Source organism: Ochotona curzoniae, unplaced genomic scaffold (assembly GCF_017591425.1).
Source record: "Ochotona curzoniae isolate NIBS_2020 unplaced genomic scaffold, NIBS_Ocur_1.0 contig_2321, whole genome shotgun sequence".
NCBI classification, from domain to species: Eukaryota; Metazoa; Chordata; class Mammalia; order Lagomorpha; family Ochotonidae; genus Ochotona; species Ochotona curzoniae.
In genome coordinates this window covers 9929079-9999079 of record NW_024465421.1, presented here as the reverse complement: position 1 = coordinate 9999079, position 70001 = coordinate 9929079, and the positions used below count along the sequence as shown (strand labels likewise).

Sequence of the window (70001 nt, the reverse complement as noted above, 5' to 3'; positions counted from 1 at the left end):
GATTTGTATATCAATTGCAGAGTGACTTCAGTAATCGGAATAATTAACACACCCATCACCTGTACACACACACACACCCGGGAGTGGCAGAGCAGGGATTTGAACCCAAGTCAGGCTGGGGCCAAACCTCTGCTGCAAAGAAACAGGACTGTCTTCATGGCTTCGAGGTGTCCTTCCCAAGTCCCAGGATTGGAAACAATGTTCCCGGTCTTGAGTGACTGGTGGGACCTTCAGGATGTCCTTCGTGTTAGGCGATGGCAGGGACCCCGACATGCACTGCATGGCTTATCAGGAGAGAGAGAATTCAAGTCGACATGCGAGCTCTGTTTCCACTCAACATGATGCCCTCTCCCACCTTGCCACTCCACCAGGAGCGGCCCCCAGCAAGAACACCCTGCCCGGAGGTGACCCCTTGACTTCGCAACTTCCCACCCTTAATTTCCTATCTTCGTGCATGACCCTGTTTGCCACCTTGGGTTAGAACAACAGCAGAAGGAGCTACAGTATCCCCCAACTCGCAAGTTCCTCAACAACAGAGCAGGGGACCCGCGTTCCCGAACGTCACCCGTCTGAACCCCTGGAACACAGTGAAGACAGCACCCACGTTTCTACACAGAGCCCACGTCAGAGCCCACGTCAGAGCCCACATGGCCTCTGAGTCTGCCGGGTACATTGTAGGTTCACAGAGCTGGTGACCCCACTTTCATGGCTGATCCCATGGGAATAGCCAGGATGTTAGCATTGACACCTGTCGCCACCCCATCTCACTGCCTTGGCCCTCCCTCAAGTGACCTCTGCTTCACGCCTCAGTCCCCTTGGGAAGACCTGAGCCTGTTGTCATTCTCCCAGCCTCCACCCAGAGCTTCTGTGTCCCTTGTCACTTACTCCGGATTCCGCTGTTCACGCTGAACCCATCTGTCCCTCACGTAGATGTGAGATGTAATTCCCCGGGAATTCAAATGTAATTCGAAGTTATTTTCTGATATCTAATTTGCCTTTTCTTTATTCTAGGCACTAATTCAGCAGGCGCCTCCTGCTCATCGTGCCACCGCTGGTTTACGACGCCTAGCCCAGCCACAGCAGGAAAACCGTCCACCCCAGACACAGACGCCACCGATTTAAAAAGTAATTACAACCCTGAACACAATCTTAAATTTTTTTAAAAAAGCAAAAACTCAGGAGATGGGCGGGGAAGCAGAAACATAGATTGGGAACAATGCTGTTTTCCCTGGAGGGCCTGTAATAGTTGCAGGAGTCTGCCTGCTACTGGCATCCTGCCCTGGTTACATCACCCGCAAGCGTGGATGAGTGATCCCATCAGGCGAAAAGGAAGAATCAACTCCCCAGGTACCACAGCGCCTCTGTCTGCTTGCTTGCCTGTCCATCTGTTTGACATCTTTGAGAAGAACTCCCATGTGCTGATTCTAAGGAGAGACACCTGCATGCTACTGTGACAAGAGGTCTAAACCCCTCCCACCCCCCAGCTTCAGGACCGGCTTTCCTTGGTCCCGCTTAGGTTGTGAGCTGATGCTTGGACCAATCGCTACTGCAGCCCAGGGGTTTCAGTCGTCTGATTGGCCGTGCCTAAGGTCAGAGTCCCACCCCCTTTAAAATAGATGTAGGATCTGTCCCACTCCAATAGAAGCTAAGAGGGGGAAAGTGCTGAGTCCCAGGAAGAAACATGAGGTTCTGTTGAAGGGTCAAAAAGACAGGGACAGCGCTGATGATAGAGCTGGAACTCTGAAGCCGTGCGTGGGTGCCTGTCGGCCAAAACTGGCCCTGAAGCAGCTGGGCCGTCCCTTCTCACCTGGTACATAGAAGGTGGACCTGGCAGAACAGCTGAGAAAAAGCAACCAGCCAAGACTCTGCGGAACGGGGCTTTGACAGCGACCCCCAGTGGCAACAAGTCGCAACTACGCCAGTGGAGCAACCCGACTCTTACAACATGTGGTAGACTCAATCCCTTTTGAAGTAAGAAAGCCTTTAGGGTGCATGGGTCATTCGAAAGGGGGCTGAAGGCAAATCTAGGGAGAAAGACGATAATTGTACTATTCACAAGGCAGGTAAGTGCTGCCTCATTTGTGCCCCGAGTTTGCAGAGCCATTCTCTTTGCTGACAGCAAGAATCAATGAGAGACTGGATCTAAGCCCCTGGCACCCTTCTGCAGGACCATTCTGTATAAGAAACGCTATTGTTGATGCCGCCGATCCCAGGATCATTTTTTATTCAAATGCAGCTATTACTGAATTGAATTGGATTCTTCCAGAAATTCTGAGAGATGGATAGCACCGTTATTCTTCGTCACACTATGGACTTTTTTTATTAATGGAAGTCCAGAAAGATAAGGTGTTACACCCAAAGCCACACCGGAGAAGAACAGACATCAGAGAGGGTAGCTCCACTCTCGCACCACCTGCTACACTAGAAGGCGATGCGGAAAGACAAAGACAGACAACCTGGTTATTAAGCACGTACGATGGGGCAGGCCTTGGGCTCTGCAGCCAAGGCACCAACAGGGACTCATGGAGTGCCTGGGTTCCAAGTCCAGCTCCACTCCCAGCACCAGCTAATGCACACCCAGAAGGCAGGAGCTGTTGAAGTTCTGCCACCCACGTCTGGAGACACAGGTTGAATGTCTGTATCAACCACACCCAGTCCTGGCCCTTACAAACATTAGGGGAGTAAACCAGCAGATGGCAGTCTCTCTCTCTCTCTCTCTCTCTCTCTCTCTCTCTCTCTCTCTTTCTCTCTCTCCCCCCTCTCTTCTTCCCCCCTCCCTATCCCTCTCCTCTCAAATAAATATATGCAAATGTGTCACACATAATACACCTGTGACATTCAGCACCCTGGTCAGCGCCTTCTCTTAGCATTTTATGTTTTTAGTTATTTTTCATGATACAGTCCCATAGGCTCAGGGATTTCCCTTCCACCTTTCCCTACTCCCTGTGCCCCCCATTATTTTCCCCTATACTGTTACGATAGTACAGTCCTTCATCAACAGTCACAAGTCTGTCATCCTGCTTTTTAAAGTGTAGATTCTCATAAATCCTGGACACGGGAAAAGAAAAAGGGTGTAGATTTGATACCTAAGTGATGTGTTTGAGGCTGGCGTTGCGAGGCAGCGGATTAAGCTGCCACTTGCACAACCAGCATCCCATAATAGAGAACTGATTCAAGTCCTGGCTGCTCTGCTTCTAACCCAGCTCCCTGCTAACATGCCCATTAAGTAGCAGCTGATGGATGGCCCAAGGACCCAAGTGTCTGCCACACACGTGGGAGACCTGGATGGGAGTTCTGGACTTGCAGCTTCAGCCTGGCCCAGCCGCAACTGTTGCAGTCATCTGGTGAAAAACTTCTTTTACAGCCTGAATTAACTAATTCATGATCTGTTTGTATCAGATAGTTAAAGGTCAATTGACATCACGGCTGACAATGACAGTGAAAGGTTCTCCAAGGAGAAAAAAAAAATTAAGAAAATTGAGCCTCATACCACCCAGCCGCTGAAGGCAACAGAGCAATTCATTTTGCCTAAGTGGCGGTTTAGATCCAGCAAAACAACATCATCTCTCTTATTAAATAAATGCCCATTTGAATTGTATCACTTTTCTTTGTTTAGCCTCTAATTCATTTCAGCCTCGTAGTTGGAGATGAACTTCTCTGTCCTTGATGAGAACACTGACTCTGAGATCCAGATGCCTCTGCACTTGGGGAGCCAGTTACGAGGCCACGGACACAGCCCCCTCTCCCTTCGGAGCCCCCCAAAACCACAGCGCATGTGACAATTGACGGTGTTTGGCCTCCAATGCAAAATGAGCTGACTCCTGGCTTGCTTTGCGTGTTACTCAGGCACATGAAAATGAAGAAAGTTTAGGCTCCTACGGGGCCCCTTGCAAAGTTTTCCATTGAAACCAAACCTTCAGTATGCAGACTCACGCAGGACACAGACAGGGAGTGCACAGTGGCGGTCCACACGCGTGGTGATCAAGTGCAGAGGTGGGAACCTCCAACCCATGAGGCTGAGTCCGTCAATCACTCCACTTTGTGCCCTCTGCTGGCAAGGACCACCACACACTCAGGGCCAGGGGAGCCTGAGAGCTGGACCTGGATCCAGAGACCACGCAGGTCTGCAGGAGAGCGGGGAGGGCAGAGCAGCCAGCACCAAGCTGTGGTTGTGTAGAGTGTTCTGATTGACAGGCCTGGACCTCATGCCTCCTGTTGGGCCATACACAACCCAAGGCCAAGGGCAACAGATGTGGCATAGACCAGATGTGAAAGCTGTGTCCATTGCTATATGATAAATCACACAAATTGTGGGGACTTCACCTGATTTAACTGATGACTCAAAGCATTTACCGAGCTGGCTCACTGGAGTTGGGTGGCGTACAGAGGCTGAGCAGGCTGTTTTATGGGGGTATCTGTGGTCCTGCCCAGCCACACTCCACCACCTCCCTCTGGAGCCCACAGACCTGCCTAAGCTTCTCCATGCCACAGTCCAAGGGCAACAGGAGGGACCCTGGACAACACTTTTCCAGCCTTTCCCAACTCCCCACTTGGCCAAGATGAAATGCAAGAACTCAGTGGCTGGTATTGTGGTCCAGTGGGTCAAGCTGCCACCTCTGATACCAGCATCCCATGTGAACGCCAGTTCAAATCCCAGTTACTTCACTTCCCATCCAGTTCCCTTCTAAGACACCTCAAAAAGCAGTAGGAGTTGGACCAAGAACCTGTGGGAGTTTCTGGGAGACCCAGACGAAGCTCCTGCCTCCTGGCTTCCAGCTAGCCCTGACACGGCTGCTGTGGCCACTTGGGGAGTAAACCTATAGATAGAAGATCTCTCTCACCATCTCTGTAACCCTGCCTTCAAATGAATCAATACCTTTTTAAAGGCTTGGAGAACTCCACTTCTGCATGGCAGAAATGCATCGGAAGACTCTCTGCTCACTTCTGTTGCCACCTGTGGCTGTGACTGAGCTGCCCACACAAAGGCAAAAGGGGAGAACCCCGAAGGTCACGTCCAGGTGGAGACACTGAAGTCCCTCTGGCCTCAGAACATCTCCCATCCCTCTGTGCGTGGAAGGGGCTGGAGCAGCGCTGTCACCGCAGGCACCTGAAACGAGGCAGAGGCCCTGCACTCAGCTGCACCCAGGCCTGTGGCAGGCTCCCTCCCCCAGCAGGGCCAGTGTGCCCAAGCCGGTCCCCAGGCTCCATAGCACCTGCCACCTGCCTGAGCCTTCCCTCTGCCCACCCAGCCAGCGCACGGTTCCAAGTACCCAACCCTATGTGACACACACACACCACTGTCATTACTTTACAACCATTACATTAAGTTTTAAAATGTTCCCTTCAAATTGAACAATGTTTTTTCAAAGTCAACAGCTGGTTCACAGCTTGAATGCAAACGTTAGGGTAAATTAAATAAAAAGGGTAATAAAATCACAGTCTAAATTTAATTTCTGAAGAGTGCATAGGCTCCAAAGGAAAAAAAAAAAGACAGCATTTTTAAATGCCTTTAAAATACAGCCAGAAGAGTAAAAGGTAATTCATCTCCTGATTATGTCAACTAATGGACACACTGGCGCGATTAACCACATCGTTGTTCGGGCACAAAGTCCCAAACTCGCTCCCCGGGTTTGGCTGTGTGGAAGGGGGTTGTGTAGGCAGCTATGCCCACACACAAGCTCAGAGAACTTCCAGGTCTTGAAGCCACCTAGTCAGGGAGACAGTGCCCTGCCGTTGGCTTCCTCCCTGGCAGGAGGCAGAGTGGCAGGGACCCCCTTGCACGTGCTGATGGGCAGGTGGCAAAGCTGAGCGGCTCAAACCCTTCACCTCCATGGCCACGTACTGTGCGAGCCCCTGTGCGCAGCCCTTGCCCAAGCCGCCCAGCTCTGCAGTCGGCCGGCTCTGGAATCCACGTGTGCCCCCTGCTGGCCACAGGACGTTGCACAAGGCACACAGGTTCCTTCTGCTCTGTGAAATAAGGGAAACCCATCATCCTTCCACGCTCCCTGCACGCCAGGACCCAGGCACTAAGAGCTTACAGAGAACATACAGTGAACAGGAAGTGGTGCGTGGAGAAGGGAAGCCCATGCGAGGGCATAGCTAGTCTTGACTCGGTACTGGATTCCCATCATACAGTGCTGTTCTGGAGATTAAATCAAGCATGCGCAGCTTCTGGCTCATGCCAAGCCCTCAGGGACATCCACTCTTGGGAGAGGACCTGTTCACGTCCTGGGCAGTCGGGGGTGTGGACACACTTTCAGGCGAACCTGGATCCTGGCTCTCCCAGGAAGCTGCTGGAGCCTCAGTGCTGGTGGAGGTGTCCCCCAACGCCACAGGGACCCATGGCTTGGGGGCTTCCCTCGCGTGGACGTGACCGCTGGGCTGTGATGAGCCGGCCCAGCATGCGCGGTCCCTACAGACCACAGCCATGATGCTGCCGCGCTCTCAGTTCAGAGGCACCGTGGTTGCAGGAAGCTGACCCCCAGGGAAGGAGCCAGGGGGGTGATCCGTCCTTCACAGCAGGTCGGGCGCACCTGTGCTGTCTCCTCCCTCAGAGCTGCAGTCCACCTGCAGGGTTGTAGTTACTGGCTGGTTTGCTCCCAACCAAGCTCAGCATCCCTTCCACACACTTCCCAGATTGGCCACCAGAGGGCACCATTGCTCCTTGTCCCCCTCCCTCCATCATCTTCCAACACGTTCAAATGCCCCCTTCTAGAAACCTCCCACCCCACGAGTGTCCCACCCAAAGACCTCTGCCTCCTCCCATTCCAGTGTTCTCTTTTCAAAGTCCTGGTCCCAGGTCTGGCTGGTAAAAGGCAGAGCCTTCTTATGCCTTCTGGAACATTCCATCTCACGAGGGTCTGTTATGGGCCACGCATACTGCTGCTCTGTCAGCACGGACAGGAAGGCTTCCCTGTCTCATTTCTGCCCGTGGAGCCTGTCTTTCCTATGCCTGTATGACAGTGACATAGAACATATCCTCCAAAAAAAAAAGCAGGGCAAGGAGCAGTGGAGCCCTGCCAGGGAGGCTGGGACGGGGGGGGGGGGGGGGGAGGGTCTGGGGTGTCCAGCAGGTGCATCCAGGGCTCTAAGGAAGAGCTCAGAGTTCTAGAGGGCTCAGAAGCGGGGGGAGGTCAGGACCCCATGCTGTCCTGCTGCAGCTTGGGTTGTGGCTTGGCCAAGGTCACCCAGGGGTGCACTACCCACTCACGTGGGCACACACGGCCCACTAGCAGGTTCTGGGAGACCGTCAGATCTGACTCAGTCGATTGGGCGTGAAACCTGGACACCTGCCTGGCTAACAAGCTCCTGGCTTCAGACTGGGCCAGCTCTGGCCACTGTGGCCATCTGGTGTGTGCATCCTGCGGCCTCCCCAAGCTCGCTATCCGGATCCGCAGCAGGGAGTCAACTTCATCTGCTTTTACGGCAACATTGGGCCTCAGGAGCCATGATTTCCTACATGTTTATGGGATTACTCAGAGGGTGGCCCTGAACTCACAGATACCAGGGGCCAGAGACCCCCAGAGCTACCAGAGGGAAGCAATGGAGAAAAATATATATATATATATATATATATTTTAAAAATTTCACTTTAGACCCCGGTGCAATGGTTCAGTGACAAAATTCTCACCTTGCACATGCCAGGATCCCGTATGGGCGCTGGTTCATGTCCCGGCTGCTCCTCTTCCCATCCAGCTCCCTGCTTGTGACCCGGCAAAGCAGTCGAGGACAGCCCAAAGCCTTGGGACCCTGCACCCACATGGGAGACCCAGAAGCTCCTGGCTCCTAGTTTCAGACTGGCTCAGCTCCAGCCACTGCAGCCACTTGGCGAGTGAACCAGCGGATGGGAGATACTGTCCCCTCTCTCTAACTGCAACCTTCAAGTAAAACAGACAAATCTAAAGATAAACAAACAACAACCAGACTTGGCTCTTTCTTCACTCCCCCTCCTTTGGTTCTTGATGTTAGCTCGGCGCTGTGTAGAGTCACAGCTGCCACACATGGTGGGCACTGCGTGCCTCCAGAGGCTACCAGCACCTCGCTCCTTCCTGCGCACAAGGCCCCTGCTGAGGCAGGGCTTCTCACTGCCCTCACAACACTCCTGGAACCCCAGACCCAGCACCGAGGCCGCCCCTGGGCATCGTCTGGAGCCTGAGAACCCGGATAGCCCAGGGACCAGGGGCCAGGGGAGCCAGTGGCTGTGGGAAAGCAGCAAGTTGCTCCCGGATCTCCAGGGACCCTCGTGGGAACACAAGCCCAGGGCTAACGGATCTCTTTTTTCCAGACCAAGTACACATCTGGAAAATGTGAATTTTGCAAGAGGAACTGGAAGCTTTAAAACAACAGCAGCATGAAGCCACTGCCTGGGCCAAAGCAAGCGTTGCCAAGGGCAGCAGTCAAGAACCCAAAGGGGGTTGAGCTAGGGCCTCCATCCTTAGGGCCACCTCTGTCTCCAAGGCCTTGGGACTCCCCAGGCCCACAGCTGCCTCCTGCTGCTCCCAGCCCCAGCCGGGAGACCTGTTGGACTTCTTGGATCTGTCTGGATTCCAGGGAGCCCCGTCTTACACCCTAGTCTCTTGATCCTCCCAAGAGTGCTCTATGCTTTGCTCCTGGAAGAAGAAAAGAGACAGGAGGAAGATGTGTGAGCCGTTTCTTCCATCCCTTCTGCCACCTGCTTCCCCAAAGGCAGCAGCCACCTGCTCTGATGAGAAGAAAAAGGCGGGTGGGGGCAGAGGAGCTAGAGGAAAGAGGCACGAGATGAGGCAATCCGTCAAACTCTCAGCGGCTCTTGTGCACGATAGCAGAAGACGAATGCAGGGGAAGCTGGATCCCCCGGGGTGCGAAGGAGATGCAGGCCAGCAGGGGTAGGAACCAGGAAGAGGACAGCCGAGCAGGCGGCTCGAAGGACACAGGTGTGTTCAGGAGCTGGCTGCAGCGGGCCACCATGGTGCCTGCAGTTCGGAGAGCAAACAGTAGAGGGCGCCGGCGTGGCAGGCAGCACTGCGGGAAGGACCCCCGTCTGGGGCCAGGCCAGTGCTGCTTGCATCTGCAGGGTTCCCGGTGGCAACACCAGGCGTAGGGCATGACGCCTCAAGTAGGGCTGAATGCCCGCCTACCCCATCCTCCTTCTCTGGGCTCGGCCTGTATGCACAGAGCGCCGGCTGTGTGTGCCAGGCCCAGGTGAAGCCGCTCTCCCTGACCCGGGCTCTCCGTGACCCCTGAAACACAGCCAGGGAGTCAAAGAGGCAAGGTATTCCCTACCTTCTCCAGCTGAAAAACCCACGCACTGCTTCAACAATCATTGAGTGCCTGCTGCATGATTCTAATCCCAGCAACCCCGCTTCCCATCCAGCTCCCTACTTGCGTCCTGGGAAAGCAGTCGAGGACGGCCCAGGGCCTTGGAACCCTGCACCCGCATGGGAGACCCAGAAAGAAGCTCCTGAATCCTGGCTTCGGATTGGTGCAGCACTGACCACTGCGGCCACTTGGGGAGTGAATCATCGCATGGAAGATCTTCCTCTCTGTCTCTCCTCCTCTCTGTATATCTGACTTTGCAATAAATAAATAAATAAATAAATAAATAAATCTTTTTTTAAATTATTTTTTAGCCTCCCCCTCAGATCCAGAATGGGTCAGGATTAGATCAAGCCAGCAGGGGGCAGCAAGGAGCCACATTGAAGGACTTGGAAAGGTTGCCCGGGTCCTGGGGCATGGCCAGAGGGAGTTGGGGTGTCACACTGAGTGCAAGCGGGGTCCTCAAGGGTCCACCTTGTCCGGGTCTTCTCCTTTCAACCCCGCTGCACCCCCAGGGTAGGCCTGAACCAGCAGCCTGCCCTCTCACACTTCGCCCAGTTCATTCGTCATCTCCCTGGGTTGCAGCACGGTCTGCAGACTGCTCCTTGCCGCTGGCCGGGGCCCGGCTGCTCCTTCCCAGACCAAATCCCTACTAAAGCTAGCAGCTGGAGACGGCTCCCCGCTCCCCATCTCCAGCCCCACTGCAATCGCCCGCCAAGGGAAGAATTATAAATAAAAGTGTACAAGCCAGCAGATGCTGTCATTTAAAAACGCCGATTGCTCTAGCGAAAACAGACCCCACTCAGGGCTGAAGTGGCGTACTGCTGAGCCCGCGTCGTTGAAGCATCCTATCAAAAAAAAAAAAATCTCGCTGATTGTCGCCCAACTGGACAAGCATGGAAGGAGAGAGAGAAGGGCTGTGGGTCCGGGAGGGAAGGCCAGCCTCCCGCTTTTCTGCTCAACACTTCTCGCCTTTCTCCTCCCCGCCGTCTCCCGCCTCCTCAGCCAGGGTGTGACAGCAAGTCAGACAAATCCGCTTGGATTCAGCAGGTGCCGATGACGCCTCTACCTACTGTGTGGGTCCTGGAGACCCCCGGACCCAGGGCGGGGGAGGCTGCCTGCTTTCTTTGCACACAGCTAGATCAGATCTCCCAGCCTCCCATGCGGTCAGGAATGGACTTGAAGACCAGGAGCAGAGGACCGGAAGTGATCTCCTGCACGAAGGCTGCCAGGAGCTGCACCGCCCACCCCCCGAATCCCTGGTGGAGGGGAACGGGACACGGAGGTGCTGGCAGGGCATGGAGCCTCAGGTTGAAGAAGCCTGTGTCCCCAGAGTGACCACCTGGGTCAGAGCTGCCTGTCCATCCAGGACGGAGTCCAGCGGGAGGGAAGGATGGACATGATTGGCCAGAGGCCCAGAATGACAGCTCCATTGGCTAATCCTCCACCTGCAAGCACCAGCATCCCCATATGGACACCAGTTCATGTCCCACAGCTCCACTTCCCATCCAGCTCCCTGCTTACAGCCTGGAAAAACAGCAGAGGACGGCCCCTGCGCCCACTGACCCAGGAGAAGCTCCTGGTTTCAGATCATCTCCAGCCGTTGCAGCCACCTGGGAAATAAACCAGATGATGGAAAATCTCCTTCTTTTTTTTTTTTAAAGATTTATTTTTTTTTTATTACAAAGTCAGATATACAGAGAGGAGGAGAGACAGAGAGGAAGATCTTCCATCTGCTGAGTCACTCCCCAAGAGACCGCAACGGCCGATGCTGCGCCAATCCGAAGCCAGGAGCCAGGAACCTCTTCCAGGTCTTCCACGCAGGTGCAGAATCCCAAGGCTTTTAAAAAGTGGAACACCACAAACCTTGTATACGCAGTATGGCCTGGTGGCAATGCCCTCCACCCCAGGCCCTGTGAGCTCCTGGATTACTCACCAAGATGGGCAGAGAGTGGCTTGCTTTGCTTTGAAATCATCCCCCACCCCTGGGCCTGGCAACGTGGCCTAGCTGCTAAAGTCCTCGCCTTGAACACACCAGGATCCCATATGGGGGCGGTTCTAATCCCAGCAGCTCCACTTCCCATCCAGCTCCCTGCTTGTGGCCTGGGAAAGCAGTTGAGGATGGTCCAAAGCCTTGGGACCCTGCACCCGCGTGGGAGACCTGGAGGAAGCTCCTGGTTCCTGGCTTCGGCTCAGCTCAGCTCCAGCTGTTGCAGTCACTTGGGGAGTGACTCAGCGGACAGAGGATCTTCCTCTCTGTCTCTCCTCCTCTCTGTATATCTGACCTTCCAATAAAAATAAATAAATCTTAAAAAAAGAATAAGAAATAGAAATAGGGAGCAGTATTAAGAAACAGTTCGATAATAAATGAATGTCTAGCAATAAAGAAAATAAAGTGAATGGCAAAGATACGTATGTGTTAAGAGATAATATTAGGTGATTATAGAGATTAAGGTTAAGAGATAGTAACTAGTAGAGAGTTGGATGAGTAACGGTAATTAAAATATAGGATAAATGATATTAGAATGATGCTGATTAATTAATTGCTAAGCTAACTGCTAAGTCTGGCCTTTGTACTAAGTGCTTCGTTTGCTGCAAAGGGGAACCAAGATAAAGCCACGACAGGCCTCGGGCAGGCCTCGGACAGGCTAGGCTTAAGTTTCAGTCCCTAGAATTGAGGCACCTGCTTCCCCAAAGTGGGCCGCCACACACCCTAGACAGAGTCAACCAATCAGAAGAGACTTGGAAGGTCCCTAGTCATCAGGTGGTCATGGCGATCGAGGCTGACCACTGGGGTGGCCACGGATAAGAGAGACTGACCACCAGAGTGGTCTCGGGCAATAAAAGCTGACCAATTACAATCTTGCCAATACCTCTCGTAGAATCAGTGGCCCCTTCCTGGAATTGCAGGCAAGACCGTATATGCAGTGCATGAAATGCATGGTCGGGGTCCTTGTCAAGATTCCACTGCATTGGATGAGATTTGGGCCTGAGCGCACTAGCAATAAAGTTCCTTGGCTTTTCCATTATCTCATGTGGAATTCCTCTGTTCAAGGCGATGGGATAAATTCTGGACCCAACACATCTAATTGTGGGCCGAGGGGGTCACAGAGCTTGCTGGGAAGGCAGTCATCCCTGGAGGGCGGGCTATACAGGCGGAGTGCGCTCTCTGCCCCTCTGCTTCCCAGCTCGCCGTGTGAGGGTCCCACCACGCTCCTCTAGCCCAGCCAAGGCAGATGCCAGATCTTGGATCTGTGAACCTCCCAAACCGAAAGCCAAAATAAGCCACCTTCTTTCCCCAGAAACACCTCCTGGGAATTGCAGTTAAAAGTCCTGGAACAGCAGCTAAGACACTGCTCCCTCCCAAGGGTGATGGCGTCTCCCAGTGGACACAGGACGGAACATTGCATTCCACTCTTTGCTCTGCAGAGCCTCGTGAGCAGGCCAAGGTACACACACACACACACACAACCCCAGAAACTCCTATGGCCGCCAACACCAGACCCACGAGGCAGCCAGACTGTAACACTTTGGCAGAAGCACCGGACACGCAACAGGAGCAAAGGCTGGGGCTGCTGCTCTTCAGGCAGCCACCTTGTGCTGCTGCTCCTGTCTGGACACAGACCCAGAGACGAAGGCAAGGCAGCAGGGGTGCCAGCACCCAGGGCCTGCCCAGGCTTTTAGGCGAGGTCTTGGGGGTGCAGGGGTCCAGAGACAGCCAGACTTGTGTGGTTGTCTGCCGAGCGGGTCCCGCTCCAACCCCATCCCGTGTCCCCGGCTCCCAAACCCTTTCATCAATGCTTGCCTCTTTCTGCCAATCCCCAAAGGTATTCCTCATCCCACTTCTGCTTTTCACATCTGACATTGGGATGCATCTTGCGGATAATGTCCCCATCTCAATAACGAGGTGGCGATTGGGACAAAGCTACATTGTTACCCATCCCGCTGTGCAAACGTGGCTGGCATTCCTGCTGGAATAACCAATCAGACAAGGAGAACCAGTCACCCTCACCGGTGGGAGCACCCAGAGCTGGGGGAAATTTGACTGAGTCACACCGTCAACCTCCCTCCCTCCGACCTTGGCCCCTGCACACGGGCAGCTTCCGGGGCCAGAACGGTCCCCGCCCCCTGCAAGGTCTCGGAATGAGAGCATCTTCCTTCTTCTGAGGTTTCGTTTTCCAGTTACCCGCGGTCAACCACAGCCCGTACCGCAGCCGGGACACGGCCGTAGATGTTTTGACAGAGAGAGAAACCACGGACACCTGTTATCACCGTCTGCTGTGCCCTTTCTGTTTCGTACAAGTCATTTCTGACTCTCCCCAGTATGTGTGTACTAGGAAAAAGCCCGGTTGTGAGAGGCTTGCCTGGTCCATGGCTTCAGGCATCCACAGGGGTCTTAGAACAAATTCCCCTGACATGGGGAGCTGGGGGGTGGGGGGCTGCTCTACCCCTTGTCACTGGGCTATTTAATGGTGATGGCCCAGCAGACACAGCCTGTGACCACTCTGTGATGCCTTAGGGGCTCAGCTGGAAGATGCTGGAAGGTTCTAAAGGCACCTGTCCTGGGAGACACAAAGTCAACTCGGGGAGGGGGGGGCGGTCAGACTTCTACAGTTACTTAGTGCTCCAGAGGCCCAGGCAGACACGGCGCCACCTGCTGTGGCCTGGCAGCAGGAGCCCCCACCCCCAGCCTGTCCTAGGAGAAGGGGGCCGAGGCAGCCTGGTCCAGCGGACAGGCCACAGAGCCACCTGTGAATGGGAGACTCCTCAAAGGCTTTGTGGACTGTTAAAACTGCACCTTCTCCCTCATTCGTGAAAACATGTTTGTTTATTTGAAAGGCAGAGCATGAGAGAGAGAGAGAGAGAGAGAGAGAGAGAGAGAGAGAGAGAGAGAGCTGTTCCATCCACTGGTTTACTCCCAGGAGCCACGAACTCCGTCTGGGTCTCCCACGTGGGTGCCAGGGCACCCACTTGAGTCATCGCTTCCTACCTCCAGAATGCATGAATAGAAAGCAGAGGACCTGGGACTCGACCTGGACACTCGGATGTGACACTCGGATGTAGGGATGGGTCCCAAGAGGCACTGTGCCATAACACCCACCCCTCTGTGATCTGTACCTGTTACTGTGACGGTGGTGCCTGTGACATAAAAATAGCAAAAGGCCCTCGTTTGGGCCAAAGTTCCTGCCCAAGGTCCCAACAGGAACAGGCTACAATTCAAAATGGAGTCACTCATGCTAAAGTTGTCAACCTCAGCTATTTCTCTGAGCATCCATAAAGGTTCCCTACGGCCTTCAGCCTGACAGAAAATAAACAAATAAGCAGTCACCAACTAACACACCACCCTGGCCCGCCTTGCCTGAGCCCACCAAGGAGGTGAGGTTGGGGCAGGCTACGCTGGTCCTAACCAGGTGATGGAAGGCTCTGATGGGGGTGGGAGGAGGAACAGGGGAGTGTAGGGCTCTTGGTTTCCCTTCCATCTCTAAGCCCGGAGAGTGTGTGGAATGGCCAAGCACTGAATGTTGTTTTCAATTTCACAGTTGCATTTGCTTGCATGTCTTTTAAAATCAATTTGATAATTAAGCCACCCGTGCTCCCTCTGACACTTGCACGGCTTAAAATTACAGGCTTGTGGTCCAAACAGAGAGACAAATCACCCACGTGGGTAACCAGGCCACCTTCACCTCAACAGATCTGTCAACTTAATGGCCAGGACAATGGGCAAGCCCGGAGGGGGCCCAAGCGGCCTGCTGGGGGGCTGACAATGAGGTTACTGAAAGTGCAGACCCTCGGAAACATTGTAGCTCTCTCAAGAAAACATTTTGCCCTTACCCTTCATTCCTGTCAACACATGGGTTCTCAAAGCATGAACAGGCTGCTGTGAGTACCCCCTGGCAGTGCCCTAGCCAACCGGTCCTGCCAACTCCCCCGAGACTGGGTGCGGGTGGGGAATGAGGGTGCTGGGTTCGACTCTCTCTGGGTAGACTTATCCCAGCCTCTGGGTGGCCCACGGCAGGAGAGGGGGGAGGAGCTTGCACACTTTGCTTTCACAGGAAGCAGAAAGCAAGACTAGAAAGAGTCGGCACAGGGGATGACGGGGTTGCCTGGCAGGACAGTAGGCTGGAGGACTGCTTGCTCAAGGCCAGCCTGCATCCCTGCAGGTGCTCTGTGCTGGCTCAGGCTGAAGGTGGCCTCACGTCCTGGGGTCTGCAGGCAGGAGAGAAGCTGAGAAGTTTGGTTCCCGCGCAAAGTTTCTTTAAACATGTCCCCTGCTCCCCCTTAACACATACCTGGACAGCTCGGGGATACAGAGTAATCTTCCATGTGCTAATTCATTCCCCTTCAAGTCAGAGCTGGGCTAGGCTGAAGCCAGGAGCCAGGAGCTTCATCCTGGTCTCCCACACATCAGGCAGAGGTCCAGGGACATGGACCATCAGGCACTGCCTTCCCTGGTACCCTAGCTGATGGAGCCGGGACTCCAACCACGCTCCCTGATACAGGCCTCTGTGGTGCACTGGCAGGGAGCTGGATGAGAAGTGGAGCAGCCGGGCCTCAAACCGGCGTCAAGTGGGATGTCTTCACTGCGGGTAGAGGCTTAACCTAGTACACTATGGTGGATGCTCACTTTTCCGTCACTCGGCCTCAGTTTGCCTCTCCGAGGGAGAAGCAATCCTCTCGGTTGTGGGGAATTTAAATGGTGGATGCGCCACATCCCATGTTACCGCCCGGAAGGAAAAGCCTGTGACACCGAAGGGCGTGTCCCGCTCCAGCCGGGTCCCCTCAGGGGGCGGGGCCGCGGCATCGAGCACTCGGCGCTCCTCCAGGTGCTCTGGCGGGATCCGAGGAGCCGAGGGCTCGGAAATCTTCATGCTAGCCTGACGACCCGGAGCGGAGGGCCGGAGAGCGCGGACCCGGATGGAACAGGCCGTCGGCAGCCCCGGGGCGGAGGGAACGCCGACCCAGCACAAGAGGTCAGGCTGAGAAACTCGAGAGCGCGGTCGGCGGAGAGCTGGGCAGGGAGGAATTGGGTGAGGGAGCAAAACGTGGGGAAAATAAAAATGATCCGGCGCATTCCCGGAGGCGTCAGAGCCTGCGCATGCGCCGAACACATAGTGTAGCTGCTCTTCGTGTGGCAAACGACTGGAAGGCTTCGCGCATGCGTAGCACCCTCTAAGGGCGTTGGGTGACCGTGTGGGCCTCAGCTGGTGCGTTAGGATGAATGGGGTCGAACTCTGCGTGGGCTGCTGCGGCCCGAGGATGCGAGGCATCGGGCTGGGCACCGGGCCAGATTGTGTAGACCGCGCCTGACACCCTGTGGGCGTCGTAGAGTGGGGCTCTCACAGAACCTGGCTCAGCTGCCAGCTCAGGACCCCTCTGTGTGTATGTGGGGAGGGGGTACTCGGCAGCCTAAGAGGATTCTGGAACACCTGCAGTTTCCTTCTAGAAGGCCGCACCTGCAACCCTCAAAAACTCACTTTGGTAGCTTACTCAGCAAAATAGAGGCCTGTCTGCATGGCGAGCTGCGGGTGGACTTATAAACAACAGGCTTTTTCATGCGTCTGCTTGGTTCACTCCCCAAATGGCCGCAACAGCTGGAACTGGGCCAGGAGACCCAGAAGAAGCTCCTGGCTTCCACCTGGCCCAGCCCCAGCCACTGTGGCCATTTCGGGGAGTGAACCAGTGGATGGAACCTGCATTGGAAGGAAATCAGCTGCTGTAGATGGGTGGGAAGGGCTGACTTGGTGCAGCCCGGGGGAACCCTCGAGCCACCGACTTACACAGTCTCCCCAGGACGCCATCCGCGAAATCCGGCATGGGTCTCCCAGGAGACAGTGTGGGAGGTCACTGCGCCGGTGTGCAAGGTGCAGAGCTCCAGGGGAAGCCACCTTGACAGCAGACATGGCCCTCCGGGGAGCCTCTCCCAGGCCTCTGAGAGACACCAAGGCAGGAGGCCTCGAGGGGTTTTGGTGCTTCCCAGGTTCGTCATTAAGAAGCCCCTAAACACAGTGATTGAGTCATCAGGTCCCCCCACCCTGTGGGGAGGGGATGGCACTAAGGGCTCCCACGTCCTGTGTGCTGGTGGATAAGGACCCTGGAGCCACTTGGACCATGAAATGTGCCAGGAATGCAGTTAATGCGCTTGTGCACCTGCTAGAGGCTGAAGGTGGGAACCAGCCTGGCAGGGTCAGGTGCGATGGCTCGGTAGGCTGATCCTCCTCATGCAAGTGCTGGCATTCTCCCATACGTGCTGGTTCATGTCCCAGCTGCTCCACTTCCCACCCAGCTCCCTGCTTGTGGCCTGGGAAAGCAGAGCAGGATGGCTTAAAGCCTTGGGACCCTGCACCCACACGGGAGACCCAGAAGCAGCTCCTGGCTCCTGACTTTGGATCTCCTCGGCTTCAGCCATTGTGGCCATTTAGGCAGTGAGCCAGAGAATAGAAGAACCTTCTCTGCATCTCTCTCTCTCTCTATCTCTGCTTTCAAATAAAAATAAGTTAATCTTGCTAAAAAAAAAAAAGTCCTCCCAAGAGCAGCGGGAGGCCGTGGGCTGCCTCTAACCGTTGCTTCATCCTCCACAGACATGTGTGTGATGGTGCTGGAGCTGACGGTGGCTGCATAGCAGGTGCTGGCTGTGCTGAAGAGGCCACGACCCCGGCCGTGGTGGCATCAGGACCCCTCCGGGAAGCCCTGCGGGCCTTGCTGCCTCCGCAGGCGGAGCTGCGGCTGGAGCTGGGCGAGGCGGTGGACTGCAGTGTGAGGATGCTGGTGGAGCAGGCCACCGAGCTGCTGGGCGGCGGCCGGTGGGACGAGTGCCTGCAGAGCAGCGAGGTGCTGCTGGACTACGCATGGGAGCGGCTCAACACCGGGCCGTGGCGGGACGTGGACAAGGCCTGGCGGCGCGTCTACGCCTTCGGCTGCGCGCTCAAAGCCCTGTGTCTGTGCGAGGGCCCGGGTGAGGCCGCAGCCACCGCCGCACTGCGAGCCTGCGACATGGGCCTGCTGATGGGCGCTGCCATCTTTGGTGATGTCCTCGTTAAAATGGCCGCCATCCTGCAAGCACACGTTCTGTCTGTGAAGAAGAGGCCTGCCCAGGGCTTCGGCCAGGAGCAGCCCGGAGCCAAGGTAACCCTGGCGTGGCTGTCCCTGCCCATGCTGATACGGCATGCCGGCATTGACAGGTGGTGGCTAAACGCACTGCACCACTGAGCCAGCCTCATTGGTTGGCCTTTCAGAGAGTAGGGCAGACGTGCAGGTCCGGGGACATGTTTCAGTTCTCTTCCCCTGGGCGGCCCTTCCCCCGGTCACATCTGTCCATGGGGGCAGGAGGCAGGCAGCCTTATGCCCCGGGTAGCCTCTGGGTGGGGGTAGGGCTGACAGCTCGGGCTCTGGACGCCTGCCTGAGTCACCTTCCAGAGCTGCTGCCTCTCAGGGCCCTGGCCGAGGGCGTTGGCTGCACAGCCTTCCTGGGCACCAGAGGGACCCGGCTGTGCTGGGGCTGAGCGTGTGCCCTGGCATCTGGGGTTCACCTGGTAGCCAGGGGTGCTGCCTCAAACAGGGTGGCCAGGGAAGGAAGCTCATGGCCCGAGTCCATCGCAGATGGCTGATCATGTGGCCAGCCAGTGCGTGCCTATGGGCAGGCCCGGGCTTTTGCCCAGAGAGGTCCTGACTCCTAGCCCTCTGAGCGGGGAGGAGACACAGGTGGGCACGGGGAGCGACTCGCTCAGGTTTCCCCCATCGAGGGAGCGGGCAGATGGTCAAGCAAAAATAACTGGGGACTGGACAGAAGACCAGGGGGCAGAGCAGGTGCGAGTGGGGTAAGTGGGGGGCGCGCTGAGCAAGCTGCAGTGACAGAACAGCCAGCGCCCTCTGTTGTTGCTATTGTGAATGACATGTAGCTGATGCCCCTGGGGGAGATGCCCCAGGCTGGCTAGCTCTCAGGCTGTGCCCCCCTTGCTGTGTTTGGATTTCAGAGAGCGAGGAGTGAGCCGGTACCCGCTCCAAAGGTGCCATCGGACAGTGCGGTGCCCCGGCTGCACTGCCCATCCCTGCAGCACTTCCAGGAGCACTTCCTGCTGCCTGGGCGGCCTGTGATCTTGGAGGGTGTGGTGGACCACTGGCCCTGCATGAAGAAGTGGAGGTGCGTATTGCCAGGACCTCCCCACCCGACCCTGACCCTGCCCTGGCCTCTGTCAGGGAGGAAACCTCACACAGCGGGAGGCAGCAGCATTCCCTCTGCAGTGTGGTGGTGGTGGTGGTGGTGGGTCTTCAGTGGGCGCTGAGGCTACCACACTCCCACCTGATGCTCCCCACACAGCGGGCCTTCTGGCTCAGTGCCAGGGCTGGCAGAGGGGGACACTCATGTCAGCAGGGGCTAGAGCAACCGAGAGAAGTCCGGGGCCATGGACGCGCACAGCATTGGCTGCGTGGCCCTGGCAAGGTTCCACGCCACTGTGTGCCCACCTGGGGGCACAGCAGCATCTACCGCCCCCCACACCAAAGGCAGAAGGCACCCCCCACCCACAATGAGCCCGCGGTGCTCCCCACAGCTTGGAGTACATCCAGGAGGTTGCCGGCTGCCGCACAGTCCCTGTGGAGGTGGGATCCAGGTACACAGATGAGGAGTGGTCCCAAAGGCTCATGACAGTCAACGACTTCATCAGCAAGCACATTGTGAATAAGGTACAAGTTGTGTGGGCCCCTTGCACGTGGCCCTCCCTCCCCTGAGAGAACATAGCACATTGGGTAGAGGGCGACAGTGGGAGGGGGCTGGCAGGCGGGCTGCCCCGCAGACAGGATGGTGCTGCAGATTAACTGATTCTATCCCCAGATGAGCTGGGGGCAGACTCTTAGAAGCTGAGGACTCTTTGTTCACTGGCCAGTGGACTGCCCTGGACCACTGTGAGCAGAAGAGGGGAGTAGCCCTGAGTGGCGGCTGTCAGGGATGGAAACCATCCAACCAAGTTAAACACGGGCGCAAGCACAGTGAACTAGGCTAACAGTGGTGCAGGGTGATGAGTGGGGAATTGTCAGCAATTCTTCCCATCTTCCCCAGATTGAACACTCTTTCCTTCCAGGGTTAGCCTTTGAGTCCTAACAGATGTGTGGGAACCACCAAGTTCTGAACTGGCCAGCTGACTGGGTTTGGGCCTGGGCTGTGAGGGGAAACCGCTGAGTGCTCATCTGAGGACAAGGGGAAGGCCGACCACCTGCAACCCAGCTGCCAGGCACCATTAGGGACAGTGAGACTGCTGATTATGTAATCTCTCTCATTTCCACAAGGCCTGTGACTCTGCCACCAGCGTGGCAGATTCTCCAAGTTTTACTGGAGGTTGGCCTGGCTGGCAAATGATGGCTCTGAACTTTAACATCTTGCTGTCTGGGGTGGCCTCTGATCGACCTGGTAACATTTCTTGGAGGCCAGTTTGTCTAAGCTTCATGCACTTGAAGGACTAAGAGCAGGCTCCTTGGCAGCAAGGAGCGCAAGCAAGCAAGCAGACGCCGTTTACAGAAACCAGTTTTGCAGTTGACCAGGTTTTTACATAGACGGCAAATGTCTTTCTAATATTCTGGTTCCTCTTCTGCATCCCTAACTGAACACTGGTTTTCCTGCGTGCCCTGACACTCGTGTAGACTTTGAGGGCCTGACAAAACTGACGCCATTTTGAACTTTTGGGCTCTCCCATGGGGAGGGCTCGGTTCAGGACCTTACTTATTTGCTTAATGCAGGGGCTTGGGTGCGAGGTAAGGTTAGACAGTCATCCCTCACTAATCCAGACCGGGGTCACTGTGCCCTCGGTCATTGGCCATCCCTGCCCACACCCTAGTAGGCCCCAGGCCGACTTGGCTCCCGTGGGCTGCCCAGTTCTGCACATTTCATGACAATGGAACCCCACTGCCCACAGCCATGTGTCCGGCCCCCTGTGGGGAACATGGTGTTCCCATAGTCATCCCGCTGTGCACAGGTGGCTGGCAGGGCTGTTAACCTTTTCTGGTTAATATGCAAAACACTACCCATGGATGTGCAGGAAGGGACTGTCATTTGGAGAACCGGGCACCTCCCCTCCCGAGGCAACCAGCCAGGCTCATGTCCATCGCCCCCTTTCAGAGCCTTGGTGGTGGGCCACTCCCTTGTCTGAGGCCCACGTAGCACCAGCCAGCCAGCCAGGGTGGGAGTCCTGCTGGGAAGCAGTCACGGGGCAGCCTCCAGAGCTTGAAGAGGGCCTGGGAGCAGGCGGCACGGAGAAGTGGGAGGACCCAGGCGTGTCCTCGGCTGCCCTTGGCCATGGCTGGTGATCAGCCTGGTCCCCCACCCCCGGGCTTGGCACAGTGACTTGGCACTGCTGGTGCCACCCTCCCAGGGCTTCCTTGGGGATCTCAGACCCTGGGAGCTGGACCTGGCTCATGGCATCCATAGCAGGCTGACTCCCAATGGGCAGACTGTATCAGAACCGTATCAGAACTGCTGTGTGCAGCGCGTGGCATGGGGGACCCAGAAGAGGTGTGTAAGGTGACGCCTTCGGATCCTAGAGCTGTGGCCTGGCTACAGGTGGGCTGACTATACCCCCATCTGACCCTACGATGGCACTCAGTTACCTTCCTAGAATCCCTCGCTCACTGGGGTGCTTGGTATGCACAACACTGGCCTACGTCTTGCTGGCAAAAAACATGTCATGGAACCCCAGTTCCCCAAGGCAGGCAGAAAGGGAGGGAAATGAGCAGCCCCGCAGGGAGGTCACTCGGCGAGGATCGCCTGGCGGAAGCTGTCCACAGCCCATGACTCGGGTGTCTGCTTCCGGGCGAACAGCAGCATGTGGGAGGTGGGGACTGAAACCCTGGGACAGAAGGGCCCAGTGTCCCCCCCACCCCTTACCCCAGGGTGGGATTCAGTAAATCAGATGTGCACCTGTCGCTCTGGAGGGAGAATCATGGCATATCACAGCTTGACAAACACGAACGTCAGACTGATGCACCCCGATGCTTCAGCTCGTACTGAGAGGAAACAGAAGCCTGCCCGTGAGCTGAAGGCCCCTCTGATCCTGCTATGCAGGGCCCAGGGCGGATGGAGTGCAGCTGGCACCAAGGGGCACGGAAAGGCGGGACAGGGACACAGCCTCTGTCTAAACTTAAGTTTTTCCTCCCAACACCAGGCCAAGGACGTCGGCTACCTTGCTCAGCACCAGCTGTTTGACCAGGTGGGTCTGAGCCCGCTCCCTGGCGGCAGGTCTAGGAGGGCAGCAGGGGAGCCCAGGTGGAGACTGCCGGCCCTTGGCCTCTGCCTCCTCCAGCCCAGCGACTGGAAGATGTCTGTCTCTTTCTCTACCTCTCTACCTTTGAAATCAATCAGTCCTTTTTTTTTTTTTTAAGATTTATTTATTCTTATTGGGAAGTCAGATCTACGTAGAGGAAAGACACTCCCCAAGTGGCCACAGCAGCCGGAGCTGAGCCAGTCCAAAGCCAGAGAGCTGAAACACATCCAATCCTATTTTTTCTTCCATTTTTTCTTCCATCTCACTCTTTGAAAACACTCAGCTTTCAAAGAAAAGGTGGCAGGCACTGGCTTATTTTTAAGTTTAAGGCACTAGTAGCAGATTTTTTCAGGGCAAAAATACGAACACATATAAGATGGAAACAAACAGGAAAATAAAATTAGAACTCTCCTGCAGTAGTCACAGCAGGATTTTAAACAGTGCTAAACATGCAGGTTCCTTAATTTACACCCCCACTGCGTCTGCCTGCCGGGAGGTGACCCTGGGCCCCCAGCCTGCTCCCCAGCCCTGTGTGGGGGTGGGCAGGGACCCTCCAGCTGGTGTGTCCCCCTGACCCCCAGCCTCCTCCTTGTTGCTGTGTGTGGGTTGGGCAGGGATCCGGGGCTGCCGTGCCTCAGCCTGCTCCCCGGCCCTGGGCTGCCCTGCCCCAGCTTGCTCCTCGCCCCTTGCCATGGTCCGCAGATCCCGGAGCTAAAGCAGGACATTGGCATCCCCGACTACTGCTGCCTGGGCCGAGGGGAGGAGGAGGAGATCACCATCAACGCCTGGTTTGGGCCGCAGGGCACCGTCTCGCCGCTGCACCAGGATCCACAGCAGAACTTCCTTGTGCAGGTGGGAGCCTTCCCCACTCCGGGTGCTGCCCTGGCTCCAGGCTCCTCACCAGGAGGCAGGCAGGCGGACAGCAAAAAAATCAGAGACAACAGTACCAGGCCCTGGGGCGTGGCCCTCCATGCCTAGGTGTCCTCAGGATCCAGGGCTTCGTCCACACTGCATCCTGGCCAGCCCTGGGCATGGTCCCCGCGGGGTCTGCAGTGAGTGTGGCTAGGCTGCTGTCCAGCGCTAGGCGTGTGCGCATGTGCGCCGTGGGAGGGAGGCCGGGTGTGGGGAAGGCATGGGGAGGCGGCAGGGCATGCGGCTGACACGGCTGCTTTGCTCCCAGGTGCTGGGCAGGAAGTACATCCAGCTGTACCCCCCACAGGAGTCGGAAGCCCTGTACCCCCACGAGACGCACCTTCTACACAACACCAGCCAGGTGGGCCCTCGAGGACCTCCCCAGCCCATGCCCCGCCACCCCTCTGTCCCCAGCCACCAGCCAAGCGTCCCCTTGTTTCCGGCAGGTGGACGTGGAGCACCCGGACCTGGAGAAGTTCCCCAGGTTTGCCGAGGCCCAGTCCCTGGCCTGCGTCTTGGAGCCGGGCGACATGCTGTTCATCCCCGTGAGACACTGGCACTACGTGCGCGCGCTGGACCTCAGCTTCTCCGTCAGCTTCTGGTGGACGTAGCCCGGGGAAAGCCGTCCCAGTGGGCTCACTCAGGGAATGAGGCCCCGTCGCCCATGCCCACCGGCTGCCCTAGGGTTCCGACCTGGGCACTGGACAGGCACCTAGCAGAACTGGGCGGGGCAAGGCAGGTGTACCCAGGAGACATCACGCCCCTCCGTTGTCTGGGAATCACATGAGAAGGGGCTTCACAGCGCGGGGCTGGCAAGCCAGGGCTGGTCCTGCCCTCCTGGGAGGTCTCGGGGCTGCAGCAGAGCGTGTCCTAGCCTCTCTGACACACACCTCCCGATTGTGGGAAGGCGGGGGTGGCCCTGGTCACCGGGAAGGTCACTGGCCTGGTCAGGAGCTCAGAGCGCCACCTCCCGGGAGGGGTCCCGCCCTCGGGTGTCCTGTAAAAGGAGCTTTCCTCCGTGTTTCACCATTAAAACATCCTCACTCTGGGTGGCCGGTCCTGTGGTTGTGTCTGAATGACGACTCCGTTTATCACACGTCATGGACCACAAAGAGGCACAGACCCACCCAAAAACGGGAGCAAGTGATGCAGTGGTGAAGTTCCCACCCACCTGAGGGTCTGGGTGGGAGGCTTCTGGGAGGCAGCAGGTGATGGTGGCCCGAGGACTTGGGTCCCCGTCACCCAGGTGGGAGGCCCAGACTGAGATCCTGGACACGAGTGGACTGACCCAGTAGATAAAAAATGTGCCTTCCCCACAGGACAGAATTTCTAAATTTATTTAAAATATATGTATATACACATAAGCTAACAAAGCTAAAGGAGTTGCAGCTCACCAGTGCTCCGAGATCTGTAACGTACACCGAGCATGCCCACTGAGCTACACTGAGGGGCCTCCTGGTGGGCTGGGAGTGTGGCTGGGCAGACACGGAACGAGAAGCCAGAACCTGGGCGATGGTCGGGCACCCTCTGGTACCAGCCCTGCTCAAGACAGGGACGGCCAGTGTGGCGGGGTGGGGACGTGTCCTAACCGTGTCCGTGTGGAATAGCCGCTCAGCACAGTGCACTGTGCTCTGACATCAAACCCTGAAGGTCGCCAGGACCCCTGCGGGCATGTGCAGGTGGCACCCTGGCTTACTGGGCAGAGCCACTGCCTGCTGCACCAGCATCCTGTCTGGGCACTGCTTCCAGTCCCAGCTGCCCCGTTTCAGATCCAGCTCCCTGGGAACCCAAGATGAGACTCCTGGCTGCTGGCTTGAGCCCTGCCCAGTCTCAGCCACTGTGGCCATTTAGGGGTTGAAGCACTGGATGGAACATTCTCTGCCTTAACTCTGCTTTTCAAAGGAATAAACTTTAAAGACGGTGGCTGCTTTTCTTAGTATTCCTTTCTCTACCATTTGAAATTTTGCCCAACAGCATGAGTAATCAGAAAAAAATGTATTTAAGAAATCATTTGCTAGGGCAATTTCCTGGTTGGCTGCTGTGGCTGGGCAGCGCAGGAGGTACAGGGAAAGGAGGGCAGGACACAGCCCAGGACTGGGAGCCCTGGACTTGGGTGAGGGGTCCTCGGTGCTGCGGGCAGGGTGTCCTGAAGCAGGGAAGACAGGGTCCAGAGGCAGAGGCAGCGCCCAGAGGGCCTCCCATGGCAGGGAGTGGGCAGAGCAGCCCACCTAGCCTCTGCTGGTCTCCCTGTCTAAAGCCAGGCCTTACTCTTCCCACTGGTGAGTGAGTGCTGGGACTGTGGGCAGACAGGGCTGCAACAGCTATTGGCCTGCCTGTGACCTGGGTTCAGGAGAGAGCCAGGCCAGGCCACTGCATCTGCTGACACCTGCAAGGGCCAGGGTAGGTGCCTGTTGGCTGGGCTTTGCCTCAGCATCTGCTGGCAGGTGTCAGGACAGAGTGCAAGTCATCACTAGATCGCAGTACTCCTTGGAAAATGCCAAGATCCAGAACTAAGAGCTGGCTCAGTAAGGTAACTGGGCAGTCCTGCTGGGCTGGTGCTCCCACTGGTGCCTGAGAGCCAGGGCTGGTGGGGGGCAGGCTGGATGAAGTGGCAGCATGTGCTGGCATATGTGTGCACTGGGTCAACTCCAGCCACAGGAAGAATCACAGGGTTTGTGATCTGGCCTTGGAATGCATTTTTGGTGCCTGGGCCTCCTTGATGGCTGATGCCTGTGCAATGGACAGCAAGCCCAGGTACATATGGGGGACATGATGGCTAGCTTGTTTGGGCCTGCACAGGATGCTGAGTGCCATGGAAGAAGACAGAGAGCAGAACAGGTTAGACAGCTCTCCTGGGTGAGTGGATGCACTAGGATGGACTCTGTCAGCCAATGGACCTCGGGAGGACTTTCTCAAGCTTGGAGCAGCGAAACCAACAGCATCTCAGAACTATCAAAACCACTGAAGCAGTGCCCTTGGAACATTCTTTACATTAGGGTTTGTAAAGTGACATCAAGTGGACACCCCCGAGTACTGAGGAAGTTTGACAGCTGGGATTAACACCAAGATGATATCAGGGAGCCAAGAGGTGGCACAGAAACCACTGGACAAAGTAACAGGCATTGCGGAGGAAGAAGCGTGAAGGACCCGGAATCCACGTGTGGCCATGAGACTGATGGGCTGAGCTCCCTGCAGCAGGTTCAACAGCCCAGGGGCCAGTGGGCTGCAGCACAGAGCTCAGGGGTAACCGGGAGGCGGAGGCACGGGGGTGGCAGGGTCTGGACGTAACAGCGGGGCAGGCACTAGGGAGGCCCAGGCCTGAGGCCTGTCTGCCAGAAGGATGCCAGGAAGCACTGGGCCAACTGCTGGGGGTGGGGCCAGAGTCCCCTGTGGCAAGGCACGCACCCCCTAAGGCTTGCTGGAAGTGTGGAACATGCCTTTTGTCCAGTGTGGACTGCCAGCCTCCACGCCCCTTCTTCCCTTGAGAGTGCTTTGCAGACTTGACTGTCCCCCGCGGGTGTTCAGGGAGGGTCTGCACACCAGGGCGGTGCCCACAACAGCACGTCCAGGGCGTGCTGGGAACACAAGCCGGGAGACGGAGTTGATTTCCTGCTGGTCCAGAGCCACAGTCCCAGGCCTGTCTGTCCTGGACCGGTTCCATTTCCAATATGTGCCCTTCTGGCTAGGCCAGCTAGGGAAGGCCCCTGTGGTGTGCCCGACTCTCCTAGCCACGCTCCCTCCCCCGAGTTGGCCAGGTGGGGCCCAAGCAGTGGGCCTGTATCTGCTGCCTTGCCCATGGGGCAGTGGGCATGAGGGCACGGGAGCCTCCTGCAGCAGCAGCAGTGGGGAGCAAGGAAGGCAGGAGACGGGGGGGTGCGGGGGGGGGGCGGAGCCTGCATGCAAGGCTCTGAGATGAAAACAGATGAAAGAAAAGCTGCGTGGCTGAATACGCTGTGGGGCCTCCTGCCGTCCAGACCCAACCACAAAGGCAGGGCAGTCACTGGGGGTCTCCAGCGCAGCGTGGACCACCAACCTGCATGGTGGGAGCTGAAGGTCATGCTGGAGACAGGGCTGCAATCATCACAGATGACCCGCGTCCCAGTGGAAGGATCTGTTCAAGTCCTGGCTCTGCACACACCCTGGAGGCAGCAGGCGGTGGCTGAAGGACTGAGTTCCTGCCCGCCATGTGGGGAGACCCGGACGGTGTTCTGGGAGCCTGGCTGTGGTCTGGCTCAGCCAGATGGTGCCATCTGGGGAGCGAACCAGCAGACTGATGATCTGGGAGCTTCTGCCCTCTGCCTTTCAAATAAGAGAGTGCACTGGTGTAGGAGGAAAGGTGGGGACGGGGCGAAGCTGGCCCCTGGGAGCAGCTGTGGCAGGTGTTGGGGAGGGCTGGCCCCACCCAGCCTGGGGCAGCAGCTATGGGGCCTGGCAGGAGATGGTTGACAGTACATGCAGGAGAGCTAAGTGGAGGTAGCATCTGGGTTTCCAGCTGGAGGGACAGGGTTTCCAGGCACCAAGAGGGGCTCAAGGGGGCCAGGGAGGAGAGGCCGGCACAACCCCAGTGGGGTCTAGACTATAGGGAGCTGGGAAGGCTAAGGGCAACCCAGTGCTGATGGGACAACTGAGTGTGCCTGGGTCTGTAGGCCATGCCCACTGTTCCACCACCACTGGTGGGAGAGGGACAGTGGGCTGCTGGCAGGAGGGGTGGCTCTGCCCTGTGCACCGTGGTCAGGAGCAGCCATGCCCACTGCACCTGCTGGGGCCACACCAGCACTTCAATAATAGCATCTCCAGGACAGGAAGGACCAGGACCAGAACTCCTGCCCCCCAACTCGTGACCACAGTCCAAGGCAGTGGCAGCTCCTGCGACAATTTTACTCCAAACCCAGCGAGAGCGGACAGAGAACAAGGGGAGGGATTTGCGTGAGGTACCCGGGCTGCAGTGGCCAAGCCCTGTGGGCGGCAAGGCCGTTGCTAGTGCTGTCTGGACCTCACGGGCCTCTTGGCTGGCCTGGAGATGCTGCTCTCGCGCTCCTTCTCAGGGTCGAAGACTTCTGTGTGCAGAGAAGGTGGGGAGACCCAGTGAGCACAGGACCGGCTGCACGGCCACTGGCCCCACCGCTGTTCCCTGTGCCAAGGGCGCTGCACCATCCTCCTCCACTAACCCTCCTGTCTTGGCCAGCTTCAGCCCCCCTTCATGGAGGAACAGGCTGAGGGAAGGACAGCCTTGGTGAGACCGGCTGCTTCTGGTTCTCGGGTCTCTGCTGGGTTCTAGAACCTTCTAGAGCCTTCTGGAACAGGGCCACTCAGCCTTTCCCTGCTGCAGCCAGCAGCCGCTGCAGACATGGGATTCAGGCCACCAGGCAGGCCCGTGTGTGCATGTCTCCCCAGGCTTCTTCACACTCGGCAGCAGGACCACAGGGTCTCCACTCCCCCCCCAGCCCAGCCCCTCCCCCAAGCACATTGGGGCCCACACACCTGGAATCTCGTGGGGCCAGTAATCGTTACAGTTGGGGCAGCGTGGCTCAGGGTTCGACTGGAAGTACTTGGCCACACACGGCAAGTGTAGCCGGACGCCACAAGTTTCACAGCTTTGACCCTGAAACAGGACAAGCCAGTGACCATGGGGCTCATCCCCAACAACTGACACAGTGGCGCTGCAGCCAGGACCCCAGGAGTGAGAGAGGGAAGAGGAGGGGAGGCACAAGAGGGAGGAATTGAAGAAGGAGGTGGAGGAGGTGGAGGAGGTGAAGGAGGAGGGGGAAGAGGGGAAGGACAAGGTGTGGGGGGAGGGGAATGATGAGGGGGGAAGTGGGAAGGATGGGGGAGAGAAGAGGAAACGAGAGGGAGAAAGAGGAAGGGGAGGAGGAAGGGGAGGAGGAAGGGGAGGAGGACAGGGAGGAAGTGGAAGGGGAAGAGCCTCACCTGGATGAGGAGGCTGTGGCAGATGTTGCAACTCTTCACGGAATCTGGAAACGTCTCCCGGATGTACTGCTCCATCTCCAGGATAGCCCGGCCGTGCAGCGTGAACTCCCCCTCCTTCTGCAGTGACACACCGCGAGACGCCGGCCTCAGCCAGGCCCCTGCCCACCTGCCAGCCCGCGCCCTGGACAACACATGGGTCCAGACGACAATGGGGACAGTGCAGGGAGGCAGGCTCCCCCAACACACCCTGCAGTTAACCACCCATGGACCAGGCGCTCTGAATCCAGGGGTCTGGAGAACAACTCCTTCTCACAGGGCCCCTGGGCGCCTGGAAGCAAGCAGGAGAGCCCAGAGGGCCTGCTGCAGCAGATACGTGCCGGCTGTGACGGCAGTTTCGGGGAGAAACACCCACTGGTTCTGACCAAAGAACCCACCAGGGAAAGCCAGGGACGCGGTACCTCGATCAGCCATTTGCCTTGCACGAACTTCTGCAGCACCTGCTCGGCCTCCTTCTTCCTCATCTTCTTGCCTTTCAGCTGATCGACCAGGTTCAGGATGTTGGTGGAGGATGCAAAGCCCGTTTCCGAGTCAGTGATCAGCTCCAGCTAAAGAAAACAGCACAGACCACTGCTCATGTCGGCGGACCCCTGGTCCTGGAGGGGACATGGCCATAGCCACAGCCCTAAAGGACCACTGCTCATGTCGCGGGCACCTGGTCCTAGCAGGGACATGGCCACAGCCATCACAGCCCTAAAGGGCCACTGGTCAACAGTGAACACCAAGCCTTGCACACACCAGCCACACGATGTAAGGGCCACTCCCTCCCAGGCAGGAAGCTGCAGTGCCCGAAGCCCAGGCAGGGTGCCTCGCCTCTCTCGCCCTCCACCCCTCCTCTCTGGAGGACAGGGCTGAGAAAGGACCCAGGGGAGAAGGTGGCGCTCCTCTCCCACAGGGTGGAAGGCAAATGGGGGCAGGCCAGGAGCGAAGAAGGCACGAGGGTCACTGAGGTCGTGTGGCAGGTGCTGTACACATGTGTGCCCGCAGTGGAGGGCAGCGGGGCTGCTTGCTCACAGCCAGGTGCATGTCACAGTAAAGGGGGAGCCGGAAAGGAGGACGAGCAGCAGGGACTCCACCCCGTGCTCACATGGGATGCTGGCACTGCAGGGGGCGGCTTAACCTGTACCACAAGGCTGGCCCTGCCATTCCGTTTCTTTCTTCTTGTTTTGTAAAGATTTATTCATTTTTATTGGAAAGGCAGATCAGATTTATGAAGAGGAGAAAAAGATCTTCCAACCGTTGGTTCACTTCCCAAATGGCTGCACTAGCCAGAGCTGAGCTGATCTGAGGTCAGGAACCAAGAGCTTCTCCTGGGTCTCCCATGCAGGTATAGGGTCTCACACCTTTGGGCCATCTTCTGCTGCTTTCCCAGACCATAAGCAGGGAGCTGGATGGGAAGTGGAGCAGCCAGGACACGAACTGGTGCCCATACGGGATGCCAGCACTTGGAGGTGGAGGACAGCCAGGGGAGCTATCATGACAGGCCTGCCATTGTATTTCCAATGGTGGACACAGGAGCTTCCCATAAAACCCCAACTGAGGTTCAGTGGGGGTCCCCTACTCACCGCCTTTCTGAATAGGTCCAGTTCGTTCTCAGCAAAATCCGTGGCCATTTTGGAAATGGGCGTGGTGGCAAGGTTCACCTGGAAGGCGGTGGGCAGAACGGTCACCCGGAGCCCTCGCCTGTCGGTGGGTGAGCCGCTGCAGCAGCCTGATGTCACACGCGTTCATCCGGGGCTCACACAGCCCTGGCGCCCAGTCTATGCAGACAGGAGCCTCGGACGTGAGAGGCGGGAGGAGCCGAGTGGGAGGACACTCTGCTTTGGTCAGGACCTGTGGTCACAGGACTGCGGGAGACTGCCTACAGAATGGAGCTGGGTGAGCGTGGCCTGGCTGGGAGCAGCCTGAGGTCATCACTGGCCAAGCAGAGGGGCGGCCAGCTCACCCTACACCCCCTGCTCCCCCTGCCTTGTTATCACCTGCCGGCGTGAATGTGAGGCCACCAGGAGGCCCCTGAGGGGTCTCAAACCTCAGGGCTCACACACACTTTGTCCCACAGCTCCTGTGCTTTACAAAGCAAACCCCTTCTGTGCAGGTCTGGGCCGAGTTCTAGGAGAGAAAGGCCAAACATCAGATTCAAACCAGAGCTCAGCCTCCCTGGGGACGGTGATGAAGGTACTGAGGTCAAGGGCCAGCTCCAGCGCTGCTCACCCAGAGCCTAGGACAGACCTGAGGCCAGGCGGGGACACCCAGCAGACAGGGGCCACAGGCCCAGGGGCTTCCCGGCTGCAATTTCCCACAGGAGCCACGAGAGGGCGCCGCCTGGCACGCACCAGTGCATAAATGGGCCGGCCGTCGTCTTCCGTGACTCCTTTCTTGATCTCCATGTAGAGAGACTGCAAGGCACTGTTGATGGTGTAGATAAAGTCCTCCAGCTTCTCCACAGGAGCGTTGCCTGGGAACAACAGGACACAGAGAGAAAATGGGGAAGTTCTCACAGACATGTGCCTTGTTCCCATCATCCCTCCTGCACCTGGGCAGAGTGAAGCCTGGCCAGGCTCGGGGCAGGCCCCGCTTCCTGGGTGAATGCCAACAATGGGCAGCTTCTCTTCCCAGAGCACTGGAAGTCGGGCAGGCAGGGGCACGGGGGCCTGGGAGGTGCTCATAGCCTCTGCCTAGTGCCCAGCGGTCCACCACCATTCGCTAGTGGGCGCTCTCCAGGCCCAGCCCCCAAGCCCACCCAAGCCCGTCCTGAGTACCACCACAGGCCAGGTGGAGCCCCACTCCCCCACTGTCCCCGGTGTCCCTGCCTGTCCTCACATGTGGGGATTGATCCCTGACATCTACTGAATGCCTGCACGCCTGGCCCTGTTCCGGCAGCTGCCCTGGCACTCAGGGACGGACGCCTGCCCCGGGTGAGATCTTAAACCTGGGTGGAACGGGTGCTGTGGCACAGCCACGCTAAGCCACCGTCTGCAACAATGGCATCCCCTTATTGGAGCGATGTTTGAATTCCAATTGTGCTGCTTCCGACCCAGCTCCCTGCCAACACACCTGGGAAGGCAGCGGAAGCTGGTCCGAGTGCTTGGGCCCTGCACCCAGGTGAGAGAAACAGGTAGAGTTCCTGGCCCCAGCCCCAGCCCCAGCCTCACTGCTGCAGCCCCAGCCTCAGCCTCAGCCTCAGCCTCAGCCCCAGCCTCAGCCTCAACCCCAGCCTCTGCCCCAGCCTGAGCCCCAGCCCCAGCCTCAGTCCCAGCCTCAGCCTCAACCCCAGCCTCTGCCCCAGCCTGAGCCCCAGCCCCAGCCTCAGCCCCAGCCCCAGCCTCACTGCTGCAGCCCCAGCCTCAGTCCCAGCCTCAGCCTCTGCCCCAGCCTCAGCCCCAGCCTCAGCCCCAGCCCCAGCCTCATTGCTGCAGCCCCAGCCTCTGCCCCAACCTGAGCCCCAGCCCCAGCCTCAGCCCCAGCCCCAGCCTCACTGCTGCAGCCCCAGCCTCAGCCCCAGCCTCAGCCCCAGCCTCAGCCTCACTGCTGCAGCCATTTGGGGCTGAATCTACAACTGAAAGAGTTCCCTCCTTCTATCTCTGCCTGTCCTAAAGAAAATGTATTGTCTTATTAAAACAGATTTCAAATATCTGCACTTTAGAAAATCACTCTAGAAAAAGAACCTCAACAGCGTAGCACTAACAGCCTAGTGGCTAAATCCTTGCCTTGCACGCGCTGGGATCCCATATGGGTGCCAGTTCGAGTCCCCACTGCTCCACTTCCCATCCAGCTTCCTCTTTGAGGCCTGGGGAAGCAGTGGAGGACGGCCCAAAGCCTTGGGACCCTGCACCCGTGTGGGAGACCCGGAAGAGGCTCCTGGCTCCTGGCTTCAGATCGGCTCAGCTCTGACTGTTGTGGCCATCTGGGAAGTGAACCGGCGGATAGATCTTTCTATCTCTCCTCTGTAAATCTGCCTTTCCAATAAAATAAATAAATCTTAAAACAACTCACCATTTCAGCAAAAACACACAACATGTCAGTGGTGTAAAAAATGTCAATCAAATAAAACAACACTGCAGGCGCCCAGTGAGAGGCTCAAAGCCTTGGGACCCTGTACCCATGTGGGAGACCCAAAGGAAGTTCATGGCTCCGGATTGGCTCAACTTCAACCACTTGGGTGGGCCTTCTCCCTTAATACCCCCCTTTAAACATGAAGAAAACAATATGGAAATAATAATCATACTCACTTTCCTATAGCCCTTGAACCTTTTTACCCTAATTAACTATGTAAAGATTCTCAAAAAAAAAACAAACAAACTTCAACCGCTGTGGCCTATGGGCAGTGAACCAACGGATGGATGAGCTCTGTCTCTCCACCTCTTTATAAATCTGCCTTTCCAGTGAAACTAAGGCTTTAAAAAACAAACAAAAAAGCTGAAACAACCGGCCAGAACAGTTCTGCCTCCCACTGATGACTAAGGCCGTGGCTAGGAGGGGACCAGGTCACTTGAGGTCCCTGGAAAGGGACTTTTGACTTCTCCTGGAAAGGAGATGTGAACAGTCTAAAAACACAAGAGACGAGCCAGTGGCAGGGAAGGGCATGGTCTCAGGAAGTGGGTGGGTGATCATGGCCCAGGCCCACTGGACCCACCAAAGGGACTCAGGCAAAGCTCGTACCCAGGACCAGGATGCTAACGGGCAGGGGCTGGTGCTGGGTACAGCGGCTTTAGCTGCCACCTGCAACGCCAGCACTCCCTTAGCAAGGTGCCTGCTTCAAGTCCTGCTTACTTTGCGTCTGATCCAGCTCCCTGCTAGCACGCCTGGGCAAACAGCAGAAGATAGTTCAAGTCCTTGGGTCCCTGTCACCCGTGTACGGAGACCAGGATGGAGTTCTGGATGGCCCAGCCCTGGCTGCTGGGGGACTTGAGGGGTGTGAACCAATGCAAGGCCTTCCCCCGCACAGCCAAGTCCTTCTCTTCTCCTTACTTCCTGTCACTGGCCTACCAAATACTTTTTAAACTACTGACACGTAGTTTATAACAACAGTCTCATCTTCCTTGGGAAACAAAATTGTACGCTTTTTTTTTTTTTAGAAAGTCACTTAAATAAAACATATACAACAATAAGTGTTTCATGGACGTGGCAAAATGCACAGGAAGTATGACAGGGCAGGCTGACATGACAGCTGGTGCAGCTCCTGGAAAACACGCTGGGAGTGACGACACCCCTTCCTGCCTGCCTGACTCCACACACCTCGTTCTGAAGAGGCCTGGCCCATGCCCACCCCGCTGCTGCCCATGGGCTGCCCACGGCCTGCTCTTCCATGAAACACTTTCCTCTGTACCCAAGGCCAAGCATTCTCGTGCCTTCTTCCTTTCCCACATGAAGTAAACCTCCGTCTCTCCCGGGTCACGGGCCTGACCATTCTAGGCAAGCCTCTGTCCTCAACTGTGCCAGATCCCTGCTACCCTAACACCAAGTCCTCAAGCCTAGGAGACCTGGGGGCAAAGCCACAGTGCCTTCAAGAACCATCTGTCTGCCTGCCGCTCTCCTGTGGGCAGAAGCCACCCCTGTCCACCCCGGGTGACGCAGCGGCAAATCCCAGGGACGCTTGCCTGATACCTCACATTTTCCACCCACGAACAGCTCGTGGGTGTCATTCAGAAAAGGCACCCTGTGGGCGGATCAGAAGCCTTCGGATCCACTGGACTTTCCCAGCACCCCGACTCTGCGAGGAGCTGGCCGGCGGCCCTCCCCGCTCCACCCCGGGGCTTGTTGACTGGCTTCATTTTTCAAAAATATGAATGTTTTCATTGTATTTGCATTTACGAGAGAAAGACAACGAAAACCTCAACCACTTCCTCCCACTGTATTCACTGTGCGAACCATGCATCTACCTGCTCGGGTGTGCGGGTGCTCTCAATGCTCACCCTCCCCCCGCACACTGTCCCCCGCAGCCACCTGCTGCTCCCCGGCTGACCCCGCGGCTGCTTCTGGCTGGACAAGTCCCAGCAACCTTCCCTCCGCAGCTGCCCACTCCTCGCCCAGGTCACTAGTCCTGTGGCAGTGGGCGAGAGGGTCTAACTGGCTGGCATGGGTCCTGTTACTCGCATAACACCAAGCCCCTTCCTGAATCCACCTGGGGCGGACTTACAGAGCTAGCACCCGCATGCCAACCCTGAATGCTCACTACTTGCCGGCCACAGCAGGAGCACCCTGGTGTCCCAGACCAGCAGCTCTCTCTGGACCCTGGACCAGACTCCCCATTTACATCTTTGAAGCCTATGCACTTGAAAAGCAGAGACCAGCATGCAAAGTCTTGCAACTGCTGACTAACCCCCAATGCCCATAACAGCCATGGCTGGGCCAGGCCACAGCCAGGAGCCCAGAATGCCATCCAGCTCTCACAGGGGGCTGGCAGGTATCCATGTACTGGCTCTTGCACAGTGCCATGTCTGAACCAAGCAGGCTGTACCCGTGTAGCTTAGCTGGCTACTTGGCAGCAGGGTACATTGGTATCCTTGTGAGCTGGGGTAAAAATCACTCTCTAAGCTGAAAGTAACAGGCCTGCAAACTTGTGGCTGGAATGCACGTTATATGCTGGTAAATGGTGCATCGGGGTGCACCTTTTTCATGTCATCGTCGTCAAGACCTGGGAAGCTGAGTTACTGTCATCTTTGTAAACAAGAGCCTCGGAGACAGCTAGACAATGAGCTCAGAGTGTCCATACAGGGAACCAAGGCCTGTCTTACTCCAGACCCCAGGTTCCTGGGCTCGAAGCCACAAGGTCTCTAGAGAGACCCCAAAAAGAGGACCTATCAGAGTCCCGTGTCCTGCTACACCCGCCTGACCCTGTGACCCCCGAATCAGGAGGGATGTGATCAAAAAGAAAGGAGGGCGAGGTGGTCCAGGGAGGTGGAGCTCCAGGGGGGACAGCTGGGCAGCTGGCCCTGCCGATCACTACTGTCCCAGGTCCAGCCCTGCTGGCAGAGCTGCAGCCCTACAGGCTCAGCACCCTCTGCCAGAGGAGGAGCTGAGGATAAAGCAAAGATGCAGAGGGGGCAAACCCCTTTCTTAAGAGGAAGTACCTCTGGGGCATGGGGCAGAGGGGAGCAAAGCAGCTGAGACTCCGGGCACTTGCCAGCTGGAGGGACCTGTGTCCTCAGCTCCTCCGCACAGGAAGGGGTGGGCCGATCCCTGCAGAGAGCCCGGGCTGGCTGGCTACACACAACGCTCTTCCTCCTTTTCTCCTAAAATCCCTTTCCGATTCCACTTTGGAGCCATCCCTGTTCCCCTGGGACCGCTGGGACCTGGGCCTTAGTACACACTTGGACAGCCACTGTTGGGAAGGCTGCTGCTCTAACCTTTGACCCACTATACTTCTGTGCTAAACTAGGCACCCAAATCAAAAGTGTTATTTATAGGGACCAGAAAATACGGGGGGGGGGGGGGGGGGGGGGAAGCAAAGCCCTCAGGGACCAAACCACTTGTGAACCAACTCAAGTCCTTCTCCCATGACAGCACAATGGCTGAGTCCACTGAGTGCTGCTCCAAGTCTAGGCCAGGCCAAGGCCGGCCGCAGACATGGGTCCTGGGGGAGGAGGCCCTGGGCCAAGAGATCGGGGAGGGGGACCACACTCAGGCCACGGCCTCACAGTCCACTCGTCGGCTGTCTGGGGGAAAGGATGCTGGTGACCTTGGCAACAGCAGGTGCAGAAATGAGAGCTGTGACACTTTCAAGGCACAGCTGGCGAATGGTGCCAAGAAGAGGGGAGGGTGGGGGAGAGCTGCCCACTATGGGGTTGCAGTAGCAGCAGAGTAATCCCCTGTGTGGGTACATCAGCTCACAAACGCCCCCCACTCTCTTGGCCAACACTCAGAGCAAGGAGGGAAGAGGCATGGCTTCTGTTTTCCAAAACAGAGTCAGGGAGGCAAGCACTCACCCTCGATCACAGGCCTGGAAAGTAGCGGAGCCCAGCCCAGAAGCCAGATGTCTGGCCAGCAGTCCAGGCAACGACACAAAAACCTGGACAGGGAGGGATGTCTGAGAACAACCAGTAAGTGATAATACAGGTTGGGGGAAATGAGTTGGACTGGTCCCTGGACACACAGTCTTCCGTGCTTTGTTCTCTGGATCTTTCCCACAATAAAAGAATAATAATAATTACTTTAATTATTATTATTATTATTCCAGGGCTCAACAACCACATAATTTGACCTCAAGAGGACAGGACTTGATCTAACAGCTGTCACTCATATCCCCATTATCGGAGTATCTGGATTCAAGCGCTAGCTGCCCTCCCGATGCCAGCTGCCTGCTGGTACGGACAGTGTGGGGCAGGAGGTGGTGGCCTAGCTAGTTGCGTCGCAGCAACCCATGTGGCAGAACAGGACTGAGTTCCAGGTTCTCAGCTTCAGCCCAGGCTGGCCCTGCTACTGCGAGCCTTTGCAGAGCGAACCAGCAGAGGGGAGCTCTCTGTCTCGCACATACGTAACTTAATCACAAAGAGAAAGATGTGTGCCTACGCCACATATTAGCTCCGGGCACTGGTGACACAGCGAGGACAGGCTCTTCTAGCAGGTTGTTCGAAAGCTGCTGTTCTGATCTGTGACCCACAGAAACTACCCCTGACATCACACAGACGCTCCTAACATGCAAGAATTCGTCTTCATGATGCCTTTTGAAACCAAGGCCCTTTCTAGACAGCTTCTGAGCTGCCCGGCCCCCATCCTCCCCAAAGGCCTCAAACAAATGGCTCTGCAGGAGGGCAGAGTGGAGGTCTCTAAGCTTCCCCGCCCAGCTAAGACCACAGCAGCTCTGTTCTCCACCTCCTTCTCAGATGGCCTTGGAGCAAAGCTTGTCCCAAGTCACTAACCTGATGCCTATGGACCAGAAGCTCGGCTGTGTGGCAAACCCATATTCCAATCCAAAAACTGGGTGCCTCTGTGGCCAGCAAGTGCTCCACCAGGTTTTCATAATCCGGTAGTAGTCTGTTGTTGTTAACTTGGAAAGCTCGACGGGGCAAACAAAGCAGGCCTAGGGAGGCTGGACGCCACTGATAGCCCTCGGTGTTCAAGCTCCGGCTGTGGGCACGAAGCCTGCAGCCCCGGGCCACCAGCTGAGCAGCTCCCGTCGCTCACAGGCTGGACTGGGGACAACTCTGAGCACAGGCCTGGGTGGCACCCATCCCGGGAGAGACAACACGCACACGATGGCCAGATCACATGTCAAAACACAATTGACCCACACCACCACAAGCAACCCCCGGAACTCCCCCTGCAGGTCAGACCTCTGTGTCCACAACTAGGAACAGGGCCAGGCACCTGCCCAGGCAGCCAGAGGGACCACTGTGGTCACTGTCTCCCGAGGGCCAGAACTTCATCAGTCCCCGACAGCCTCTCTAATTCTGGTCCCTGCTTCCAGCCCAGGACCGACTGACCAGAGAAAGGCAAAGGGGCCCCCCGGACGTGTCACATTCCTCTGCATGTCTGAGTTGCTGCCAAAACACCAGTGAGGGAGGTCGACTTCCTTGCCAGGGCAGACCCCAAATACACAACCTCGTCGGGCCTCATGGAGGCCTCTTGGTTCCCTGCTCTGGGCAGGCCTCCAGCCCGGGTCTGTCCCCAGCATAGGTCAGGCTGTCGCCATGAGGTCCCTGCAGTGAGGTGACATGAGCTTGCTGCTTTTGAGCAGGCCACTTGTCCCCAGTCCTCTTCAGTCCTTTCTTGGACCCCGGTCATCTTGGGCCTGGGCATGGGACAGCTTCCCCTGGCTCCCGGGTCCCTACCCAAGGCCTGTGTCAAGCCATAACCCAGGCATCCCACATCCCTCGGGACCTGACCTGGGCTGTCTTCTTTCGCGTGTCCCTTCTCCCTCTGGCCTTGCTGCTCACTCACCCACACTGAGCTCTTCCCTGCCTCAGTCCCTTTACCTGTTTCCTTCCACTGGGGAAGTTTCTCCCCAAGACCCACAGAGCCCTTCCTCACCATCCCTACAAGTGGGACCCCCACAAAGAAAGGTCTTACAGAGACTACAACCCCAGGCTGCTCTGCCCCACAGGACACATTGCTTTGCTACTCAGCACATGGTACCATACCCCAAACTATGGCACCTCTGCCTATGAGCGGCCATTGTCCTCATTGTCCTGGCACTCCCTCCCTCACTATATCATGGGCTCCCCAAGGGCCTGGGATGACGCTCAGCAAAGAACAGTTTTCCCACGCCCCTGCAAGAACTCAGATCTGAATCTGTGCCTATGAAAAGGGGACATCACAGGGCCAGCATTTATGTCCCTCCTGCTCCTTGTCCAATGCGGCTCCCTGTGAATGGCCTGGGGAATTCAGCAAGAAGAAGGCTCAAATACTTGCACCCTTGCCACTCTCACAGACTCAGAAGGTCCCGGCTATTGGTTTCAGTCAGGCCGATGCAGCCATCTGGGGAGGGAATCAGCAGATAGAAGATCTCTCTCTCTTTCCCTCTCCCTTCCTCACTCCCTCTGTAATTCTTTGAAACAAATAAATTCAAGTAAAAAAAAATAAATAATAATAATAATAAATAAATAAAGAGGGCCTGGCACAATGGCCTAGTGGCTAAATCCTTGCCTTGAATATGCCAGGATCCCACATGGGCATTGGTTCATATTCCAGTAGCCCCACTTCCCATCCAGCTTCCTACTTGTGGCCTGTGGAGGACGGCCCAAGCCTTGGGACCCTGCACCCACGTGGGAGACCTGGAAGAAGCTCCAGGCTCCGGCTGCAGCCAGTGGGGTCTGTGGTCATGCTACTGCAAGACTGACTCCCAGCTCCTCACACGCCTCCTTCCGACACGAGATCCAGGACAGAACACATCTGCAAACAAGTGACATTTACACATGGGAGAGTCTGAAGTGCACAGCGTTCCTGGCTTGGCTGGCCCGCACAGTCCTAAAAGGGCTGCCAGGGAGCCAGCTGGTCAGTTTGGATTCCTGTATTCATGATGCCAACTGGGAGCAGGCGGGGATTGAAAATGGGCTAGGCCAGCAAAAGCCAGACCATGGACAACAGCAGTCACTCAACTGTGGTGCCCAAGCTACTGGACCCTGCAGAGTCCCACTGCAGCGCACGACTGCTTGCTACGGCGTCTGTGTGCTGAGAGGTGCGTCGGGGCACACGCTGGCTGGTGCGCTCTGTGCTTAGTCTGTCACTTTCCCGTCATGATCCCACCTGATTAACCAGAGACGCGAGCCGGCCTGGACAGGTGTGAGCTTATTGACTGCTTGTCGTGGCCCAAGGGGAGAGACGTCCAGCGCAATCACTGGACACAGAAGGAAAACATATTTGGAACAGGTTTCTAAGTACTGCTAAACCCCGCCTGGGAAAGCAGGTGCTTAAGGGAGGACCGCAGACCCACGCTGGGTCGCCAACCGTTGCCGGCAGGGTGCGGGGCACCTGATGGTGGGTGTTCAGGAACCTGAAAATAGACACAGAGGCAGCACAGCTAATATTGTCATGTAAATCAGCAGGCTAAAAACAAACCCGGCCTGAAGGCAGACACAGAGTTTGACAGAACCCGGAAACACATCTCAGACTTCAGTGTCCCTGTGACTCTGTCTTCCTTAATCTATTTCTGGCATGCGCACTTCAGCCCGTTGCTTTTTCACCCCAACATCCTATTACTTCTGCTCACCGGGATGATTTCAAAGCTGGGTTGCTTTCATCTAAAATGTTACAGACTTTTTTTTTTTTTAAATTTAGGTGTGTTCCTAAACAACAGGCAATGGAAAGCTACACCTAAGAACAAATGACATAATGATATGGACAAAATTCATTCTTAAAGGTTAGTGTTATAAGAGCAGAGAACGGTACCTTATAGCAATCGGCAACCATGAGCCCAAGAACGGATTCAAGGTAGAGATGCTGCTGGATGCTACAGCAAGTGGGCAGCCCTGGGATGGGGGATGCAGCATTTACCGCTCCTCCCACAGTCCTCACCCCACAGGACTGCGGGGAAGCCTGGCAGATGCCATGCTGGCCCACTCCCTACGCCCCGGACTTCTCTATTATGCCTGCGGAATCCCACAGTACGGCCTCAACCTCATCAGAGGGAGCCCTGGGTCAGCCCACACTGAGGACAACCCCACAATCAGAACACACCAAAGCTGAGCCAGCCCAGCTCAAGACACGCTAACCCAGTGTCACACACACACTGGATTGCAAACACAGGTTCCTTTGGAAAAATGTGAATTATTTCATCAGCTAACTTTTTCATATCCATGACATGTTGGGATGCTGCTATTTTGTGGTGCAGCACGTTAGGCCGTCATTTGCAGGATCAACATCCAGTTCAGCTCCTCACCATTCCTCTTCCAATCCAGCTCCTGGCTTACACACTGGGGAAAGCAATGGAATACAGCTTAAGTGCTTGGGTCCCGCACCCCCACAGGAGATCCGGAGGAGTACCAGGTACCTAGCTTTGGTCCAGCTCAGCCCTGGCCACTGTAACTATTTGGGGAGTAAACCAACAGATGGAAGATCTCTGTTCTTTCAAATAAACAAAATAAATCTTAAAAACAAACAAACAAAAAAACTGTTACCTTGGATATTAACGCCATTTGTTTCTTCCTACCAGAAAACTGCACTATATATGTGGCCATTGTATATACTGAATTTCAAACACATGCTACTTTATAATATATATATATATATCATATATATATACTATATAATGGTATCTACAAAATAATTAGCATGTAATCTTCAAAACTGCTTGGATAATTAGTCTTGATGTAAGGGGCCTAATGAGATGTAAAGACTAAATGCAACACAGGACCAAGCCCTTTGTTGAAGGCAATGCTACCAGGACCATCAGAAACACTTGCATGAGTCTGTGGATTAGAGGGCAGGGACATATCAATGCTCATATGCTAATTCTGCCAGTGGGACAGTGCTTATGTAAAAGAAATGTTTGTGCTAGGAAACACAGCCAACAAGTCAGGGGGGAGGAGAATAATTTCCAGTAAATTGGTAACTTAATCTCAACTAATTTAGGGGGGTGGAGTGGTGGTATTGTCTGCACTATTCTTGGGACTTTCCAGCGAATCTACAATTATTTCAAAACAAGAAAATGAACTTTCAAAAATAATCCCAGAGGCTTCTGGGAGCCCTCTGTGTGTCGGGTGTGGATGACAAGGCAGCCGGGGGAGAGGGGCTGGAACACAGCACGGCACGCCTCTTGGCATCCCTGCTGCCTGGCTGCTAGTAGCAGGGGACTGGCCGCACCTGCCACTTCCCCTAAAACAGGCACAATCAGCCCAGCCTCCCGACATTCCACAAGACACATAACTGACAGGGCTGTCCCTACAGACCTGGGGGCTCCGAAAACCCATCTGCGGAGGGGTCGGAGGTCTGCCAAGGTCAGCTCGTCAGTAAGCATGGCAAATGTCATCCTCTCCCACTGCTACAAGGGCGGACACCTAATCCCAGGACGGTGGTGGGGGTGCGTGGTGTGGGAGTTGCACAAGTTGGACCATTAGGGTGGAGTTCTCATGATTAGATCCTGGCAGCTTTACAGGACCGCATGAACACACACATATGTGCCATTCCGTCTCCGGTCACATCATCCTCTGCAAACATCCCCAGATGCCAAACCAACAGGGCCCTTCACCGTGACGGAACTGCTTCCTTGAGAAGGCTGGGCTGCCTTCGGCACTTCTTTGCAGCAATGAAAAGCTGACCAACACAAGGCTCCAGCTAAGAACCAGGCCCAGGTTTGAGTGTCCACTCACACCCCATGCTGTGCTGGCTGGACCACCTAACTCACTCTACAACAGAATCAGCTGGCTTGAGCACCTGCTCCCCAAGAGGCTTGGGGACCACAGCTCCCTTGTCTGCTTTGTTCTTAGGAAATTCAACAGAAGACATGTCCCATAACCACTTACCAACTCTCTTCAGGGTCACGCTTGAGGCTCTGCAAGCAGACACGTCCCCCAGGGTTGCACCTGTTTCATTTGGCAGAATCGGCCCGAGACTGACACTTGTATGGCACGCACAGGCAGCCAGTACTCCATGCGCTACGTTGTGCCCAGCACACCGTGTGGCCAGGACAGCAGCACCCTGAGACTGGCACCTGTGTGGCATGCACAACCAGCCAGTACTCCATGCGCTGCGTTGTGCCCAGCACACCGTGTGGCCAGGACAGCAGCACCCTGAGACTGGCACCTGTGTGGCATGCACAACCAGCCAGTACTCCATGCGCTGCGTTGTGCCCAGCACACCGTGTGGCCAGGACAGCAGCACAGCAGCAAGTCTTCACTCAGAGGTGTGAGCCCTCCAGGCCTGTCTTCACGATTTTGGCTCTTCAAGATCCTTGACACGTCCATGTCAACTTTACAACCAGTTAAGCTCTGGTGGAATCTGAGTGAGACTAAACTCTACGAATCACTTTTTGGAAGAACAGGTAACTTATCAGAACCTCTCCATTTTTCCAGATCCCATCTGATCACTCCTGGGCACAGTGTCTTAAAATTTTTGGTGTACCGATCAGATTTTTTGGCCAGATTTATTCCTTAACATTTCATGTTTTGTTTCGTGTTGTTTTGTTTTAAGAGCTGTTGCGACCACTTGGGGAGTGAATCAACGAATGGAAGCTCTTCCTCTCTGTGCATCTGACTTTCCAATACAAATAAAATTAAATCTTTAAAAAAAAAAAAGATTTTTCAATCTCACTTGAAAGGCAGAAAAAGACTGACTGGTTCCATCTCTAACCACTTCCAAAGCTGGGCTGCGCTGAGCCAGGAGCCCTGAGCTCCAGCCAGGTCCCCCCCTGTGTATGGCAGGAACCCAAGGACTGCAGTCACCACCTGCTGCCGGCCAGGACGCACATCTGCAGAGAGCTGGACTGAAAGCAAAGCAGCCACTCCCATCTGCGATGCGGGCCTCGCAAGCAGGGACTGGAGCCCACGTACCAGATGCCTGCCCCAGCGCTTCCTATTTTTGACACTATGGTACTATTTTAAGTTTCAATTTCTGATCGCTAATATACAGAAAAGCAGAGGATATTTAGATATTGACCTTGCTACAACACTGCTCGATTCACTTGTCAGCTCCAGGAGTTTTCTCACAGACTGCTCACACTGAGGACCAGTCACATGAGCAGGACTAAACAGTCTTCCTTCTTCCTTTCCCATCTAGATGCTTTTCGCTTCTTTTTCTTGCCTCAGTGCACCAGCTACAATCTCCAGTCCGGTGCTGAGTACAGCGACTAGTGTCTTGCTTCTGCTAGGAGAGGAAAAGTATTCCATCTTTTTACCACTAAGGATAATGCTAGCTATAGGTTTTAGAGATTTGCCTCATCTATTTTTTTTTTAAAATCCCTTCCTTTTATGAGGAACAGATACTGGATTCTTTAACAGTCTGGGCAGTCAGTGAACTCCTCACTCAAGCTCTGACCACTGGGGCCCTGCACATCCTCCTGTGACAAACGGCCACTCAATCACGCCAGGGGAGATGTGCGATTTTGTCAACCACCTTCCCAGAATCTACACAAATAACTTTTTCTTCCGTGTCCGAGCTTATGTTGATTGGCACATACTGAACCGAGCCTGCATTCTCAGGATAAAGCCCCCTTGGTCATGCAGCACCGTCCTTCTTACACACTGCTGCGTTAGATTTGCCAGAATCATCCTTCGAATTCTCGCACCTATAGTCATGAGGGACTCTGGTTTGTGGTTTTCTCTTCCTGCAACATGTGTCTGGTTTTGGTATCAGAGTAACGCCGGCCTTACAGAAAACAGCTGGAAGCATCTGCTTCTCTTCGGGTTTCTGGGACAGTATGGGTAGATATGGCATCATTTTCCCCTTCGATTTTGGACAGAAGCCTTCTGGGCCTCAAATGCGTGCTATTCCCAGTCCAGGAACATCTGGCTGTTGTTTGATCGTCTCAGCGGGCTCGTTCTCTAACCTCAGGTAGTTCCCCAGCTGACCAAATCATTTGTGGTTGGAGGGGAGGCACTCTAGAAACCTCTTCAGCTTTCTCTCCATGCTCCTCTCGTCTGTTTTACTGCCAAACCGGCACCCTGTCCTGCCAACCTGAGGCTCTCTGTGCCAAGGCCTGAAACATCTCCCGAGATGGTGAGCTGGTTCCCATCACCTCCTGTGGGGTGAGAAAGACACTTGGCCCTTGTCCCGGGTTCCTAGCACAGACTTCCTAAAACCTTCCTGAGCAGCACAGTGATCTGAGTGTCTGTTTTCCCACCTAGGGAACTGCGAGCAGGCCCCTAGAGAGCCTCAGGAACACATAGTCATGGGTCACTTTTCCCTCTTTACCACAAACCCCTGAAACAGGCTACCTGTGAAGAAAAGGCTCCTTGCACCTTGCGGTCTTGGCGGCTCACAGACCTAGACCACTGGCCTGGTGTGTGGTGAGGATGGCAGCCGAGGGTCACACACAGAGTCGGCAAGCTGAGGGGGCAGCCAGGCCCACCAGGCACTTCTACAATCAACCTCTCATGAGAACGACCTTCTGAAGGCATGCCCCTGTGAGGAGCTCCTACTGTGCTGACCCCAGGACACCACCTTGATGGGCATCATCCATTAACACACTAATATCCAAACTATACAGGCAAAAAAAAGCCTTCAATGAGAAGTCTGAATTTCTAGCCCTACCCTCCAAGTCTGGGGAGAGGAAGAGCTAAACTGTGGACCAACCTTGCCATGAGGCCTTTGTTAAAACAAAAACAAAAACACCTCAGAGGTGGGCTCTGGAGAACTTGCAGCTGTTGGATGTATCTGGGTGCAGGGAGGGTAAGTGACCCTAAGAGTCTGGTGGCATGACACCACCCCCACCTTCTGTGCCCTGCCCTGTACCTGACTGGGGTCTGCCCATTTCTAAGTCTTACCCTGAGTTCTGTGACTCATTCTGGTAAACCAGGCATGAGGATCGAGTTACAGGAACCCTTGATTTGTTGCCAGGGAAGACACAGGTGGCCCAGGACTCACGGCTGGCACCTGAAGTTGGGGCAGGCCCATGGGGCCAAGCATCTTTAACTTACAGATCTAACGCCAACTCCAGGAGAGCCGACTTCTCACCCCCAGGTGATACCTGGAGAACTGGAACAGCAGTTCTCAACTGACACATTTAGTCCCATGTGGCGGGAGAAACCTTCACTGTCCTTCACTGCTTAATGCCCAGGAATCACAGATTTATCCACCTGAGCTTGTTGCAGGCGGGAAAAGCACATCTTTACCGAAAGTAGGCATCATCAAACCCAAGTCTTAACAGCTACTCCCTGGGTCTCCTGCACCCACTTTCCTCACTGGCTCATACTTGTCTGCATGACTCATGAGACCCGCAGGGAAGCAAATAGCTCCCGTCACCAGTGCCAGGAGGAAGGAACATCTGCACACACAGCAGCTCTGCCTCCACCCCTGCGGTCCCCAGAGCAGGGAGCACGGAGGTCTCCGTGCCTTTCTGAAAAGCAACCCCATGGCTCGGCCCTGGGAACAAAATCTAAACTCCCCTCTAGCCAGAACATCAGGGCATTTGTCTTCCTTTACAACCAGAGGCCAGAAAAAGAAACCCTTTGATAAACTGGCACTGTGTGGCACAACGGACTAAGCCACCAAGTACAACCCAGTCATCCTATCATCAGAGCAGCCAATCCAGCTTCCTGCCAATGCGCCTAGGAGAGCAGGAGATGACAGTCAAGGTGCTGGGCTCCCTGGTCCCCACATGGGAGAGCCAGGTGGAGGTCCCACCTCTGGTTCTGGTTTGACCTAGCCTGGCCCCGACAATCGCAGCCCCAACCGTGTGAGTGAGCGAACCCGTGGATGGAAGATCTCCTTTACGGCTCTCCTTCTCACTCTCTCTTAACACTACCTTTCGCATAAATACGCAGCAGTACTGCTGACAGTGTCTGGCACAGCAGGTGAAGCTGCTTCATGGAATGCCAGCATCCCACAGGAATGCCAGCCTGAGTCCTGGCTGCTGCTCCACTTTGGATCCAGCCCCTTGGGAACACACCTGGGAAAGCAGTGGAAGACGGCCCAAGTGGCCTCTGCAGCCCCCGAGAGACCCGGATGAAGTTCCAAGCTACTGTCTTCTTCCTGATCCAGCCCCAGCTGCTGTGGCCATCTGGGCAATGAACCAGCTAATGAAAGATATTTTTCTTTTTCTCTATCTCTCCTTTTCTCTCTTTGACTTTGTCAAGTAATAAATGTTTTAAGAAAAAAAAAATTTTGATAAATTGGACAAACCCTGGGGGAAAAAAAACAATTAGAATAGCTTACAGTTTCAATAACTTATTTGTTTCACAATTAGAAGTTAAACACTTTTCCAGTTGGTATAAGGGGACTTTCCTGGACATCTCACCAAAACACACAAGATTAACAGCACTGTATCTCACAAATATTTACTTAATTTCCAAAATGTCTTAGCCTCCTGCACTGCTTTTTAAAATCTTGCTATTGACAAGAACGCTTGGGAACACTCGTTGTTGTCCTTTTGGTGATGGGAACAGCGGCAGCTGGAAACACAGCCCTGCTCACCTTCACCGGACCCAGGCTGTAAAAAGCGGGAAGAATTCGGCAGAGCTCCCCTGCACACGGGATGTTCTGAGAGAGTGCCCGACCACATTCACCAATCCTGGATTCCAGCAGAGTGCTACAGTTGCCAGTCTTCGCTCATCCTTGTTCCTTTCTCACTGTGCCTGATGTGCACATTCAGCCTTATTACCCGTATGAGGGCATGCCTTGGAAGACACAGAGACACAGCACATGCGGGTGTCGGTAGTGAGGGCTCTGCTCGGTTCCAGACAGCTCCTGCAAGTGCTGGGATGCACTGCTCCCTGCCGCCCCCTGGCCCCCCACAGCCAAGGGGACACACTGTAAGGACTTTCCTGAGTGAGCTCATGAAAGCTGTAAAGGTCAGATAAAGGCAACAACACTTTCGTTCTTAGTTCTAAGGATCACACGGCTTCTTACGCTGAACTGTGAAACTTCCCCAGCAACCTTCAAGCTCACGTTCACAACCAGTACAGGGCATGAGAAGGGAAGAGGCAGCGCCTGTCCGTCAGTGGAAGGTCAGGACGAGCATTCCTTCGCCCATCTCAGCAGGGCTCCTACGAGAAGGCTGAAGGTTCTGTCATCCCTTTTTTTTTTGAAAGACGGGGAGAGATCTTCCATCTGCTTTTTTACTCTGCAGATGCATGCAACAGCTGGCTAGGCCTGGCAGAAGCCAAGAGCCAGGAGTTCCATGAGGGTTCCCTGCAGGGGGACGGCGGCCCCAGCTCCTGGACTATCAAGCAGCTGCTTCCCAGCGCATGAGCACAAACCTGGATGGGCAGCAAAGGCGGACCTGGAGAGCCCAGGCACTCTGAAATGGGGTGCAGGCACCCCCAAGAGCAGGCTTATGCCCCTCCCCCAAAACACCTGTCCTGGCGCTACTTTGTCAGGGGTAAGAAAAGCCAGCTTGATGGGTTAGCATTCCCTTTCGACACAGAGCTCTCTCCAGGCGTCCCCATCCCCTCGAGGTCAGGCCGTCACCAGAGGGAAACATAGCACTGGTCATGTCACTTTCTTGCTGAGACTATTTCACGAGCTGTGTACTGTCCGTGGGACCAAGCTCAAGGTGACCTGTACAATGTGCAGGGCTCCTCGTGACCTGTAAGCGCACTCCCCCCCAACCCGCCCAAAGCAAGCAATTCAACGGCATTCTTGTCTAGGGTTTCTCATGGTATGCTTTCGCTAAGCCAACGAAGTTCAGGTAGACAGAATTAAACACGGTTAAACAGGTCTCCTTATTGTGTGACACCACACACCCCACCACCAGCCAAGCCTTTAACTTGTTCCTACTCTCACCAAGCTTCCAGAATGTCCCATGGAATGCCCCCTGAGACTCGTGCCAGCAACCTCTCACTCTTCCTTCTCTAGCCTGAGAGCAGTCTGCCTCAGCACCCACCATCGCCTCTTCTCCTCTCTGAGCCTGAGAGCTGGTACTCCATCTCCAAGGGAGACCAGAACCTCACACCTGCTTAGTCACCCCTCCCAAGGGCCCACCCAGAAGATGGCTCAGAATGGCCAAAGCTTCCTGGGGGCAGGGACGGCCCCCAACTCCAGGCTTGGCTGACTCTAGGCTGGGCCCTTAATCACCATGCTGCCAGCTGAATGCCTTCCATGGGCTTTGTGTGTATCAAGTGCTTCAAACTCTGACCCATCCTCTTTGTCACACACAATTACCAGCCCCCTCCGAGAGACCAGAAAATGGAGGCTAGAGCAAGTGTTTGGAGCCTTGGCATCAACTGTGATAAACCAGTCAGTCTCAGAGTCCAACGTTTTCTCCCTTGGGCTAAATGCCACATTTGGGGGGGGGGGGGAGAAGAAAAAAAAAAGAAAGAAAAACAAGCTATGGCCAGTAAGATAAGAAAGATGACCATGGGGGACGGCTGGCTGCAGGGTTATACCGGTCCTTGCTCAGGACAGTGCCACAGCCTGCTGGGGGCGGGGCAATGCCACTTACGGTCGTGGACCTTGTAGCAGTGTCTCTGTAGACGCTCCACTTCCCACTCCTCCAGCACGCCATGAGTCATGAGCAGCTGCAGGAACCGCCGGTGGACGTCGGTCATGACGCCCGACTTTCTCGCACTCCCCTGCATGGAGGAGGGAACTGAAAAAAAAAAATCACAGAAATGCCATCATCACCGAGCAGCGGCCTGAGGTTTTAAACACTGACAGGTCCCAGCCTGTTACGCTTTCCAAGTGACCGCCTCTCCGAGCATCACCTGACTTGGCCGACTCAGGCTGCAGTCACATCCATCACACACAGGGGCACTCAGGGCGCTCCCCCTTTCCCCTGACCTCAGACCCAGCCAGCTGCCTTCCTGTTACTATGGCACTGCAGTGCACACCACCGCATTGGCCAGCAGTTGTTCTGGACACAGGAGCAGAAGCTGCCGGCCCAGGGAATCCTTGCTTTTTACCCACTTTGCAGGCTAACACTCTTCAAACTAAGGGGTCATTTGGCAGGAAGTTTTATAATATGTGGAGATAAAGGGGAGGAGGAAAGAAACGGGAGGCAAGCAGCCCGGTTAGACTCCAGGAACTCCAGTAAGTAAATGGGAGGCAAAGTAAGCAGTCCATTCTACTCAAGAGTCCAACAAATGAAGATGAGCAAATCAAGCAGGCTGAGCAGTGAGGGCGAATGCCAAGAAGGACAACCATCATGAATCCCACAAAATCTCACACAGATAAAGCTTTAAATAACCAACTCAGCAGATCATCGTAAAAATGTAGAATACCACAGTTACAATCACAGGGAAAAAAGTCATATTCCTCCCAAAAGAGCAACAACTAGACTGACAGCTGACTATACCATAGCAATAGTAGAAGTCAACAACAATGGAAAGACATCTTCAACACTCTTGGAGACTGCACGCCTCGACTGAGACCACTGAGCCCAGCTGGAGACTGTGCATGGACTCAAAACTGCCCGAAATGACAAAGAACTGAAAGAGCCAGTGATGAGAAAAAGCCTAACCAGAGGAAATTCCAACACAGGGATTTCAAGTGAAAAAGAAAGTGATAACCAGTCCTGGTTCAATGGCTGGGCTGGATAATACTCTGCCCTACGGGTGCCAGGATCCCATACAGGCACTGGCTCATATCCTGGCTGCTCTACTTCCCATCCAGCGCCCTGCTGTGGCCTGGGAAAGCAGCAGAGGATGGCTTAAAGCCTTGGAATTTTGCACGCATGTGGGTGACCTGGAAGAAGCTTCTGGCTTCTGGCCCCAGATCAGCTTAGCTCTGGCCGCTGTAGCCATGTGGGAGTAAACCAGTGGACAGAAGATCTTTGCCTCTCTTCTCCCCGTAGACCTACCTTTCCGATAATAATAAGTAAATCTTAAAAAAAAAAGTGATACTAGTTGGAAGATCAAACATGTAGCACTGTAAATACTATTAATAAATAAAATGTAGGGGCCATGTGGCATGGTGGGTTAGGCTGACAGCTGCATTCCAATCCCATGCTGGTTCATGCTTTGGCTGCTCCACTTTTGACCCAGTTCTCTACAAATGTGCCTGGATGAACAGCAGAATTTGGGGCAAGTGTTTGGGCCCCCATACCAATATGGGAGACAGGATGGCGTTCCTGGCCCTTGGTTTCAGCTTAACCCATCCCTAATGTGATCATTTGGGAATGAACCAGCAGATATCAGCATCTCTCTCTCTCTTTTCCTCTCCTTCTCTCTCCCCCTTCCTCCCTCCCTACCCCACTTCTGCCTCTCCTTTTGCTTTTCAAATAAATAAATAAATAAATCTTTTTTAAAAAAAAACACACACAAAACAATAGCATATAGATTGGGATAGTAAGTGGTCACTAAAATTGGTGTTCTTTTTGTGATGGTTGGGAGTCAAGACACTTGTAAATGTTACACTAATTTCGCAAATTTCTAGAGTAATCAATTTAAAAACAGAACATTTAATTTTTAAATTGGAAAAAATAACGTAACTGAAAGAAATAATCACATGACAGGCAAATAGGAGAGGAGAAAAAAAGAGAAGAGACAAAACAGATACAAAAAAAAAGACTCAAATGAAATGAATCAAATTAATAAAAAAATGGGCCAAAGGTTTCCAATCTAAAGAAGTGTTAGATCAGAGCTAAAAACCTGTCAAATTCATAGAGAAGACCTAGTTGTGTAAGTTACTCTTCAATAATGTTTTTAAGTTTTTTTCTTCTGTTGGTTATTTGTTTGTTTTATAAATAACTGCCATTTGCTGTTTCACTCTCCAAATGGTCACACTGTCCAGAGCTGAGCTGATCAGAAGCCGGGAATCTCTGGGGGGACTCCCATGTGGGTGCAGTGACCCAAGGATCAACACTCAATTCCCAAGATGTTAGCACTTACAATGCTTGGGGAACCCAATAACAGAGCCACAAAACAGCAAGGTGACACTGTCAAAATTACAGAGGTTAACACAGAACGTCAGACCACAGTGGGAATAACGCGCCCTTCATGTAAACTGATGAAGGAAACAAAATCATCACTCATACAACACAGAAAGCTGCATCTTCAGGACAGCCATAAAACACAGCACCTGGCATCTCCAGAACACAGAACAGTCCCAGAACAGGGCTGTCTCTTGAAACAACACACTGGACGGCAAAGCAAGTCTCAGCAGAACCTGCAGGCCGGGTCAAGTTTGTTCTGTCATCTGACCACAGGCCGTGACATTGGCAAGGACATTGGTATCAAGAGATAATTAGGGAAGGAACCACTGCTTGGAATTTCCAAAACACTTCCAGATAATCTATTATCAGAGGGGAATTATGAAAGGAAATTAGAAAATGTTTTTGCATTGAACATTACACATAAAATCTGGTGGGAGCAGCATACATTTGGTACAGGTCAGGAGCAGGCCAGACTGGGTCAGTCCATATCACCAACTGGCAGATTCGAGTGCCAGAATGGAGTGTGGGTCAGGCTGGGTAAGGGTGCAATACCAGCCAGTCCACATGAGGGCCGGATTTGGGGGCTGGCAGGGCTGGGCTAGGCCATAGCCCCCACCAGCCTGAGTTGGAACTGAGGGTGGGCCTGGCCTGGCCAGGCTACAGACCCACTGGCAAATGCCGAGGTGAAGGGGCTGTGCCTGACTGGGCACCCTGTGAAACACGGGGGCAGGGAGATGGCCCCAGTGAGGGGGCTTCAAAGGCTCACCTGCTGGGCCACTACTCCCACTGTTGAGCATGAGAGCTGGGATGGGGGCGGACCAGGCCAGGCAGGGCCACATCCAATGGCCTACATGTGAGTTGGATCAGGGAAAAGCCAGGCTGGGCTGACTGTACCTTCTGGTATATGCATAAGCCAGTGTCGGTATAGATTGATTGGGCTTTGCCACAGCATCAGCTGGCAGATACTGGCACAGGGGCCAAATTCTGTCAGGCACAGGCATGGCTTAGACAGATCATGGAACCTGCTGAAACCAGTGTAGACTGGATAGTGGGACTGGTTGGGACAAACTGGACTTCAATACCCATCCGCATGTATCAGGGCTGAATGGGATGTGGGACAGACAGGACCAGTCTGCTGTACATACTGGCAAGCACAGGAACCAAGGCAAGGGTGGGCCTGGTGGGGGCTTTTGTGGGTCGCTCTGACTAGACTGCAGCTCCCACTGGTTTACATGAAGGCTGAGTATGTGGTGGGCAGGATCAGGCTGGGCTCCAACAGCCATCAGGTTTCATAAAACACGGGGAGGAAGACAGAACTGACCCAGGAATTGCAACTACCAGTGTGTACATAGGCTGATTTGGGTGACAGACAGTGCCAGACCCTGTATGGCCAAACACACACAAGAATCAGGTCTGGGATGGCCTCACATGAGGTTTCTATGGCAATCCCTACCAACTGAGTTGCTGAACTCAGAACCCTAACCATGGAGAGAACTGCAGGTTCCATGGGCTGACTGTGGGAATGGATGTGTCAAGAGCTGGGCCTCCTCAGTGGCTCAGATGGAGCAGATGACAGCATATCCAAATGTACATGGGGGATAGGGCAGTACATCGGGGCCTCCAGAGGACACCTGGTACCATGGCAGAGGACAGAGGACAGAACAAATTGATAACTACCCCAGCCAATAATTGACAGTGTAGATCTGGGCAGATAGAGACACGAAGGTGGACTATAACGGCCTGTGGATTCGGGAGAAATTTCATGGTGACTGGAGTGGCAGGTCTGCCAGCAACTCAGGACTGTTGAACTACCAAAACCTCTTGAGAAATTCATGGTGTTGTAAATTCCTATTTTTCTTCCTGCTGTTGATTTTGTATTGTGGCTTTTCATTTAAGAGTGATGTGAGGTGACTGTGTAATGGAGATTATCATATCCAGATGTGAGGATGCAGTGCAGTGTGCATCTCTACTTCCAGATCAAAGATGGACTACTAATGAAACTATTAGCTGAATCTTGACAATGAGAGGCTGGACTCTGCCATTGTCCATGCCAGCAATGATGAGCATGTGACTGTTTATGAAGAGCTATGCTATAGTAATGATACGCGGGAATTTGGTGGGGGGATTTAGGGAGAAGGCAGAGGAAATCAAAATTAATTAATTTTTAAAAATCTGGTGGGAAATACAGGAAATGAACAGCCTTACATGCTTCTGTTTTTGTTTTTGTTTTTGTTTTAGAGGGGAGCCCTAAAAACTAACCACTGGCACACCCAGTAAAGCTACTTGAACAGCACATCTAGGAATGCCGGATGAACACAGTGGTGCAGAGGGCTAAGCCACAGCCCACAGTCTGCAACACCAGTGGCCCCTAACATCAGGGGTTTCAGTCCAGGATAGTCCACTTCCCATCCAGCTCCCTGCTTGTGGCCTGGGAAGGCAGCAGAAGACGGCCCAAGTGCTTGGGGCCCTGCGCCCATATGGGAAACAAAAGCAGTTCGAGGATCTGGACTTGAGCCTGGCCCCAGCCACTGCAGCCGTCCGGGGAGGGAATCAGTGGATGGAAGACTCTCTCTCTTTCTCTCTCTCTGTGCTCTCCTTTTCAAATACATAAGTATTTTTTTTTAATTCAAACAGTGGTAAAGGAGAGAGGGCCAGTATGCCAAGCAGCAGGTGAAACATCACGTACTTACCGTATCACAGCCCCGGTGTGAGTCCCGACTGCTCCACTTCCAAGCCAGCTCCCTGCTGATGCACCTGGGCAGGCACTGGAACAAGGCCCGAGTACTTGTGAGTCCAGGACACCCACATGGAAGACCAGGATGGAACTCCTGGCCTCAGCCTGGCCCAGCCATGGCTCTTGGGGTCATTTGGGAGTGAACCGGCAGATGTTACATCTCTCTTTATCTCTCCCTAACTCTGTCATTCTGCCTTTCAAATAAATAAACCTTCAGACAAACAACAACAAACACCAGTTAAGAGATCCAAGTCCCATACTGATGTATTTGAATTCCAAATCCTGCTCCAAGCCTCACCCTGATGTAGATCCTGGGGGACGGGGTGATGGTTTGGGAGGTGATGTTGCTGCCACTCACACTGGAGACCCGGACTGTGTTCCCGGCTCCCATTTTTGGCCTGACACAGTACCGACCATTGTAGGCGTCTGGACAGCAGATGGAAACCCACCCTCCCTCTCTCACTCTCTGCCTCTCAATATAAACAAATAAAAATTAAAATAGAAAAGGAACCATAAATTGAGAAACCTCCCAAGATTTCTTTGGACAAATAAACACTATTCAATATTCAGTAGAGTATTACCAATCATAAACACCACAGACGTCTCTAAAAGGTATTATTATACATGATTTGTAACAATCTGGAATTTTAAAATGTGCACAATAAAAAGTTCATTCAATACTGATGGCAAACTGATGTGAAGAGCCCAACAGTCCAAGAACCATTAAAGCATTTGTGGGAAAACTCAAGTCTCATTGACTTTACTGAGAAATCCTACCAAGAATTCTAGAAGCAAGTAATTTCAGATGTGACCCAAACTATCTTGGAGCCTGACAAGAGGAAACTCAATGCAACCCCTGGGACGGGATTCAAAATGAGAGAAACTTCTAGACCAGTGTCTTCAGGAACAAGAGCAAAGTCCTAAGCAAAGTACTAAGCAGCTGACTCTGGCATTGTAAGAATGATGGCATGGCATCACTCAGCAGGCCTGATCCAGCAGGGCCTCAACGCCTGAAAAGAGCCATGAGTCACCACAGAAACAACACAGAGGGAAAGCCCGTGCTCATCTCAATGCGCGCAAAAAATAGCTGACAAAATTCAACTTACATTCATCCGGGAGACCTAACCAACATGTAATAAGAGCATCTTTAGCTACTAAACAATAGCTGCAAAACAGCTGCAGCAGACACGACACTTGGAGATGAAACGGTAGAAGCAATCACACCAAAATTCAAGTAAATCCAGAGTCAGTGAATCGATGCGATTGCAGTCAAAATCGCAACAGGCTTTGTGTATGCGATCTGACAAGCTGATTGCAAAATTCTCCTAAAAACCTAGAGGCAAAGTGGCACATTCTTGGAGAAGGTAATGGCGGGAGGCATCAAGATGTATTCTAATGCTGGAGTGACGAACACACGTGGCAATAGTGCAGGGGTGAAGGTAGACGAGGAAGAGAACAGGGCAGACAACTCAAAAACAGGTGCACAGATACAGACCCCGGACGCGCTGGGGAAAGGGACTCCAGATAAAGGCAAACTTCCCAACAAAAAGGCACCAGAACAGATTATCCATGCATGCCAACATACACCATGCAGTCCCTACCTCGCACTGCACACACGTATTCTAGAGACAAAAAGCCAGGAGAGAGGAAAAGCAACACTCATGCAGGATGGGACAAAGGGCTACCCCAAAGGCCCGCAGGGAGAGAAGGACTGCTCCAGAAGGTATTAAAAACTGCCCTGAAGACTCAGAAATTGGACTTTGTTCAAATTAAGAGCCTCTGCCACAAACCCTGGCAAGAGACTCAAAGAACTGGGGAGGGGAATTGACACTACAAACTGGAAGGTATCTGAGAAAGGATTCCTCTGAATCAGGAAGGGAAAACACAGTCGTATGAGAAGCATGGGCAACACATTTTTGCAAAAGGAGCAAGTACAAATAGCGAACACAAAGATGTTCAATCTCAATGCTTTGATCAGGCAAATCGGCATTAGAACCACAGGGAAATAACCAACCACTTGAAAGGCAAAAACTTGAAAGAACGGCTGAGCCTAAAACTTCCCATCCATTGCTGGTAGAATATATATTTTAAAACTTTTTATATGTATCTTTACTGGAAAGGCAGATTTACAGAGAGGAGAGACAAAGAGAAAAGATCTTCCATGTGCTGGCTCATTGCTCAAATGGCAGCAATGGCCAGAGAGGTCTGGTCCAAAAGCTGGGAGTCGGGAGCTTCCTCTTGATCTCTCATGTGCGTGCAGGGTCCCGGGCACTTGAGCCATCCTCTACTGCTTTCCCAGACCCCAAGCAAGGAGCTGGATCAGAAGCGAAGCAGCTAGGACATGAACCAATGCTAATATGGGATCCCTGTACTTGCAAGGTAGAATAGCCAATTAAGCCATTGTTGCTGGGACCAGAATATAAATTCTTAACAACCAGGGGTGGATAGACGTTAGGTGCTTGGGGCACCTGTGTCCCCCATTATTATCTCAGGTGTCTGCTCCTGACCCAGCTTCTGGAAGGCGCACCCTGCAAGGCAGCGTGGGTCACGGCTCAAGTACGTGGATCCCTGACCCGCACACGGCACAGCCAGCCAGCCAGAGAGCCCAGCTCTTGGCTGCCACCGGGGGTTAGGAATACAAATGGCTTTCTTCGTCTCTTTGACTCTCTGCTTGTCAAATAAAATGAAAGGGGGGAAATGCGAAATAAATCCCCTCCCAAGTCCATAATGTGACCCAAGAAACCTGTTTACAGAGGCACCACGTAGAAACACAAAGTCTGGCAGTTGCATGAAAGCTGTATGAAGCAGTGACAATCATGCTGCAAAGATGGTTAATCACGCAGAGTAACCCACAGCAACAGATGGCGTCTCAAAAACAGAACGCCCGTGCGCAAACACCAAGTCACACGAAATGCCCATTGGGATGAGCTGATAAAACGCCAAAGCCTGCAAAATCATCCCCTGCTGTCTTCATTACACAGACCTAGCACAGGTGGTGAAAAGTGCAAAGAAAAACCAGGGAGTAACACGGGTCTACAATGAGGTGTGATCCCTTCTCTTGGCAGTGGCGAAGGGGCCTCATTTCATGTTGGGTCTTCCACTTCTCCTCAAGTTAGTAGGCCTGTTGCGTGTCATCATTAACAAGAAAAAGCAGGTGGGAAAGCAAGCGTGGCAGGGACGCACACAGGTGTGCTGGTTCCACCCCCCACGAGGTCACTCCTGGCGAGGAAGAGGGTCCGTAGGTGGGGTGCAAGACCCTAACCCAGGACATGCACCAGCTTCCTAAATCATCGTGGGCCAGAAAGGCTTGTGGAGCAAGTTAATCTCCATCAACAGGAAAAATAAATGAACCTAAAGATCCGATCTCCATTCCCCAAGAGCCTGAAAACAAAAACGTGCGGCCGGGGGGGGGGAGGGGAGGGGAACACAACAACAGAGACACCAGGCCTCCTTCCACCTTCCCCGCACCTGAGCAAATCTGAGTTCTGCACCCCAGAAGGACACTCCAGGCACGAAACTGAGGGGGCGCGCGGGGCGCCGTGACGAGCCGAGGGGTCGCCCGAGGACCCCGGCGTGGATACCATGTTCATACTTTACCCACCCTAATAGCACGACTTTTAAAATGTTCGTGTGCTGAGGGGCCGGGCTCCCAGCCCGTTTGCTCAGCAGCCCAGGGGATGCCCAGAGCCACCGCCGCCCGGCTCCACACGTGATCATGGCACAGGAGGCGCCCACCCCACCTTCACCACACCTCCTCGCCTTTCCCGACACCCCCTTTTTCTGTCCCTGTAAGTCCCAAATCCCCACTCGCCCAAAATTACCCGCCACACACGGCCGGAAGACGGACTCGGATCCTCTTGGGAGGCGGGGCGAAGGCGAAGGCGCCACTCCCATTGGTGGCTTCCGGGGGATTGCCCTGCCTGGTATGTGACGCGCTTCCTGTTTTCCCGCTCTCGCCGTCCCCTGACGGCCTCCGGCTAGGAGTTACGCGGTTTCCCGCTGCCCTTCTTCCTTACCGAGTGGGCTTGCGTGTCCCTGACGGAAATCCGGGAGTGGCCGGCTCGTGCAGGGTCGGTAGGCGTCCCCTCAGGGCCTGGCCTGGCCCACGGTTTCCGATCGAAGGGACTGACGGTCCAAAAGGAGGGTTCTGGGGTCTCATGGCCCCCGGCTGGGGTCCTAACGCTGTCCGTCCAGGACTTAGCTAAGGGCCTGGACCGCGCTGAGCCTCGGGGCTTTCTTCCGTTAGACGGGAACCTAGTCCTTAGGAAAGACTAGATGTTCCGAGAGAAAAATGCGAGTTAGCTGCTTAGCATCGTATGAACGTTCTTGTGAGAGCGTGTGCTGCTCGGATGCACCCTGGAGGAAAAGCAGGTAGAGGCGCTGAACACCCAACCCCAAGGATCCAGTTCCAGGGCTCTGGCCCAGGTCCCTCTCTCTGGCCTTTCCCCCACTCCATCCCCCGTCGTGAGGGTCCTGCATAAACTGTTTCCTCACTCTGCTGCATGAGACAAAACCAGGCAGGGCCATGGTTAAAAGCTGAAACTCTGAACAGGCAGCCATAGTCAACTGACTTGTGTCGGATCTGGGACCAAGCTCTCAAACTCTGGGCCTCCTTACTGTGCTTATCTTAACACGGGGGTGGGGGTGGTGAGATAACGACTGATGGGGCTGTTGTATGAAGGGAAGGTTACACACAAACCACTTAGAGGACAGACTGACACCGGGGAAGCCTGGGAGATCATCGCTGATAGAAGCTGGCGTGTGTGTGTGTGTGTGTGTGTGTGTGTGTGTGTGTGTTTAAGGGAGAATAATAGCTCAACAGGCTTAACCATCTGCCTGCAAGCGCTGGCATCCCATAGGGGCACTGGTTCTAGTCTCAGCTGCTCTGCTTCTGATTCAACTCCCATACACCCACAGGGGAGATCTGGAGGGGGCTCCTGGGCCAGTAAGGCTCCCTTCCTCTCCCTGCTTGTCAGGGAGCAGGTCCACGCCTGTAAAGAGAGACAAACCAAAGACAGGAAGAGGAAGCCCTGAGAGCACCAGTTTTTCAGGATCGACTCAGCACCATCAGAGGTACACAGCACAGACTTGGGAGAAGTGCAGTTGTCAAGACTTTCCATCTGTGTTCTAGAGAAGTCAGCAGTTTGCAATCCTTGGATCAGCATTGAGTTGAAGCTCCCATGGTGTTTACTGGGAGAACTGCAACCTGGCTTGATTCGGAGACGAACAGAGAGCCTCCTTTAGAATCAAGATGCTACAGCAGGTGGCTGAGACTCAGTTCATCACAGCCCTTGGGCTTCAGTCCCTCACATCAGACTTGGGGAGTGAACCAGTGGACGGAAGATCTCTGTCTGCTTCTCTCTCTCCATCTGCCTTACCAATAAAAATAAATCTTAAACTTTTTTAAGCAGCTGAGGAGGTGCTAGAGGGTTTTTGGAAGGGGTCAAAGTTTGGGACACATGCCATATATATATATATATATATATATTTTTTTTTTTAAGATTTATTTTTATTGGAAAGGCAGATGGACAGAAAGAAGGAGGCACAAATGTTCTATTGCTGGCTCACTCCCCAAGTAGCCACAACAGCCAGGGCTGGGCCGATCTGAAACCAGGAGCCAGGAGTTTCCTTTTTGTGTCTCCCATACAGGGGCAGGGTCTCAAAGCTTTGGGATGTCCTCTGCCGCTTTCTGGGGCCATGAGCTGCTGGGAAGTGGAGTAGCCGGGACATGAACCAGCATCCATGTGGGATGCTGGCACTTGGAGGCAGAGGATTAGCCGATTAGCCAGTTGAGTCAAAGCAGGGGCTTTCAAAAGTGCCGTATTTCAAAAGTAAAGTTTTGCTAAGATTGAGACCACAGATGTGCTGATAAGATGGCCAGTTATCCAATCCAGGGGCAGGGGTCTGGCCTAGCAGGAAGTCTGCATTCCCAGACTGGAGTGTCGGAGTTCAAGTTCTGGTTCTAAGTCCTCAGATCCCAGTCCCCAGACTGAGTTCTGGCCCTGGTTGTTGCATGCATTTGAGGAATGAACCATTCGTGTCAGATCTCTGTCTTTCAGGTCCCTCTGTTTCTGTCTTAAATTTAAACATTGGCATAATTTTTAAACTATTCACATCCTCCCCCAATCTCTTACCTCCATCCCAGAGGGCTCAGGACAGTTAGCTGCATGATGGTGAGGATCTGTCCTGGTACTGGTTTGGGTTCTAGCAGGCTGAGCTGCTGAACGGTGCTGCTTTGAAGGGATTACCTACAGTTGGAACTAGAAAGAAGGGAAAATTCTGCCTAATGAGAAAGGAAGAAGGACCACATCCCAAGGTCTCAGTGAGGAGGAACTGCTTGAGCTGGAAGAAGTAGGAAGCAAGAATCAGAGCTCATGGTGCCGGAGGATAACACCTCCGTGTGTCTCAGAGGACAGCTCCTTGTGTGAGAGGCTCATTGTGTTACCTGTTAGAAGCTCAGGCCAGGCCTTAGCCTGTGGGCTCCTGGAAGACTATGACAAGCCGAATGTTCTTCTGCAAGTTCACTCTAGAATTCACAGTGACAGACCCGGCACGGTAGCTTAGAAACTAAAGTCCTCGCCATTAACGCACTGAGATCTCATATGGGCACCGGTTCTAATCCCAGCAACCCCACTTCCCATCCTGCTTATAGCTTGGGAAAGCAGTGGAGGATGGCCCAAAGCCTTGGGACCCTGCACCTGCATGAGAAACCCAGAAGAGGCTCCAGGCTCCTGGCTTTGGATTGGCTCAGCTCCAAACGCTGCAGCCACTTGGGAAGTGATTCATTGGATGGAAGATCTTCCTCGCTGTCTCTCCTCTCTGATATCTGACTTTCCAATAAAGATAAAAAATAAATCTTAAAAAACAGAAAGAATTCACAGTGGCTACACAGCTGTAAGTTTGTTGTGCATTGGCGGGTAACCAAGGTCCTGGTCCGAGAAGGAGCTTGGAGTTAAGCAGTATGTTAAGGACCTTGATCTTTCACCTGAGGACCGCAGAAGCCAACAGTGGGGACGCCATGCAATCAAGAGTTTTTGCCAGGAGTTCTTGGGCATATTTGTTCTTTTCAAACATGGTTGGAATGTTTACAGAAATTGACTGGGTGCTGGGCCACAAAGAACGCTCCAGTAAATCCCAGAAAACCTCTAGATCACAGTCAGGAACCACAGGACAGTGAAATTAAAAATCCGCGACAAGAAAAGGATGCAAAAGAAGTCAGTACAAACAGACAGGGTGCACCTGAAATTAGTAACTTCAGTTGCTTCTGAGGAAGCGACCAGGAAGTTAGGATGACTTTTTTTTTTTTCTTTTACCATTTATGTCTCTTACTTAGGAACAAGAAGATTAAAAATAAAAGTAAAATAAGAATTTAAGCATAAAATTGAGTTTTATTTGTAGGCAAATACACTTTGCCTACTTTATAGGCAAAATGATGTGTGTGGGAGTATATAAACACGTTTTCATTTTATTAGGTATACACCTTATTGTACATTGAAAGATGTTATCATGCATTCTTAGAAGAAAAAGAAAAAGAACAAACATTTGAAAACTGAAAAACACAGATTAAAAAGGAAACCAATCTGGAAATGACACAATAGTCAAAAATGAGTGTCAAGGAAAGCCAGCGAGAACAAAACTTGTGAGATCCAAGTGACCAAGTGAAAGGGGAATTTATAGAGTTAAATGTGCTATTACAAAACAAGCAAAAAGAAGCTGAGGAACTAATTGTTCAGTTTTAGAGGTAAAAAAAAAAAAGATAACCCTGAGAAAGCAGAAGGCAAGAAAGAATGCAAAAGCAGAAATGAGTGAAAGAAAAAAACAAAAGAGAATAAAGACTATGAAAAAAACAAAGTGGTTGATGTGTTCGAGTCCTTTCCAGGGGCTGGTGTGTAATATGGCAGATCGAGCCACCGCCGGAGATTGTGACAACTCATGCTGGAGTGCTCGTTCAAATTCCAGCTGCTCTGGGATGTGGGGAAGGTGGTGGCTCAACCCATTGTGCACCCAGGCGAGCCCCCGTTGCAAGGTTTTATTTAGTGATTCAACTTTTCTGTTAGTTACACATCTCTTCAGCTCTTCTATGTTTTCGTGATCAAATTCCCAGTACGTTATATGTTTCTAGAAATTTATAAATGCGTGTGACATTATCCAATTTCTTGCTGTATCATCATGTGTAAAAGTCTCATGACATTTTTTATTTTTGTGACATCAGTTGTAATGTCTCCTTTTTCATTTCTGATTTTAATTTGTATGAGCTTTTTCTTTTTTCTTACTCTAAGGGATTGTCCATTTTGTTGATGTTAAAAATGTAATAATTTTTAAAATGTTTATTTCTTTTTATTGGAAAGGTGTATTTACAGAGAGAAAGGAAGACAGATCTACCATCCCAATGGTTCACTCCCCAAATGGGTACAATGTCCAGAACTGAGCTGATCTGAAGCCAGGAGCCAGAAGCTTCTTCCTGGGTCTCCCACATGGGTTCAGGGTCCCAAGGCTTTGGGCTGTACTCGACTGCTTTCCCAGGCCACAAGCAGGGAGCTGGAAGAGAAGTGGAGCATCCAGGATTAGAATCGGTGCCCAAAATGGGATCCCAGGTGTGCAGCGTGAGGACTTTAACCACTAGGCTACTGTGCCAAACCCTGAAAATTGATTTTTTTTTTTAATTATGAAAAGTGAATAAGACAGACCAGCCTGAGAGTATTCTGTGGAAAATTTGATATCTTTGAAGAATTACAAATAAAAGGTAATTTTTTGACAAAATAACATATTATGAAACCTGACAGCAGAAGGAAAGTAGAATAATCGTGAGTAGAATTGAAATAGTTGTGTGTGTGTGTGTGTGTGTGTATAAATACAGGATCTGCTTCAGCTCCCCCCCCCAAAAGGCTGGGTGCAGGTGGCTTTAGAGAGTGATGTGGCAAGTGAGGCACACATACAGATAAGCCGTACTGTGGACACGGGAGGGAGAGCCGCCCGACCTGTCCAGGGAAGCTGGTGCAACCTTGACAGCAGGGAGAGAACAACACGAAGGCCAGGCCCTTCTGGGTCTTCAACTCATATGCCAAAATGAGTCAACCAATATATCAAAGCAATCTTCTAGAAGTAGACATTCAAATGGAAAAAAGAAAATGGTGTTAAAAGTGTTCATCTTTACTCTCAACTGGAAAAAAAAAATTTTATGAACTTTTGCACCCTAAAAATGACAGAACGTTGCCCAGGTTAGGGAGAGAAGACCAGTGCAACCCTTCAGGGAGGGGTTGTAAATGTTACAGGTTTTCGGTTGGTCTGTGTACTTGAACTGTGGGTTCAAGTTCACCTAGTAAGGGTTCCTGTAAGAAGCTTGGACTAACCTACTTTTCTTTCTTTCTTCCTTTGTTTGTTTGTTTCTTTCTTTCTTCCTTCCTTCCTTCCTCCCTCCCTCCATCCCTTTCTTTCTTTCTTTCTTTCTTTCTTTCTTTCTTTCTTTCTTTCTTTCTTTCTCTTTCTCTTTCTTTCTCCCTCTCCCTCTCCCTCTCTCTCTCCTTCCCTCCCTTCCTTCCTTTCTTCTTTCCTTCCTTCCTTCCTTTTTTTTTATAGATTTATTTATTTATTATTGGAAAGTCAGAAATACAGAGAGGAGGAGAAACAGAGAGGAAGATCTTCCCTAAGTTGGTTCACTCTCCAAGCAGCCACAATGTTTGGAGCTGTGCCAATCTGAAGCCAGGAGCCCAGACTCTCTTCCTGGTCTCCCACACTGGTACAGGTTTCCAAAGCTTTGGCCCACCCTCCTCTGCTTTCCCAAACCACAAGCAGGGAGCTGGATGGGAAGTAGAGTAGCTGAGACAAAAACTGGCACCCTATGAGATCCTGGCACATGCAAGACAGGGATTTAGCCACTAAGCCATCATGCTGGTCCCAGACTTTATTATTTTAAGTGGGTGGCAACAATCCCCAAAGTCAACTTCTTAAAAAAAAAAAAAAGCCCTAAGTTTCAAGCCAGCAGAAGTCTCCAACACTAGCTTGGGAAGTGCACACATTGCCAGAAACCGCATAGATTGTTCCAGCTCTGCCAGGGACGTTTGGCTGTGCCCATCAAAGGTACCAGACATGTCCTTTGACTCAGTTACTCTGCTTCTTGGAATCTTTGTGAGTGATAAGAGCTACACACAAAAGCCAATATACAAGGAAGTGCGTCACAGCCTAAATCACATCAGGTAAAATGGAAGCAGGTGTTTCCAAATGGGGCGTAGCAGATCACGAGTCCAGGCTGCAGCCCTTCCCATCCGGCTTCCTGAGAACGCGTCCTGGACGACCGCAGGTGATACCCAAGTATTCGGGTTCCTATCACTCCAGACGTTGCAGTTTTTTTCTGGCACCAGTTTCCAATTCCAGCTTCATGCTAACGTGCACCCTGGGAAGCAGCGGGTAAGAACTGAGCTATCGGCATCTCTGCCACCCACGGGAGAGGTCTAGATTGAGTTCTTTTCCATCTTCCAGCTCCTGGGTTTCACCTGGTGCAGTCCCAGCTATTGGAGGCATTTGGGGAAATGAAACAATAGGTGAGTGATCTTTCTGGTTCTCTGTGTTTCAAATAGAATGAGAATGCATTAAAACAATTTGTTGAACATGTTTGGGCCCAGCACTGTCGTCAACAGGCTAATCCTCCACCATCGATCACTGGCATTCCATATAATCACTGGTTTATGCATCAGCTGCTCCACTTGCCATCCAGCTCCCTGCTTGTGGCCTGAGAAAGCAATGGAGGATAGCCTAAAGCCTTGGAACCCAGCGCCTGCATGGGAGAGCTGGAAGAGGCTCCTGGCTCCTGATCAGCTCCACTCTGGCCTTTGTGATCATTTGGGAAGCTCTCTCTGTCTCTGTTTTTTTTTGTAAATCTTCATTTGAAATAAGAAGAATTTTTAAGGATGTTTATTTTTATGCAAAATAGTTTGAAATCTGTATAATTTTTGCATAATAAGCATCTTTCATGTGGTTTTTCTTTGAATATTTATTTTATTTTCCTTGGAAAGTCAGATATACAGAGAGGAGGAGAGCAGAGAGGAAGATCTTCTGTCTGTTGATTCACTCCCTAAGTGGCTGCAATGGCCGGAGCTGGGCCGATCTGAAGCTGGGAGCCAGGAGCCTCTCCCAGGTTTCCCATGCAGGTGCAGGGTCCCAAAGCTTTAGGCCATCCTCAACTGCTTTCCCAGGCCACAAGCAGGGAGCTGCATGGGAAGCGGGGCTACCGGGATTAGAACCGGTGCCCGTATGGGATCTGAGTGCATGCAAGGCAAGGACTTTAGCCACTAGGCCATGCCGCCCTGGGCCCTTCCATGAGCTTTTTAAGTACTCTCATATAGGTGATTATGGAGTGATAGATGGCTGATAGATAATAGATGATTGAGAGATTATACATAGATAATAGATGAGAGTGCTGATAGAGATTAATGGTGGATAGGCACATAAAATGGAGACTTAGTCACAGCTATATTTATCCTGCATTTCTGAGAATTTTACATAAGTGAATCTTCCGTGTAATTACCTTCTCTCTCTTTAAGCACTAGCACTTTTGAAAAGATCCCCCCCCCCCCAATTTCTATAAGAAGGATCTTCAGAAAATTCAGGGGAAACACATATTTGGAAAAAACTACACATAGATTTCACTTTTTTGCATGACAATGAAATTTGCCTTTTCATTCCATTTTGCCACAGCTGTTTTGAAGTCCCCGCCTAGTAGCAATTTTTAATTTGCCTTCTCCAGCACCATGCGTGCAGAGGGGACTACCAAGAGTTTTTAAGTCTAGGATCAGCTTTTTGTGGCATGTTCATCTCTTGCCTTCTGCCAGACTAGCAGCAATCCCAGTGCCCTCTATGCTTAGCTTCTTTCAAAACCCAAGCAAACAAATGCATGGCTTTGTTGAAAAAGTGGCCCTCAGTAGTCAGCCCTTACAAAAATGCAGGGCGGCTGTGTGGCAAGCATGTCACACCTGCTTTTCATTTCTGAGACCCAGGATTTGTCTGCTTCTGTATTCTTCACTCTTTTCCAGAAAGCAAAATTACCCAAGAAGCGATGTCCAGATAAGATGCAACGAAATAGATTTCCCAACAGTGACTGAAAGAAAACTGACCATAATCTGAATTCAGGGCAGGGTCATCAAAACCCCGAATCAGACCTTGGAGGAAGTTTTGAGTTGCAGTGTGTGATGATGATCACACAAAGAATTGTCTAGACTTCCAGTGCGTGCTCTGTGGTCCAGCATGCATGGCTGTCACCCGGGAGCTTGAGACACACACACACACACACACACACACACACACACACACACACACACACCATAAACTGGGCCCACAGCCCACCTGCCTTAACAAGACCCCTGGGGTGGGGCTGGGGACCCAGGCACATGAAAGTCTGAGTGGCACTGACCCAGAACACAACGAAGTTCATTCCTGGATCCCACATCCTCTTAAAGTCTATTCCAACAGAAACACTTCTCTTTTCTTTTTGTTTTTGGGAACAGCTTGTGAACTAATTCCACTATGCATGTTTCTCCTTTTTAAAAATTATTTATTTATTTGAAAAGCAGAAAGAGAGAGAGAGAGAGAGAGATCTCATTCATTGATTCACCTTCCAAATGTCCACAAGAGCCGTGGCTGGGCCAAGCTAAAGCCAGAACCTCAGGGCTCTATCCAGGTCTCCCCTTACGGTGGAAAGAAGCCAAGTGCTTGGGCCATCCTCCACTGCTTTCCCCGGCACATTAGCAGGAAGTTGGGTTGGGAGCAGAGCAGCTGGAACTCAAAGCAGGCAGTTGAGAGCAAGATGTGAGCCTCCCAAGTGGCCACCTTACCCATCGTGCCATGACACCAGGCCTTACATGTGCTTCTTTTAAAAACAGACAACATCAGAGAATTCCCTTCTATGTATCTTTCTCATTGGGTCATGGGGGGGCGGGGGGAACCCTGCAGGCTGTGTCTGTCACACACTATGAGCTCCATTGTTGCGGTAATGTTTCAAAAGGATTTTACTTTTTGTCACTTAAGAACATCTTTGACTGTAAGATAACCGATTACAGTATGATGGGGAATGCATGTTTTAATTCTATGGCCACCTTTGCCATCCGGATGAGATATAATCAGATTTTTAATGTCTGTTTTCATTAAAACCCCCTTGAAAATGGATGAGGCAACCACACTCGAAAAGAAAGTATCTATTTGACTCATCAGATTTTTCACTTTCATTGAGTTTTCACACTCACAAATATTTATCAAGGACCTTGCAAGTGGACATCACTCCAGTCAGTGCAGAGACTTCTTAACTGTCACCATGACCATGTGGCTATCAGCTGAGAAAAACAGAGGGACATCAAGGAAACTGCTAACTGCTGGGACATTGTCTCAAGTCCAAGGTTCTCAGTGCAAGAAACTGGCTCAGGAGTATTTCAAGTGAAATTGTTTATCAGGCACGTATTGGGTAAGATTAGCCAGGTTGTGCTGGGTCCTGCTGGGGTCTACGGTCACCCCCAAGTTACTGTTTCTAAGTCCTGGGGCAGATCCCAGGAGGCTCTGCTTGCACTCACTCAGGAAGCTGAGGTACAGAGCTCTCCCCTCCCTTCCCACACTGCTACACACACAGCACAAAGCATTCCAAGGTGGCCAGACCAGGGGAAGGCAGAGACAGGAGGCCTGCACAGGTATGTGTAAGTGCCTCTTCTGGAAAGTGACAAGTGGCATTTCACGTCTAACATCATGGATCAGCGACTAGTCACATGGTCTGCCCTGCCTGCCCCAAGTTAGGGGAATGTCTGAGAACAGGTGGAATCCTTGATGGGCCTTCCTGCTCCTTCTGTGAGCATGGATGGTCTGGGGACTTAAAGGAAAAGTGGAAGAATCAGGCACAGGCTGGTCACAGGTCAGAGAAACCTGGAAGACCAGGCCAGCAGCAGTGGATGGGGTAACCTGAGCAAAGATGTCCATCTTCGAATCTCTGTCTTCCTGAAGATTTGGTCTGGAGAGAGAGAGAGAGAGAACAGCCGATTGGCTCACTCAGGTGCTATATCTCACCCTGATGGACAGGCACCCACCTGTGCCCTTGATCTGGTCAAAATGCCCCAAATACAGAGTTCAACATCATCAAGAAAACTTTATGGAAGAGGTAGCCTTAGAGGACAGGAAACAGTTGAGGAGTGTGAAAGCTAACGCAGGGTGGGACTCTGTGTGAGCAGTGGAGCCTGGGGATGCCAGCTGTGTGTGCTGAATTGAGGAGACTGGTTTGTCTGGCAGAGGTGATTTCAATGTTCTGCTCCCCAGCTTGTCTTTGCTCCACATGGCATCAGCTCAGAGGATGCGAGGGAGCGGAGCAGCCTGTTGGAGTAGCTCAACTATGACATACACTGGAGCCTAGCTCTTCTGTTGGCCAAGAGTCTGAGTTATCCAGGAAACCCCACTTAGTGGTAAGTTTCCACTTCCTCAAAACGTGATGGCCTCAGCGTAGATGGGTTTCTTGTATGAACACTTAAGGCCTCTGGAAGTATAAAACCAACATCTTCCAGGTCTTTTTAAGGCCTAGCCCCTAAGGCTGAGGTTGGAAGAAAAGTTAAGTTGGGATCTAAGGTTGTGCGACCATCACACGGCAGCCTAAAGAACTGGAACTTGGCAAACATCAGTAGGTGAATCTGAAGTGTTGGCTTGACCAGATTAAAGCTTTGTTCTTGACACACCTGGGTCTCCCACATGGACGGTAGGCTACCCAGCTATTGGAATCATCACCTACTACCTTCCCAGGGTGCGCATTAGCAGGAAGCTGGGATCAAAAGTAGACACAAACTGAGGCTCTCCTATATAGGATGCTGGTGTTCCACATGATAACTTAAGCACCCAGCATCCACCCTTACCCTTATTATATTTTAATTCCATTTTCCACAAGCGGTTTTGAGAGGCCATGGTGCACCCT

The 70001-nt window shown here is 53.4% G+C and overlaps 2 protein-coding genes across 4 annotated transcripts; one reads left to right on the top strand and one right to left on the bottom strand.

Moving 5' to 3' along the window:
- The first annotated feature begins 16100 nt into the window (after positions 1-16100).
- KDM8 (lysine demethylase 8) lies at positions 16101-24494 on the top strand. Its single transcript, XM_040973177.1, has 8 exons — positions 16101-16265; positions 17874-18417; positions 19266-19432; positions 19842-19974; positions 22443-22487; positions 23244-23393; positions 23722-23814; positions 23900-24494. The coding sequence occupies exons 1-8, from the start codon at positions 16210-16212 to the stop codon at positions 24062-24064; spliced, it is 1353 nt and encodes a 450-aa protein (XP_040829111.1). The 5' UTR covers positions 16101-16209; the 3' UTR covers positions 24065-24494.
- Positions 24495-28317: 3823 nt separating this feature from the next.
- NSMCE1 (NSE1 homolog, SMC5-SMC6 complex component) lies at positions 28318-59176 on the bottom strand. 3 transcript variants are annotated; one of them, XM_040973176.1, is made up of 8 exons: positions 59092-59176; positions 49912-50058; positions 31772-31893; positions 31004-31081; positions 29840-29986; positions 29382-29498; positions 28935-29055; positions 28318-28510 (listed from the first exon to the last, which is right to left on the bottom strand). In XM_040973176.1, exons 2-8 carry the CDS (start codon positions 50045-50047, stop codon positions 28431-28433), a joined length of 801 nt encoding a protein of 266 aa, XP_040829110.1. In that variant the 5' UTR covers positions 50048-50058; positions 59092-59176; the 3' UTR covers positions 28318-28430. The 3 variants fall into 3 exon arrangements, with proteins under 3 accessions (XP_040829110.1, XP_040829107.1, XP_040829109.1); XM_040973173.1 differs by lacking the exon at positions 59092-59176 and adding an exon at positions 58897-59001; XM_040973175.1 differs by lacking the exon at positions 59092-59176 and adding an exon at positions 55032-55172.
- Between the last annotated feature and the right edge of the window lie 10825 nt (positions 59177-70001).

Coding starts and splice junctions, on each gene's coding strand:
- KDM8 (XM_040973177.1), top strand. CDS start 16,210: ATGGAACAGGCCGTCGGCAGCCCCGGGGCGGAGGGAACGCCGACCCAG. Junction 18,418..19,265: donor AGGAGCAGCCCGGAGCCAAG/GTAACCCTGGCG, acceptor TTTGGATTTCAG/AGAGCGAGGAGTGAGCCGGT. Junction 23,815..23,899: donor TTCTACACAACACCAGCCAG/GTGGGCCCTCGA, acceptor TGTTTCCGGCAG/GTGGACGTGGAGCACCCGGA.
- NSMCE1 (XM_040973173.1), bottom strand. CDS start 58,969: ATGGGAGTGGCGCCTTCGCCTTCGCCCCGCCTCCCAAGAGGATCCGAG. Junction 31,894..49,911: donor CTGCTACAAGGTCCACGACC/GTAAGTGGCATT, acceptor TGTTGTTCCCAG/GCAACGCTCCTGTGGAGAAG. Junction 29,987..31,003: donor TGGACCTATTCAGAAAGGCG/GTGAGTAGGGGA, acceptor TGTTTTCTTTAG/CTGGAGCTGATCACTGACTC.